The sequence below is a fragment of the Bos mutus genome, chromosome 18 (genome assembly GCF_027580195.1).
Source record: "Bos mutus isolate GX-2022 chromosome 18, NWIPB_WYAK_1.1, whole genome shotgun sequence".
In the NCBI taxonomy this organism is placed as follows: Eukaryota; Metazoa; Chordata; class Mammalia; order Artiodactyla; family Bovidae; genus Bos; species Bos mutus.
Window position 1 is genome coordinate 36,503,523 of NC_091634.1, and position 72,089 is coordinate 36,575,611.

A 72,089-nucleotide genomic window follows, 5' to 3' on the forward strand; every position below is an offset into this window, starting at 1 on the left:
GAAGTTCTGTACATTTTATTAATCACACTAACAATTTCAAGAATAACCATATGATTATCTTGTGTAGTTGTTCAGTCGTGTCCGACTCTTTTTGACCCTATGGACTGTACCCTGCCAGGCTCCTCTGTCCACGGGATTTCCTGGACAAGAATACTGGAGTGGGTTGCCATTTCCTCTTCCAGTGATTATCTTAATTGATACCAAAAAATTATTTGACAAAATTCAATCCTGTCTAATCAAACACCATAAAGAAATCAAAAGTGAAAACATAGGCCACAAATGGTTGAAGATATTCACAATATGTACAGTGGACAATATTCAGAATATATCAAGAATTCTCACATAGCAATAAGAACTCAACAGAAAAAAAAAAAAGTGCAAAAGGCCCAAGCATTAACTCTGGAGGGAATAAACATGTGGGGAAATTACCTTGACCTTATTAATAATTAGAGAAATGAAAACTAGCAATGAGATATCATTTATAACTGTTGGATTGGCCAAAAATTAAGGCTGACAGTAGCAAGAGTTAGAAAGGACATGGATCAGCAGGACCCATATATGCTGCTGGTATGAGTGCAAATAGTTACAACCTCCTTGGAAAACAATATAGCCTTATCTTCTAAAGATAGATATATCCTGACAGATTGGGAAAGGAGTACGTCAAGGCTGTATATTGTCATCCTGCTTATTTAACTTATATGCAGAGTACATCATGTGAAATGCCGGACTGGATGAAGCACAAGCTGAAATCAAGATTGCTGGGAGAAATATCGATAACCTCAGATATGCAGATGACACCACCCTTATGGCAGAAAGTGAAGAGGAACCAAAAGCCTCTTGATGAAAGTGAAAGAGGAGAGTAAAAAAGCTGGCTTAAAACAACATTCAAAAAACTAAGATCATGGCATCTAGTCCTATCACTTCATGGCAAATAGATGGTTCAGAAACAATGGAAATAGTGAGAGACTTTATTTTCTTGGGCTCCAAAATCACTGCACATGGTGACTGCAGCCATGAAATTAAAAGATGATTGCTCCTTGGAAGAAAAGCTATGACCAACCTAGACAGCATATAAAAAGCAGAGATATTACTTTGCCAACAAAGGTCCGTCTAGTCAAAGCTATGGTTTTCCACAGAGTTGGTGATGGACAGGGAAGCCTGGAAGGCTGCAGTCCATGGGGTCACAAAGAGTCGGACATGACTGAGCGACTGAACTGAACTGATGGTTTCTCCAGTAGTCATGTATGGATGTGAGAGCTGGACCATAAAGAAGGCTGAACACTGAAGAACTGATGCTTTTAAATTGTGGTGCTGAAGAAGACTCTTGAGAGTCCCTTAGACTTCCAGGAGATCAAAGCAGTCAATCCTAAAGGAAATCAACCCTGAATATTCAGTAGAAGGACTGATGCTGAAGCTGAAGCACCTATACTTTGGCCACCAGATGGGAAGAGTTGACTCATTGGGGAAGACCCTTATGCTGGGAAAGAATGAGGGAAAAAGGAGAAGGGGACAACAGAGTATGAGATGGTTAGATAGCATCACCGACTCAATGGACAGGAATTTGAGCAAACTCCTGGAAACGGTGGAGGACAGAGGAGCCTGGCTTGCTGTAGTCAATGGGGTCACAAAGAGTCGGACACGACTTAGCAACTAAACAACAACAAAATGAAGTGCTTAATTTTTTAATTCTGTTAATTCCACAAGAGATTTTTGAAGTATAGTAAAGCTCTTATTGGCATGTTTAAAAAACATTTTTTACAAAGCGGCAATGGGACACAAAGAAATATTTTCCAGAGGGAAAAGCAACAAAGTGGACTAGTAATCCAACCATCACTATCTCCCTGGATGAAACTTTCAGTTTCCCAGAAGAAAATTTCAGCCCAGGCTTTGAGCTTGATGGGCTGGCCCCTGAGCATGTGAGAACAGCCATCACTGAAAAACCTCTCTGTAATTTTGGAGTCCATGTTTAATCTGAATACACTGAACTGAATATCTGATGGAAACTCCAGAACACACTGTGATTTCAGATGCCCTTTAGTTGAGAGGTAAGATTTTCTAACTTAATGAAAATAAAGAAAACAAGTAAAAAATAACAGGTTGAAAAATTGAATGTTTCATGCTGTCACTGTCCTGAACATGAAGCCCTTGGTGTAAGACTGCAAATGAATTTCCTCTCAAAGATATAAAATAAAAATTTTATTATTATTAATCTTAAAGAAACAAATAATTATTTTAAATGTTGTGATGAATTTTTAAAAAATTTACCTAAAGTTGACTGTATTAAGTGGCCCACAGAGGACGAAAATTTGAGGCCCACTGTCTATAAGGATGGGCTTCCCTGGTGGCTCAGTGGTAAAGAATCCACCTGCCAATGCAGGAGATGTGGGTTTGATCCCTGAGTCGGGAAGATCCCCTGGAGAAGGAAATGGCAACCTACTCCAGTATTCTTGCCTGAGAAATCCCATGGACAGAGGAGCCTGGCGGGCTGCAGTCCGTGGGGTCACAAAGAGTAGGACATGGCTTAGGGACTGAGCACGCATGTACACATGTCTATAAGGTCTGCTGGACACCTGTAGGTTTCTAAGTCTTTCTTATTGTGGGTTATGCTAGCTCCCTCCTGTCAGGAGACAGAGTGTTTCTGGCAGCTTGCACATGGCTTCTTTTCATGCAGAAAATCAGAAGGAATCTGGAGAGAGTCAACATCTTGGGTACTAATTCAGCATCCCCATTCTTCAAGAGCAGCCCCGATCACTGTTTCCGCTTCCATCCCCTATCAGGCATGTGGTCCAAGCTGAGAAATGCCGACTTGGAGCTGGTTGACCACCCTGGAGTTGGAAGGATCCGGCTGGAATCCTGCCCATGTTTCCCAGGTGTTTGGCTCTAGGGAAGTGACTTTCCCACCTTGAGGCATAGTTGTTTCCATCTGGAGAGCTTGGGTAATTCCTTCATCCTGGCAAGGGTGACTGTGAGTCTGAATGAGAAACTGTGAAAACTCTTTGAGACCTGCAAATGCAGAGCATATTGAAGGATCAGCAATTCCGTTTTCTCCCACTGCCAAAAATCTTTCCCATTCCATTCTCCCTCCTTGGGGTTGGAGGTGATGCAGGCTGGCAAGGCACACAGGATGGATGTTAGGGAAGCCAAGAAGGGAAGGAGGCAGTGGTTTCTCTCTCATCAGGCTTTGCTTTCTATCCAGCCATCCTTTACCTATCAGTCATTCATCTGTCCAGTCAATGCCAGGAGCCCTCTGGGTCTGTGGAATTACATCTGACCACAACGTTGTCAACACTTTTCTGAAGTCCTGGCCCTGTGCTGAAGCCTGGGCTGTTTGGAGCTGCTGGAGTGCAGATCCACTTAGCAATTGTGGTCTGGCAGGGCACTTCTGGTAGCTCCACATGGACCCACAAGCTAGGGGGCTAAAGAAAACTGGGCTGAGCCTCCAGGAAACCACACTAGGAGCGTAAGAATGCTGTCGGGGTTGGAAAAACCAAACCCCCCCAAGTCGTGGGCTTCCTCCCTCCAGTCAGACAGACTCATGTAGACACAGGGCAGATGCCGAGGAAGCAGACAGACCATGGCCATGACTGGACAGGATGCTATGACCTGGCGAAAGGGAAGTTGTCTCAGCCAGACTTGGGGAGAGGCAGGCTTCCAGAATAGCGTTGCCAAGTTTATGAAACAGGCCGGCTTTTCATCCCCGCTCCTCCCGTGTCCCTGTGTCCAGACGTTTGCTTGGTGGCTCCATGGTAACCGTGATGCCACAATGGAATATTCTTCCCAAGGTGCTAGAAGGAATCCCTCGGTTGAGCTCTGCGGTAATAAGGTCAGAGTGAGTTCACTTCTCCTTTTGCGGGAGCAGTTCACAGAAGAACTCTGAGAACCATCCTGACAGCAAGAAACATCTGGCATCATGAGTGGAACATGGTGAGTGAGGACAGCATGCGCGAGTTCCTAGGGCCCTTGTGCATTGTCTGAGGCGAGGGTAGGCCTGGAGGTGCAGGGGATGGAGGAGCACGTCTGGGCTTTGAGCTCCAGCTCCACCACCAGGCAGCCTCGGCTGACCTTGAGTGGGATTCCTATGGTCTCTGAGTATCAGTTTCTGAATCTGTAGAATGGGGATGAGGGCTTCAATCCCTGGGTCTGGAAGATCCCCCGGAGAAGGAAATGGCAACCCACTGAAGTATTCTTGCCTGGAAAAATCCCACAGACAGAGGAACCTGGCGGGCCACAGTCCATGGGATTGCAAAGAGTCAGACACAACTCAGCGACTTTATACACACACACACACACACACACACACACAGTGGGGATGACGACGGTGTCCACTTCACAGGGTTACTGTGTGAATGAACTGAGCGAAATGCTGGGGTGGTTACTATGTAAAAGTCTGAGCTGTCATCAGTGAAAAGAAACCCAGCATTACTTAAGCCAGCAGAGTTTGATGTGCTCAGTTGTGTCTGACTCTTTGAGACCCCATGGTCTGTAGCCCACCAGGCTCCTCTGTCCATGGAATTCTCCAGGCAGGAATACTGGAGTGGGTAGCCTTTCCACTTCTTCAGGGGATCCTCCCAACCCAGGGATCAAACTCAGGTCTCCTGCATTGCAGGTGGATTCTTTACCATCTGAGACACCAGGGAAGCCCATAGGAGGGGCAAAACCAGGGTGGGCTTTTACGTAATCCCCACTTTTTGCTTTTCAGCAGCATCCTATGGCTACAGAGTTAAGGCAAGGGTTGAATTCAACGAGTCAAAAAATAACCTTTTTCTAAGACCTGACGCCATGGGGAAACCCGGGGACCCTGGCTGGGTTGTGCAGAAAACCAACCAGCGTGTCTGCCTCCTCTCCTTGCATCTTACGAGCCACTGGCTGAACATCGGGGCCGGGCAGCTGGTCCTGGCCTCTTTACTGCTCGGAACCAAAGAACAGGGACCTGACAGGTCTGATTCCCGTGTCTTGGAAGTTTTCCGGGTAGAAAGGCAAGGGACAGGGACTCTGCTACGGGGGTCGGGGTTGGGGATGTCACCACCTTGGGGAGGAGAGGAAAGGCCAGGCGCTCAGCACTTCTGTGTTCACAGCTGCCCATGGTGTCTGCTGCGGCTGTCTCTGGGGATGGCAGCGATGAGAAGGGCGCTCCTGCTGCTGCTCTACGTCTCCCACGCATCTGCCAGTGAGTGTGCTTCTCTCTTTTCTCTTCCGTCACGACTTCAGCTGACTGTGTGACGTGGCAGGGGGAGTCATCCCAGAAAAGGAAACTGTCCTTTTAATGTCCAGAGAGGGACTCGGGGACGGGTGAGTTACGCCGCCTTGCTCTGGGCAGCATGAGTTGGTGGAAGGAACCAGGGGAAGAAGTGGAACGTGGTGGGTGGGTGTAGGACACTGGGCTTGAGCAGTCTGGTGTCAGGACTAGTCCTTGGTGAGAGTCTGGTTAGGAAAATAAAGCTTAGGCTACAGAGAGGGCCCCCTGAGGCGGGCAGAGGGGATTGACATGAGCTCCTGGCTCCCCACTCACCACCCCTGCCCCTGCCCTCCCCAGGATATATCCTCCAGGCTCCATCCTTCCTGAGCCGGAGTCGTGGGGGCGAGTAAAGGGAGGGCAAGATATGTCTTATGTACTTGGGAACCAGGCCTTCCAAGTGTTTCTGTTTCAGCTTCGGATGAAGGCCTTTATCCTTAAACTTTTAACATTACCTCTAAACTGATCCCCAGCTGCAGGGCTGGGCTCAGGGGCAGGGAGGTGCCTTAGAGGCTGCCTGGCCTCAGTCGGCAGAAGTGGCAGCTGCAGTCACCTCCCTGATCCCCAGGTTATAGATTCCAGCCTGGAACAGGGTAGATGGTAGGGCACCTGATGAAAGCAGTCTCTGTGCCAGCTCCTGCCACCCCAGCTGGCTCTCTCCTGTCTTCCTGGAGTTAAATAGGAGACATGAAGGAGCTCCCCGCGCACACGTACACACACACCAAGCAGACCAACCTCCTTCCTGGCCTCCCCCAGCTCCTTGCAGGCCAAGGAGGCAAAAGACAGAAAGGGCCTCTCCGCCCCTCTTAAAAAGCCTCAGGCAAGTGACCTGGGGCCAACATTTCATCTCTGGGACAGATTTCCTCATTATATCCTGGCCTTTCAAGGATCGTATAAGGTCATGAATGAATGAATCAGCCAATTAGAACTCTGAAAAGATAAAAGTCATCGCACACGTATAGATTCTTGCTGCATGAGGAAGGGTTGTTTATGCCTTGCTCACCACAGATGGCCAATATTCTGTGGAAAAACAAACAAACCAGAATTCCTTTCTCTGGTGACCCTGAAGCACCTGATGGCCTTGCAGCCATCATCCTGCTGACAACCAGCTCTGTCACTGTTCCAGCAAAGTCTCCAAGTGTCAGCTCACAGAGATGTGAATCTGATCACACGGTGCCCTGGCATGGAGTGGTCCTTTGATGACTGTACTGAATACTGTCAACTCCAGCATCGCGGTTTGGAAATGCTCTGCCATTGGTGGTCACCTCAAAGGTCACCTCCTGGGGGAAGCCCTCCCAGACTTCATGTTCTGGGCAAAATCCATGTCCCCTCTTCTGTGTACTCTGGGGACAGTCTCTTGTGTCACAGGTCTCTCTGTACATCACTCTTCAGCGTGTCTGTCTCCCCCATGCATTGGGACCTCCCCTGGGGTGAGGACAGAACCCTGAAATCTGTCCCGTTAGCCCAGCCCCGAACTCGGCAGGGCTGTGTGTACAGGTAGATGAATGGATGAAAAAGAAGTCACCAATGTCCTGACCTTATCAGCCAGTGCTACCCAGTAGGTGACACGCAGGGCCCAGGACCACCAACTTAGAAACACACGCTGGGTACTCACGTAGAGGCTACCACAGCAGTGGGGGTAGGTAATGCCATCATCCATTGAGCTAGGCATTATCAGTCATGGGGACACACCTCTCCTCTTGTGAGAGGTGTGTTACCTTACCTCTCATAAAAGGAAACTGAAGCCCAGAGAGGTGAGTGGCTCTCCCCAAGTCCCAACGCACAGGGGCAAACTGGACTTGGGACATGGTGTCCAGATAATAGTTTTAACCTGGCAGACCCCAGAAAGGGTCTTGAGGACTCCCAAAGATCCCAGAGGACACTTTAAGAACTGCTGATATATATGAAAGATTTCAGATAAACAGCTTAGGATAAGCTCAGTGGGACTTCCCTGGTGGGAAGGGAAGGGAATTCTTTTTCACTGAGCCACCTGGAAGCCCCCAGTGGTAAAGAATCCACCTGCTAACGCAGGAGATGTGGGTTCAATCCCTGGGTCAGGAAGATTCCTTGGAGAAGGAAATGGCAACCCACTCTAGTATTCTTGCCTGGAAAAATCCTGTGGATAGAGGAGCCTGGCGGGCTACAGTCCATGGGGTCACAAAGAGTTGCCCCAACTTAGCAACTAAACAAACAACAACAAATCTGCCAAGTGCTAAGCTTGTAATAAATGAGGGTGATCATCGCTAGCCTAACATTTTTAGATTCAAAGATGTCACCAAGGGTCTTTGATGGGGAAGAAGACCTCCTACAAAAATAAATGAGGGTGGAATGGTTATGGCGAGCCAGAAAAAGTGGGGGAAACGGCAGGAGAGCGAGTGGGTCCTGAGGTCTGATGTGGCAGTGGTAGTGGTGGCCACAGGCTCTAGCTGCTTGCCCAGCAGTCAGGCCCCTGCACACCCCCTCCAGGTTGCGGCATCCAGAAAAGCAACATTGCGGTCACTTCCGAGGAGGGTTTGGTCGAAGAGCAGGAGTTCCCGTGGGTGGTGTCGCTGCAGGATTCCCAGTACACCCACCTGACTTTCGGCAGCATCCTCAGTGAGTTCTGGATCCTCAGCATCGCGTCCACCTTTCAGAACAGGCCAGTACCCCAGCTTTGGAGCTGACACAGCCCACCGAGGCGGGGTGGGCTCTGGGGGACTCTGCTTCCTGCTCAGCTTGGGGAAGACTGGAAGGTGGGTTCCTGGTGTCAGGGCAACACGGCTTTTTTTTACCAGCTCGGGGCTTGCCGTGAGCTTGGGGGTCCTAAAATCACCAGCTGCCAGGGTCGGCGCAGTCTGTGTCTTCTCTGCGGTAAGGACTAACAGCTGCACCTCTGTGGAGTGAAAGGATGCGCTTGCCATCCTCTGTAGGAAGGATATTGGCTCCCGCTTTCTGTACTACAGTCACAAAGGCGCTGTCTCTTGACACTGGAGGTCCTTACTGCTTATCTTGTTAAGAGAACTGATAAGAGTCCTAACAAGGAGTCTTCTTAAGGGAATTGATAGGATAAGTTTAAAACACTTAAACCTCAGACCTTAACCATGAGACTGCCATGAATATACACGCAGAGAGAAAAGGCTTGAAGGAAATACACAAACACTTGGAGAGTGCCCATCTCTGGATGCTCAGAGCACCCATGATTCCTGTTTTCGTCTTTGAACTTCTCTGTATTCTCCAAATGGTTTACGGTAAATGGACATTCTTTTAAACCAGATTTTTAAAAAAACACTATATGTGCTATATATATTGCCCTCCAGAGAGGTTGTTTTCTATGTAGTGTTTTCATTACTGCTATTTTCTATCTGATCTGCTGGTTTGATTGATCTCCTTTTTGACTCTGTGTTTTATCAAAGACCATTAAAAAATATCCAGGCGCTAGGACACTTTGCTTTGTTTTCCAATACGATTTAATTCTGAGTTAGATGGCAGGTGAGCTATTAAGGAATTCGTTCATGTTGTCTTTGTGGTCTACTACGAGGTCCATGTGACTATTTTCCATAAGTAAATTAAAAAGTTCCCCTCTGTCCTTGGAATATAATTTAATATATAAAATTGGGGCATGGAGTCTACTTGATCTTTCCTGGGCTGACCAAGGCAAATTACAAACTCCTGGCTTTTTCTCCTTCTATTTCTTGGAATTTAATTCATGAACATTGTGTCACTTGTTGCAATACATTCTTCATTGTAGATTGAATTCCTTATCACCACCTTTCTTTATCTTGTTGCATGCTCTTCTGCTTTGATATTCAGAATAAAACTCCTGCTTCTGTTTTTCTTGCTTTCTGTTTTCCTTTTCATTATATGGCTTTGTTTCATAGGTCTCTTCTAACAGATTTGGAAAGCTTGAATTTGTTTTCTTACAAATGTGTTCATCTTAGAGCTCTAATTTCATGGAAAATACCCAAGTCTTCTGTTTCTCTCTGGATCATCCTCTCAAGACTCTCCCATGGCTGATGCCAGAATTCCTATCTTTTCACTCTTTCCTTCTCTCCTCATGACCACTCAGTGTTAATAGGTTATTTATGTACTTTCATGTCTGCACACTTGTTATTTCATATATTAGCTGTAAATAAATAACCATTTAGACTCCCATGAAAGATGAGAAAATTGGTGTATACAACCCACCTCTGCTTTCTTTTCAATTTTTGTTACACCATTTGATTATTGCCAGGGTTTACATTATTACTCCAACCTATGACTTTAAAAGTTTTTCTTTCATTTTAATTTTAGACCCATAAATAAATAAGCATAGAAGAAAGATAATCAGCCATAACATACCAGATTATCTTCAGGTGGTAGGCTATATGCTTGTAAGATAGAAGAATCTTCAAAGAATGATGGCACAAGTGTAGGGATTCAGAAATGATTTCCTGACAAACCACTATAAAATTGATAAATGACAAGGTCTTACTGTATAGCATAGGGAACTATATTCAATATCTTGTGATAAGTCATAATGGAAAAGAATATTAAAAATAAAATATATTATTGTAATATATTGTATATATGGAATACATTTTATATGTATGAAATATATTTCATATATGAGTGCTTCATGTATTTCATATATAGTCTATGAAATATATTTCATGTATATAATATATAAAATATTATATATATATATATAAACTGAATCACTTTTCTGTATACCAGAAACTAAAACAACATTGTAAATCAACTACACGTCAATAAAACGAAAAAAAAATTTCCTGGGGACATGGTTCAAAAAGGTGAGTAAAAAGCAGCCCTAGGAAGATGAGTTGGATGGAGCCAAAAAATCAATAAACATGAAAATAGGGAAGTGTGAAGCTTCCTCGGTGCCTCAGCTTCTCAAGACCTGCTTGTTCTCTCTCTCCAGGAAGGACGCTGTGGCTATAATTGGTATAGCTAAGATGGATGCAAAACTGATTGCTCATGAAGAGTATCCTATCAACACCATCATCATCCATGAGGACTTCGACAATAAGACAATGAGAAATAACATAGCCCTCCTGAAGACAGACACGGCGATGCAGTTCAACAGCCTGGTCCGGCCCATCTGCTTCCTCGGCAGAAAGCTGAACAGGCCGCCAGTCCTGATGAACTGCTGGGTGGCAGGATGGAACCCCACATCTGCAGTTAATGGCTTCCTTCTCCTAGAGGAGGCTGTGTGTGTGCCGGCAGTGGGGGTGACCAGGATGAACCATTCCAGGGCTTAGCTCAGTAATTCAGGTGGCCTGAGGTTCTGGAGTTGGGCTGGAACCCCCACTGAACGGGTCAAGATTCCCAGCGCTTGCCCTCTTTGAGGTCACTTTTACATTGGGTCCTTTTTCTTTTATCCTTACACCCAAATTGGACATACACGGGTAGCGAACGCCTGAAGTGACTGCAGGGTTACTGAGGGGCAAGGGGACATCATTCCCTGAACCAGAGCTTGCAGTCCTCTTCTCTGAGCCATCCTTGTTTTCTCTGACTCTTGGGAAGCAAACAAGGAAAAGCAAAGAAAGGGTGAACGTTCTCTGCCTGCTTCACACTCAGGTTCTTTGCTTTCACAAAGGTAGTCTTCAGTAAAAAGCCAGACACGGGTTGTGATTTATGAGGAAAAGGGGGTTTATTAGGACATTTCTTACTGACTCCCATTTGGATATGTGAGTTGTAGTTGAGTTGACTTGGGGGATGTCTTCCTGTTAATAATTCTTGGGCTCTCTGTTGCATGGTCCAGACAGGAAATCACATGACAATGAGTATCCTGAGGAAAATCTCCGTGAAAGACATTGACTCGTGTCCCTTAAACATAGAGCAGAAAACAGGATGTGGCAACCACCTAGAGATGGAGACTAACGCTGTCTGCTTGGTAAGGACACAGTGGAATAGAAGCTGAAAGTAAGCAGAGGTTACTTCATGGGGGGCTTGGGGACTCCCCCTGGCTGCGTGTGGTCAGGGACTGTCACTTAGGATTCACAGATATCTCTAGGATGAGCAGGACTTGGCAAATAAGCTCAATAACCCAATAATAATAATAAATACATAATAAAAAATAAAATAATAATAAAAGCTCAATAGCCATCTGCTGAATGGACTAACCAGTCACCATTGTCAGTGTGACATAACTAAGCACGGCTAAGTAACATGTTTTTTCATGAGCTAAAAGTTTGAAAGAAGGAGTCCCAACCACACATGGGGATATATGTTGAGTGTGCTCACAGCACAGGCTCACTCTATTTGGTTTCTTTGGAACCTAGACTGATGCTACTGCTCATCAGTCACTGGGTTTCTTTTTTCCGATAAGAAGCCCTGCCCTCTACCTGGATGTGGGCTGTCCTACTGCCCCACGAAAATGCACAGCATTCACAAACACCTGTCCTTGGCCCTCAGATCTGTACCTGGGGAAAGCGTGGCTTACCAGGGCCACACAGTTAATAAACAGGTCTGCCAGACTTCCAAAGTTTCCCTCCTCTACTCCATCAACCACTTTTCTCAAAATAGTCTTCAGGATTTCCCAGTGGGAAAATTTTTTCAGAGGGCTAAGGAAAAGATTTTTTAAGAGAAAGGGAAAAAAATACTTAGATGTGGACAATTCTTTCTCAAAGTCATTTCATTGCAAAAGCACGAAGGACTGCCTTTCATCAGACAGTAAGTTTGCCCTGCCAAAGCTGGTTTAACATTTATCGAGTGTTCTTCATTGTACTGCAGTGTACAATGTGTACAATGTGACTGCGGGGTCACAGAGTCGGACCCGACTGAGCGACTGAACGGACATTGTACTGAACTCTGTCAGATGCGCGATTGTAGCAACTTCTTAGAGAATGTGTTAAAATACAGAAGAAGATGTAGCTACTTAACAAAATCCTGCCATCAGCCACTCCATCAATCTAGAGCCACACTTCATCAGATCCAGATGCTACCAGCTGTAGAGCACACTATTATTTTATGTAATGTTGAGAAGGAAAAAATGCTGGAAGAAGAGTGAATGGAAATTCTGGAATCAACTGATTAAAAGACACATTCCATTTCAAAGATGGAAAGTTTTAAGAGAATCTTAGATGCATAAGAATATGGTAAACTCCTTACAGGCTTCCCCAGTGGTTCAGCGGTAAAGAATCCGCTGTAATGCAGGAAACTCCAGTTTGATCCCTGGGTCAAGAGGATACCCTAGAGGGAGGACATGGCAACCCACTCCAGTATTCTTGCCTGGAGAATCCCCACGGACAGAGAAACCTGGCGGGCTACAGTCCATGGGGTTGCAAAGAGTCAGACACAACTGAAACGACTCAGTACACAGCACACACAAACTGCTTACAGTCTAAATGATCATTTCTTTAAACCACTCACAAAATTTAGATTGCTTTTTAACCGCAGCACACCTGTAGACAGTTCTTTGCTTTTTAGATTATGCTTAAAAACTGTCTCGGACCATTAAAAAAAAAACAGTGCTTTGTCTAGCTAGAGTCCCAGCAATTGTGTTCTACTGTCCAGGGGTCCTCAAAGCCACACTTCTCACATGTAGAATAATTCACCCAGGTTCAGTGTCTGCTCTGGGCTTCCCAGATAGCTCTGTTGGTAAAGAATCCACCTGCAATGCAGGAGACCCCGCTTCAATTCCTGGGTTGGGAAGATCTGCTGGAGAAGGGAAAGGCTACCCACTCCAGTATTCCCGCCTGGAGAACTCCACAGACTGTACAGTCCATGGAGTACAAAGAGTCGGACACGATTGAGCGACTTTCACTTTCACTTTTCAGTGTCTGCTTTAATGAGTCCCCAGAGATCCAACAAAAGCAGAATCACTCTGAATCCACCCCTCCTTCTTCCCAAACTGTTAGGGCTTTTGCTGAATGTTGAGGTTGAGGGTCGCCCAATGAAAGTGTCGCTCCCCCAGGAGATGAGGTGAGACTGCTCCAGAGGAGCAGCTGGTACTTTTTGTGTCCATTGCTTGAGCTGCAGAGGTCTCAGCCTTAGAGGTTATGGAGAAGAGAAAAAGCAGCGTACTCTGCATCTGAGTGGAACAGCAGCTTGCAAAACCACCCGAGAGCCAGGGATGGCAACCACACAATCGTTTGTCAAACTATTTGTCCTGAATTGCACTCCTTTTCTTCCTCAAGCTGTAAAAGCACAGTTAAAACAAACTGGAAGTGGGTCTGGTGAACACAGTGGAGATTACTCCATGCTTGGCCAGAAACCCTCTGTGCCCCAGGCAGACACAACAGGGCGCAGACGAAAAAGCCTGTTCACCAGTCCCAGGAGGACTGGCCAGAGCTCTGGGATGAAGTTTCTACCTTCTGCTGTTTGGCAGCAAGGGATGAAAACAGTAGAGTGTGAAACGCTGAAAAATTAAGAGTTCCACACTCAAGCACCCCCTTCCATCTGATGAGAGGCACAGAACGAAATCCAGAATGTTATCCTCACATGTGTGTGGCCGTGAGACAACCAGGGAATTACGGCAGCCTTGCCGAGCGCGCCTCCCTGGCCCTGCTTGCGAAGTGGCTCTTGTCTTCTGTTCATTTCTGTTCTGGCATGGCTTCCTCAGAAAAAGGAGGGTTCAGTGATAGAGGCTACAAGTGTATAGACACCCGACCAGCAGGGACTGACGTGACCACTTTTGCACATCTCTGATTCTCATGGTTGAATCTGTTCAGACTGTTTGCCATTGTCAACTGTAAGCCCCCTCCCCCATGCCTCAGTCCAAATAGTGAGAGTGAAGTGTAATCGCCTAGCCTTCAATGATAAACCCACCCCTGCCTGGACCAAGATGGACCACGGGCCAGGGCTGGGGAGCAGGTATTCCTTTAAGAGGAGGCCTGGAGGACAGTTAAGATAAATTATTCCTAGTTGCTGCCTTGTTTCTTTTTCCACATTTCTCAGTTTTTCTTGTAAAAACGAGGGCCTTTTCTCGACACCAGGGTAATAGCAGCTAATTGTTTATTGAGTGCATTCTGTAGGTCAGGCACTGTGCTAGGACCTCTGCTGGTGTTACAGAGGTGAACTGAGTCCCCAGTTTAGCTCAGAGAATTAGGTAACCTGCCAGGGCTACATCTCCAGCCAGGTGTGTCAGGCTCCTGCCCACTCACCTGAAGAGAGATCAGGTCTGTATGGCAGAGCTCCCGAGGCCAGGAGGACAGCTCTCTAGAGTCTTGGATGGGGATGGCGGGGGCAGGGTGCCTCATTGACAGCTGCCAGGCTGATAAATCTGTGAGTCCAGCCTGGTGGCATATGCTCCCCCACTAGTCTGACTCTGACCCTAGCTGGGCTGTGGGTGGGTGTGAGCAGCTTAAATCGAAACAAAACAGAGAAGAGAAGGGGGAAAATGGGCCCATTCCAGGCCAGAAAGAAACAAAATAACATTTGAGGAGTGAGAAACCAGAAGAGAGGGAGGGTTTATTCAAAGTCCTAGAAAGGGGCAAGAAAATGAAGTGGGAACTAGGAATCTACAAAATAATTTGTATGATAAAAGGAAAAGTCATCTTGTTGGAATTTGTGGGGACAGTGGCCTAGATTAGAAACAGTATCTTATAATTTACCTCATTTCTAGTGAGAACCAGCAAGAACAGGCCAGAATAGTGCAAAACTTTTCTAGAAGAGAGAGTAAATAGCACTAGGACATACTTTTTAAAAAGAGAGAGAGAACGAGTTTTTTTCCTAAGACCTGAAGCCTTCTGTCCTTTATCACAGGGGGACCCAGGAAACCCAATGATGTGCCAGCTGAAGGAAATGAGTCTGTGGGTGCTGAGAGGAATCCTGTCCCAAGGAGGGGAGAAATGCCCTGGCCTGTTCCTGTACATCAGGGTGGAAGACTACAGCGACTGGATCACGTCTAAAACCAGGAAGACCAGCTCTCCCCTGTCTTCCTTCCATCACTGGGAGAACCCCAGTCCTTTACCCAGCTACTCATCACGTGATCTCGTGACACAGAGAAAACAGGCTGGGCTGAGCCAGCTTGTGTGGCCCCGACTATCCTTCCAAGGACAAGAAAGGTCCACCGTGCATTCCACGCGTTCACTGCCAGACAATGGCACTCAAATGAGTCTAGACTTCCGGGAAAAGGGGCGGAGGGAGCCAGGCAGGTCTGAGATGGCCATCCAGCCCACGTACTATGACTACTACGGTGGGGAGATCATGGCGTCTGCGCCCTCTTCAGGCCAGAACAGGTTACATCAGCCCCAAGAAATTACCTTATTTTTTCTTTGCGCTCGTTTTCTTTGGTAATGGGATCTTCGTCTAGGAGCTAGCCCTCCAAACCGAAGAGGAAGCTCAGAACGCTGAGTGCCAGGCATTCACCATGCTGTTTCGATGTCTCTTTTTGAGAGTCGCGCAGCTAGACTGCCGTGGACAGGGCCGCGCTCAGACTTGGGCCGGCTCCCTCTCCTCTAGCCCCACTCCCGCGAGCGGGAAGGTCGCTTTCGTGTGTGCTTGTGAACTAAACGTAGGCTAACAAGTGTCAAACCATTAGAGTGCCCTGTGGTTCTTTCAGTGTTCACGGGTTCCCGGGGCCAGGCTGTGAAAACACTTCCCCAGGGGGCTGAGGTGGCCTGAGAGGTGACCAGCAGCCTGGCTGGAGAGTTGGGGACCCCAGCCAGCACAGGGAATAGTGAGCGGACCCCATGACTTAGACAGGAGCTAATGACTTTAATGGATCACTTTTGGTCGGCAGCCGTAGCTTCCTTCTGGCTATTTCCCAGGGCCGGAAATCGCCTGCAACTGCTCGTTGGTGGTTTTCATCTTACTCCAAGCTTTGCGGTAGCCTTTCAAGGACATCTACAAAAGAAGAAAAGGGGAGGGGGGGAGAAGGTCATTTGAGACAAACGGATGTGCCAATCGTACCCGCATCCAGCCCTGTGATGGCGCGGATGACCTTGTGTTGGGCGCGGTGTCTGCATGCAGGTGGTGGCCCCGGCCACCTTGGGGCATCCGAAGATTCATTGTTTCTGTTCAGTAAAGTGAGAAGTTGCAGGCTCCTCCTGTGATTCTCTGCTACTTCTTGGCCCCAGATATGATGGGCCTATGTTTGGACCCTAGTTTATTATCCTGCTGCCAAGTGACCACGGGAAAGGGAGAAAGAAGCACCCTGGAAAATGTACCTGGTGTTTACATGCCAGGACGCTAAGCTTCCCAAGTGACCTGACTGGGTTTTTGCGCTGCTCTTAGGATGTCTCTAGTGTCCTGTGTGTGCAACCTGGCCTGTGGCAGTCTCAGTGCTTCCCTTTTATCTTTTTTTTAGACGGCAGCGTTTCATTTGCACTTTTCCTTTTTCTTCTCCACAGCTCACAATGGGCAAGGGGGCTTCCGGGCACACTGTACCGTATGAAAAGGCTGCGGATTTAGTCAACGGAAAGACCCATGTCAACTGTGTAAATGCATGGAATCAGGTTCTGAGTGATATTAAAATCCATTATTATCTCATTTTTTAAAAACCTGGCTTATCCATGTATTAAATAGCAATCACTTAATTATCCATGGTGGGGAGAGGGACTCAAAAGCTTCCAGAATTCAATAAGAAAATAAGCAACTAAAAACACACTATTGCTACAGTGTCTTCCTGATAACCTGAAAAGGCCCTGTCTCTAACAAGAAAAAGGAGCTTTAAGGAAAAAAATTTTTCAAAAAGCCATCTTTTATTTGGTGTAAGCGTTGAAGCAATGACTGAGATTTCTCACAGACTACACTTCCAAACACCTGCATTCTTAGCTCAGAATACAATATCCTAAACAAAAGATGGGGGGTGGGGGCAGTGCATAAGACATTGAGGGGTCTTGGGACTCACCTCTGCGATCTCCACTTTCCTCTCCCACATCCTGATGGTCTTCTCCAGGTCCCCGTTGCGGATCTTCTCCCGGATGTATATCATCACCTGTGGAGCTCGGAACTCAGACAGCTGCTTCCGGAGCTGCTTGTTCAGAGCCAGGGCCTTGGCCCGGTCCTGGGTGGGGGAAGGGACCAATTAGACTGTGGGGCTCCCTTGGCAGTTCCAGCCTCCTGGGACTTACTGGCCCTGGCAACTCCCCCTACTTTCAATGTCCTTCTAAAAATGTTTACATTTTCAAAGGAGTGGGTGAAATCACAAGATTCTGACTCTTTACAGACCCTGACATGTTTGTCCAGTTCAGAAACACTAAGTGCAGTCTACACAGTCTTTCTTCCTCCCTTCCTTTTTTCCTTCTTCCTTTCCTTCTTTTATTAAGGAATGTGCTTTACTTTTGATTGCTTAGGGGCTTTTTTTTTTTTTTGCAAAATATACATAACATACTATTGCCCGTTTTAACCATTTTTAAATGTACAGCTCTGTGGCATTCAGTATATTCGAATTGTTTTGCAGCCTTCATCACAATCTGTCTGCAGAAGGTTTTCATTTTCCCCAACGAATCTCGGTATCTATTAAACACTTAACTTCCCATACCCTTCCCCAACAGGCCCTGACAACTACCATTCTATTTTATGTCTCTATGAATGAAAAAAAAATTTTTTTTGGTCTCACTGTGTGGCTTAAGTGAGCTTAGTTCCTTCGACTGCTAGGGGATTCCTTCCCCCATTCTCTATGAATCTGACTACTCTAGATATAAGTGGAATCATACAATAGTTGCTCCTGCATGACTGTCTAATTTCACTTAGCGTAAATGTCTTCAGAGTTCATCCATTTTGTAGTGTGTCAAAATTTTTTCCTTTCTAAGGATGAGTAAAATTCTGTTACATGTATGTACAGCTCATTTTGGTTATTTATCCATCTGTCAATGAACACTTGAATTGCTTCTATGTTTCGGCTATTGTAAATAATGCTACTACAAACCTGGGTGAACAAATACCTGTTGTTCAAGTTCCTGCTTCCAAATTATTTGGGGTATATACCTCGAAGACAACTTGCTGGATCATATGGTCATTCAGTTTTTTTGAGGAATCTGTCTTTTTAAATTTTATTTTTTTAAATTATTATATAGTAAAATTAACTAGTCCTTTTCTTGAGTGGATTTTGAATTAGCATTGTCCTTTTAACAATTGTTTTGAATAGGCAACACATTCAATCCAAATGGTATAAAAATACAATATTGTGAAGTTAAAAATAAAATAAAATAAAAATAATTGCTGCTACACAGTGGAATTTTACCTAATAGATTCTGTATTCCTGGGGTCATTCACCAGCATATAAAATATATTCAGAAAATATGATTTGAAAAGAAAAATGAACTGATCACTAAAAAAAAAAAATGTACACAATGACAAGCTCCCATCCTACCCCTTGTCCCCAGCCACACAGGTCCCCTTCCAAGAAGCATATACTGCTTTTAGGTTTCCTGTATCCTTCAAGAAATCTCTCAGTTCAGTTCAGTCGCTCAGTCGTGTCCGAATCTTTGCAACCCCATGGACTGCAGTACACCAGGCTTCCCCGTCCATCATCAACTCCCAGAGCTTCCTCAAACTCATGTCCATTGAGTCAGTGATGCCATCCAACCATCTCATCCTCTGTCATCCCCTTCTCCCGCCTTCAATCTTTCCCAGCATCAGGGTCTTTTCAAATGAGTCAGTTCTTCACATCAGGTGGCCAAAGTATTGGAGTTTCAGCTTCAACATCAGTCCTTCCATTGAACACTCAGGACTGATATCCTTTAGGATGGACTGGTTGGATCTCCTTGCAGTTCAAAGGACCCTTAAGAGCCTTCTCCAACACCACAGTTCAAAAGCATCAATTCTTCTGTGCTCAGCTTTCTTTACAGGCCAACTCTCACATTCATACATGACCACTGGAAAAACCATACCCTTGACTAAATGGACCTTTATCGGCAAAGTAATGTCTCTGCTTTTTAATATGCTGTCTATGTTGGTCATAGCTTTTCTTCCAAGGAGCAAGCATCTTTTAATTTCATGGCTGCAGTCACCATCTGCAGTGATTTTTAAGTGCCCCAACCCTCAAAAAAAGTCTGTCACCGTTTCCATTGTTTCCCTGTCTATTTGCCATGAAGTGATGGGACCAGATGCCATGATTTTAGTTTTCTGAATATTGAGTTTTAAGCCAACTTTTTCACTCTCCTCTTTCACTTTCATCAAGAGGCTCTTTAGTTTTTCTTCGCTTTCTGCCATAAGGGTGGTTTCATCTGCATATCTGAGGTTGTTGATATTTCTCCTGGCAATCTTGATATGTTTGCATGGATAGAAATCTCTATATTTTACCTTTTTTGACCCAAAGAGTAGCCAATTCTATTCACTTTTTAAAAATATAATAACAGGAAGATTATTAATGAAGGGGTATAAATCATTGTTTAGAAGTATAATAAAGCCTGCAGTTTATCAAGCACCTTCACATACACAACTCCTTTCAGTTCTCAGTGATCCCAGGAGGTAGGAAGGAATCACTAACTGAGACTCAGAAACATTAAGTGATTTGCACAGAAATCTCACAAATTTTATCACTCTCAAACACCTGCTACCAAATTCCAGATTTTCTCAATGTTAAAGTAGATGGTTGTGAATATCTGCTTTGAGCCTCAGTTTCCTCATCTAGAAAACAAGACTAGTCAGATAACCTACATAATGGTTATGAGAATCCAATGAAACTCTTAAGTGGCTGTCAGCTCTTAGCATAGGGTATGGTACACAGTCAGTTCAGTTCAGTTCAGTCGCTCAGTCGTGTCAGACTCTTTGTGACCCCATGAATTGCAGCACGCCAGGCCTCCCTGTCCATCACCAACTCCCGGAGTTAATTCAAACTCAGATCCATCGAGTCGGTGATGCCATCCAGCCATCTCATCCTCTGTCCTCCCCTTCTTCTCCTGCCCCCAATCCCTCCCAGCACCAGTCTTTTCCAATGAATCAACTCTTCGCATGAGGTAGCCAAAGTACTGGAGTTTCAGCTTTAGCATCATTCCTTCCAAAGAACACCCAGGACTGATCTCCTTTAGAATGTTCTGGTTGGATCTCCTTGCAGTCCAAGGGACTCTCAAGAGTCTTCTCCAACACTATCGAGTTCAAAAGCATCAATTCTTTGGTGCTCAGCCTTCTCCACAGTCCAACTCTCACATCCATACATGACTACTGGAAAAACCATAGCCTTGACTAGATGGACCTTTGTTGGCAAAGTAATGTCTCTGCTTTTGAATATGCTATCTAGGTTGGTCATAACTTTCCTTCCAAGGAGTAAGTGTCTTTTAATTTCATGGCTGCAATCACCATCTGCAGTGATTTTGGAGCCCCCAAAAATAAAGTCTGACACTGTTTCCACTGTTTCCCCATCTATTTGCCATGAAGTGATGGGATCAGATGCCATGATCTTCGTTTTCTGAATGTTGAGCTTTAAGCCAACTTTTTCAACTCTGCTCTTTTCACTTTCACTTTCTGCCCTCAGTAAATTTTAAGAATAATGATCATACAAAGTTGTATCAATTCAATACACCTTCAGCAATATAAACATGTCTGCACACCGATGAGGACCAGAAAGAGGAAGGAATAACGAAAATGTATGCTGCATGAGTAAGGCAAGAGCCAAAGGACCCCTTCCCTTTTTGGAATTAATTTGGTTTTAGTACAATAAGTAGAAATCTGGGGGGAAACAAAATTAGAACATACAAAATTCTCCTAAAAGGAATTGGCATCTCTTGGGGAGCCTCATACTAAATCTGGGATCACTGGGATACTTTGAAATAATAAACTCAGCAAATGCACCCCCTGGAGACATTTTGCGGTGTGGGGAACCGGCCAGTGGATGGTATTGTTTCACCTGCCCTAGGGACCAAGCAGGTCTTTATTGGCCTCAATAATATACTGGGCTTCCCCAGTAGCTCAACTGGTAAAAGAACCCACCTGCAATGCAGAAGATCCTGGTTCGATTCTTGTGTCGGGAAGTTCTCCAGGAGAAGGGATAGGCTACCCACTCCAGTATCCTTAGGCTTGCCTGATGGCTCAGACGGTAAAGAATCTGCCTGCAATGGGGGAGACCTGGGTTCGACCCCTGGGATGGAAAAATCCCCTGGAGGAGGGCATGGCAACCCACTCTAGAATTCTTGCCTGGAGAATCACATGGACAGAGGAGCCTGGCGGGCTACAGTCCATGGCATTGCAAAGAGTCAGACACAACTGAATGACTAAGCACAGACCAGCAATAATATACTAGTGCTTGTTGATCAGTCTTTCTTAAAGATTACTCCTTTTCTTTTCTCCTCCATCTTAAAACTGAGACTCAGAAGCTTCTCAAGCAAATCTCCAGGTAGTTGGTAAATAGATTCAAATCTGCTCCCCATGAACAGCAACATTCCAGGGGAGACACTCTGAGGTGAAGAAGTTGATCTAGCATGAAGCTGGTCTCCAGCAGGGTATATAGTCTCAACTCTGCCGGCTTTTATCTCTAAGAGATTTCTTCAAAGCATCAGCTTAGATCTCTCCTAGATCATAGGAGAGGCAATTCTGCTGCTCATTTCCACACTTGTTTCTCTCCCAGTAGGGAAGCTGGGAGGTACAATCTCTGTACAAGATAATCTCTGGCACCGTCACATTTGAGAAGCTGAAGAAGCCATGAAGTCACCATCACCCATTCCAAAATCCCAAACCTTAGTGGTGGTTTTGTAGGACAGGAAGAAAGAGGACTGGATCTTCCAGTTCTGAGAGTTCCTTATCCTAGACACCTTTGCTGAGCTTTTCGAGTGGGGCCCCAACAAGGGTCCTCCTGCCTGGGGTTGTTGGAGCCAAGAGAATGAGAATGCATTCACTTCAAAAGCAAAGGAAGGTTTTCTTCTTTGATTAAACAAGTGAGATTTAGGAGCACCCACTCCAGAGTGTACCGCTCCCAACAGGCTGCTTTATGGGGATCTCTATTCACTTTTATTTATCCAACTTTTTTCTCCCCCTCAACAAATCTTGAAGAATCTTCTGTATCAGCACATAAAGAATTTACTCTTTTTAAACAGCTGCATAATTTTCCATTGTATGGATGCACCATAATTTAACAAGTCCCCACCCACAGTCACTTAGCTTCTCCATCTCTTGTTACAACAAACAGTGCTGTTTTTACAAATCTTCGGGGTATACGTCATTTTGTAAAAATGCAAATATATCAGTAGGATAAGCTACTGAAAGTGAAATTGCTTATTCTACGGCAGTGGTTCTCAACCAGAAGCTATCTGCCCACAGGAGACATTTGGCGATGCCTGGAGACACTTTTGCTTGTCATAGTTAGGGGAGTGCTACTGGCATCTAGTAGGCTGAGGTCAGGGATGCTACTGAATACCTTACCATGCCCAGGACAGACCCCACAACAAAGAAGTATCTGACCCAAAATGTCGGTAGTGTCTAGGTTGAGAAACTCTGTCCTAAGCATGTGAGTGTACACAATTTATGGTGCTAACTTGCCTTCTGTTATAATGATCAAGCCAATATAATTCTGCAGCAGTGTTTGAGACTGCCTGTTTTCCCTGTTGTCTCAACACAATCTTACTATTTCATCTTTGTTAGTTTAATAGAGGAAAAATGGTACCTCATTATAGTTTTACTTTTTCTGACCTTTATGGATGAAGAGGAACATTTTTAATATGTTTGAGATTTTTTAGCTTTTTGTAAACTGTTTAAATCTTTGGCCTATTTTTCCTACTTTTTGTGAGATTTTTCCTATTAATTTCTGAAATGCATTTATGTTTTAAGAAAATTTGCTCCTTGTGATCTTAGATACAACATTTTCCCAGTTACTTATCTTTTGGCCTTACTTATGATGGTTTTTATCATGCAGAAAAATTTTTATTTTTATATAGTTGACTTTATTGATTTCATGGTTTATGGGCTTTACATTTTAAATGTCTTCCCCATTCCATGATCATAATAAAAATGTTCCCACTATATAAATTTAGGACTTTAATGGCTTTATTATTTACATTTAAATTAATGATATGACTGGATTAATTTCACCATTACATATAAGTTCCAAGTTAATTGTTACTAACTGAATAATCTGTTGTCTTTTATTACAATGTCACTTTTATCATAAACTAAATGCATCAATATTAATGCATACTTGGATCAATTGGCTTATATTTTTTCTTTGATCTTCTAGTCAATTCATGGTCTTTTTTCTTTATGGTCCTGTTTTAAATACTGTAACCTCATGACATGTCTCAGTATCTGGTAGGGCTAGTGTCCTCCTTATTAAGAATTTTAATTTTCTTATTTTTCCAAAAGAATTTTTGAGTCAGTTTATTTAAATCTTTCAAAAACTTTTGTTATTTTAATTGGAATACTGTTATTTCACAGATCAACTTAAATAGAACTAATGTTCTTATGATGCTGACTCTTCCTAACCAAGTATGTTATTTTGATTCCTTGCTTCACAAAACAATCACCATCTTCCGACACTGGCATCACCTGGGAACTGGGTGAAAATGCAGAGTCTCAGGCCATCTATCCAATTGGAATCTGCTTGTAACAAGATCCCCAGTTATTGATTGTCTTCTTCTGGTTTGAGAAGTGCTATTTTAATTCAGTTTAAGGCAACCTAATAAAATTAATTTTTTATTAACTTGTTTTCAGAATGCAGTAAAAATTTGTCGGGAAGTGTACAGTGCATACCTACTATCTGTTTAGCATGACACATGACTGTGTGGGGAGACCTAAAAGTATATTCAGAACCATCAGTGGACACTCTTGTGAGGATGATGATTAGAGAATACCAGAGATGAATATAATGAAGTAAGAACTAAAGCATTAAGTACTAGCTATGAGGGGTATGTTCAGAAAAGCAGGAACTGCAATCTCACCCAGCACCCCGCTTGAAGAGCAGGGTGAAACTACAGGAAAGGCAGGCCACTGTTCCCATGCCCAGCTCCAGGGCAGTGGTGCAGGGGAGAGGCTGTAAAACAAAGAGCTCCGGAATGTGGCCTAAGAAATGAACTTTACTTGGAACAGTGTGGGGAGATCATGCCTAAGGACTTTGTGGGAAACAGTGGAGGTCTTTGGGGCGAGTGGTTAAGATCAATCTGATAGTTCCATAGAAGTAGCAACAAGCAAAAAGTAGATCAGTTAGATCTTTAACTTAACCAGAGAAAGAGACAATTAAGAAGAGCCTTCCTGAGAGCCTCTTGGACTCAAGGAGATCAAGTCTGTTATTCCTAGAGGAATCCAACCATGAATATTCATTGGAAGGACTGATGCTGAAGCTCCAATAATTTGGCCACCTGATACGAAGAGCTGATTTATTGGAAAAGACCCTGATGCTGAGAAAGATTGAGAGCAGGAGGAGAAGGGGGTGACAGAGGATGAGATGGTTGGATGGCATCACTGACTCAATGAACATGAGTTTGAGCAAACTCCAGGAGATAGTAAAGGACAGGGAAGCTTGGCATGCTGCAGCGCATGGGGTTGCAAAGAGTTGAAACAACAAATATGGGGTTAGAGCAAGCCTCAATGACTGGCAATGCTTTACCCCTGTGATCGAGCCTGATGTTAATTAGATCAAGAATGTGGAGCAATTAACGTCTCAGGGTGTTAAGGCAGTAGAGCCATCAGCTAGTAATGAATGGAGGCTAACAGCTACGTGTGGTACCAATAGAGGCAGACCAGCGAGAGGTTTAGCTGGAAGATGGAAGAGTCAAAGAGAACTCAGCTGAAATCACCCTGGTTGTCAGGGAGATAGAATCCATGAGCTGTACCCTCTGAGGAGCCACATCAGAGGCTACTAACAGCAGGAGAGGGAGACTTTACCCAATAGTGCAGCCAAATCACTAAACAACAAGCAAAAATAATAACAAGACCAAGATATTGTTGCTAAAATATATTATCTAAAATGTCCAGTTTGCAAGAAAAAGTATGAGATAGGAAAGAAACAAGGACATGTGATCCACACAGGGATAAAAAGAGGCAACATAAACTGCTTTTCAGAGAATCCAGAAGAAGGGCTTGGCAAAGTCTTCAAAGCAGCTATCATGAAGATGATAAAGAAACTCAAGGAGGGAACTTCCCTGGTGGTACAGAGGATAAGATTCCTCCTGCCAATGCAGGGGACAGGGGGTTGATCCCTGGTCTGGGAAGATTCCATATGCTAAGTGGCAACTAAGCTCATGTACCACAACTACTGAGCCTGTGCTCTAGAGTCCATAAGCAGCAACTACTGAGCCCACATTCTCAAGCTACTGAAGCCCATGGACCTAGAGCCTATGCTCTGTAACAAGAGAAGCCATTGCAATTAGAAATCCTTGAAGAGTAACCCATGCTCGCCACAACCAGAGAAAGCCCATGCAGCAACAAAGATCCAGTGCAGCCAAAAATAAATTAAATAAATAAATCTAAAAAAAAAAAAAAACTGGGCAAAGGTCTTGAATAGACATTTTTCCAAGAAAGACAGACCTGTAGCCAAAAAGCATATGAAAAGATGCTCAATGTCGTTAGTCATAAAGAAATTCAAATCAATACCACTTCCCACCTATTGCAAAGCATTGAAGAAAACACCTGAAAACAACAAGTGTTGGTGAAGATGTACAGAAATTGGAACCCTCACACATACATTTTTGATGGGAATGTAAAATGGAGCAGCCGGTTTGCAAAACAGCTTGGCAGTTTCTGTAAATGTTAAACATAGAGGTACTATATATATAGGGCTTCCCTGGTGGCTCAGTGGTAAAGAATATGTCTGCAAAGCAGCATGTGGGCATGCTAAGTCTCTCCAATTGTGTCCGACTCTTTGTGACCCAATGGACTCACCAGGTTCCTCTGTCCATGGGATTCTCCAAGCAAGAATACTGGAGTGGGTTGTCATGCCCTCCACCAGGGGATCTTCCCAACCCAAGGACCAAACCCACGCCTCTTACATCTCCTGCATTGGCAAGCAGGTTGTTTACCACTAGAGCCACCTGGGAAGACCCTATGCTGCTGCTGCTGCTAAGTTGCTTCAGTCGTGTCTGACTTGTAGAGACCCCATGGACTGCAGCCTACCAGGCTCCTCCATCCATAGGATTTTCTAGGCAAGAGTACTGGAGTGGCTTGCCATTGCCTTCTCCGGAAGACCCTATGAGAAAAGGCCAATTCACAGAGACACGAAGCTGATTAGTAGTCACCTGTGGCTACCTAACAGAAGCAGAAGATATTAAGAAGAGATGGCAAGAATACACAGAACTGTACAAAAAAGATCTTCATGACCCAGATAATCACGATGGTGTGATCACTCACCTAGAGCCATACATCCTGGAATGTGAAGTCAAGTGGACCTTAGGAAGCATCACTACAAACAAAGCTAGTGGCGGTGATGGAATTCCAGTTGAGCTATTTCAAATCCTAAAAGGTGATGCTGTGAAAGTGCTGCACTCAATATGCCAGCAAATTTGGAAAACTCAGCAGTGGCCATGGCACTGGAAAAGGTCAGTTTTCATTCCAATCCCAAAGAAAAGCAATGCCAAAGAATGCTCAAACTACCGCACAGTTGCACTCATCTCACACACTAGCTGGAGAAGGAAATGGCAACACACTCCAGTATTCTTGCCTGGAGAATCCCAGAGATGGAGGAGCCTGGTGCGCTTCCATCTAAGGGGTCACACAGATTCGCACACTACTGAAGTGACTTAGCAGCAGCAGCAGCACACGCTAGCAAAGTAATGCTCAAAATTCTCCAAGCCAGGCTTCAGCAATACATGAACTGTGAACTTCCAGATTTCAAGCTAGTTTTTAAAAACGGGAGAGGAACCAGAGATCAAATTGCCAACATCCATTGGATCATCGAAAAAGTAAGAGAATTCCAGAAAAACATCTATTTCTGCTTTATAGATTATGCCAAAGCCTTTGACTGTGTGGATCACAATAAACTGTGGAAAATTCTGAAAGAGATGGGAATACCAGACCACCTGACCTGCCTCCTGAGAAATCTATATGCAGGCCAGGAAGCAACAGTTAGAACTGGACATGGAACAACGGACTGGTTCCAAATCAGGAAAGGAGTATGTCAAGGCTGTATATTGTCACCCTGCTTATTTAACTTATATGCAGAGTACATCATGAGAAATGCTGGGCTGGATGAAGTACAAGCTGGAATCAAGATTGCCGGGAGAAATATCAATAACCTCAGATATGCAGATGACACCACCCTTATGGCAGAAAGTGAAGAACTAAAGAGCCTCTTGATGAAAGTGAAAGTGGAGAGTGAAAAAGCTGGCTTAAAGCTCAACATTCAGAAAACTAAGATCATGGCATCTGGTCCCATCACTTCATGGCAAATAGATGAGGAAACAGTGGCTGACTTTATTTTGGGGGGCTCCAAAATCATTGCAGGTAGTGACTGCAGTCACAAAATTAAAAGACACTTACTCCTTGGAAGGAAAGTTATGACCAACCTAGATAGCATATTCAAAAGCAGAGACAGTACTTTGCCAACAAAGGTCCGTCTAGTCAAGGCTATGGTTTTTCCAGTAGTCATGTATAGATGTGAGAGTTGGACTATAAAGAAAGCTGAGCACTGAAGAATTGATGCTTTTGAACTGTGGTGTTAGAGAAGACTCTTGAGAGTCCCTTGGACTGCAAGGAGATCCAACCATTCCATCCTAAAGGAGATCAGTCCTGGGTGTTCATTGGAAGGACTGATGTTGAAGCTGAAACTCCAATACTTTGGCCACCTGATGCAAAAAGCTGACTCATTTGAAAAGACCCTGATGCTGGGAAAGATTGAGGGCAGGCGGAGAAGGGGATGACAGAGGATGAGATGGTTAGATGGCATCACTGACTCAATGGACATGAGTTTGGGTAGACTCCGGGATTTGGTGATAGACGGGGAGCCCTGGCGTGCTGCAGTCCATAGAGTCACAAAGAGTCAGACACGACTGAGCAACTAAAGTGAGTGAGTGAGTGGTTGGCGGGTGGGAATGAGGTGAGGTAAAATGAAGGACATCTAGTGGATCCGGGGTTTCTTTCTGAGGTGATGAAAATGTTCTAAAATATTCAAGCTGATGGTTATGCAAGTCTGGGAATATACTATAAGCCACTCGAATCTACACTTTAAATTGATACATTATTTGATACATGAATTAAATCCCAATTAAGCTGTTTTTTTAAAAGTTAAGAAAATGAAAATATACTAAGTAGTTAATGCCAGGCTTTTAAAGATTGATCTCACATATTACTTGTCATCTAAGAAGTATCAACCCAAACAAAGAAGGACCACAGGAATTCCACATAGAGAGAACACCCAGATCTTTGCTTTGACTTTGTTACAGGCCACTCTGTACTGAGACCAGCTTTTTTTTTTTTTTGCAAAGGTTTTGGACTCTCCACCAAGAATACGATGCGGATGCCATGGCAAAACTGAGTCAGATACAGTAATCCTGTGGCTTCAGGACTGTTGTAGGCAGTGTCAGGGACACTTCAGACTCATTTGAGACAATGATAGTAATAACTGAACAGGTGGATGGTTGTAAGAGGTTCACAAAGCACCCTGTCTGATCATCGCAACAAAGGCTGTGACATCTTTTGCCTGGATGCGGAAACTGAGTTCTGTCTACTTCAAAGGCTTATTCAAGGCTAAAGACTGGCAACACCAAACTTGATGCCAGGCTTTCAGAATACAAGTCCAGGGCTCATTGTCCCCCATCTTCACCCCCAAAGTCCCTTTTGAGAATCCCAGGTGCATTTAGGTTGTGGGAATTCACCTCTATGTGCTCAGCAAAATACTGAGAGCACTCAACCCCCATGCAGATGGAGGGAGCTCAGATGTTCGCATGGTGACCACAGGCCCTAGAGTGCACTGGGACAGAGGTCACAAGTCTACCATCTGAGCAGCCATCGTACCAAGTGAGAGTTCCACGTCTAAAAAGCTTTCTCTCCTTTGCATAGAACGTTATCATTTGCTGTGTGTTCTTTTTCTTATATTGGTTACATTATTACTTGCATTGTACATTTTTTTGCCAGATTGAATACACTATACTTTGAATTTGGTACCTTATGAATCACTTAAGGAAGGAATTCTCAAGGGTGATTTGGACTCTGTGGTTTCTAGATGATTTCTGACTCTAGATTCTAACCCAGCAGTAATTAAAATGCCAACACCATGGACTGGGAACTTTCTCCTCTGATGGCCCAGAACTATTTTGATTTTTCTGATCTAGGCTTTTCTAGACAAAAACCAAGGTGGCTGACTCAAAGTCCTTGTTGACAGAAGGAGAAAAACACCAGAAAGAGTTTTACCCTCGCCTACCTCCTCTGCTTGTAGGGTTTCTTTTTCAATTTTTTCAAGTAACTCTTTTCTCAGCAAGAACTCCTTGGTCAGATTGAGGGACATTTGCATGGCGTGGTGTAGCTTGCTCTGCAATATAACAACACGGGAAGTCTTGAGCAAAGATGATCACTATAGGAAAAAGAGACAGACAACTCTTTATTCAGCAGAATATCAGGACCGTCCAGGAACTTGCGTCTGTCCTTCTTATGACTCCAGATTTTCAGAATCCTGGTGCCTAAGAGGCAGGGGAGGAGAGGACCTCGGGAGGCTTCCCACCTGCAAAGCACCCAGACACACCTGGACCCAAATCCCACCCCTCCGTTTACTAAGAGAACCTCTCTAGACTTGGGCTGACTGCTTTGTAGGGTTGTGGTGCTTAGTCACTCAGTCGTATCTGACTCTGTGACCCTATGGACTGTAGCCCTCCAGGCTCTTCTGTCCATGGAATTCTCCAGGCAAGAATGCTCGAGTGGGTTCCCATTTCCTTCTCTAGGGGATCTTCTCAACCCAGGGATCAAACCTGGGTCTCCTGCATTGCAGGCGGATCCTTTACTGTCTGAGCCACCAGGAAAGGCTTAACAGAGACAAATCCTGGTAAAGTGTTGAGCGCAGAGCCTGACACACGGAGAGCACATGGCATATTACCACCACCATTTGGACAAAGAGGTGGATGCTACTGTGAGCATGTGAGATCTCACATGTGAGGTCTTCCCAGACCAGGAATCAAGCCCATGTCTCCTGCAACGGCAGGCAGACTCGCTACCATGGATCCACTAGGGATGCCCCAAGGGGCTCCCTTGACTGAGACTCAATCATAAAACTCACAGAAGACAAGACACTGTGTCTGTCTCCTTCATGGCCAAACCCTCAGCACTTAGCCCTGGGCCTAGTGTGCCCAGGTTCTCATATATTTAGTAATAGAGGCAAATTATTCTACATATTTTTTTATTATTTTAGAAATATGTGTTTATTTGGTTGTGCTGAGTCTTAGATGTGGCATGCAGGATCTTTCCTCTATAGCTGCCGAGGCATGTGGGATCTAGTTCTCTGACCAGGGATCGATCCCAGGTCCCTGTATTGGGAGCAAGGAATCTTAGCTATTAGACAACCAGGGAAGTCCCATTCTACATATTTTTAATGACGTCTCACACTTGGGTGTTTGACCTTAAAATGAAAATGATCCAACCTGTTGCCCATCCATCCATAAACATACACCTGGATTTTTAGCAGTTTTTTGACAATTCTGACTGAGCACCTGCTTTGCCATTGTCCTCAGTGCTAGGGACACATCACTGACCAGTCAAGCTCTGTCCTGGTGGGCAGTCACAAAAACCTGCTTCTGAGAGGGGAAGCATCGGCCCACAGTTCCCAGTGGAGTCCCCATTCAAACCCAGGTGAGGCGTGACTCTACAACTCACCAGTGCTGGGCCCTGCTTTCCCCAGGAGACCAGAGAACTGAGATACAGAAAAGTCAAACTGTGTCTCTCTCAGCTTCAGGCTGTGTCACCATAGGTCTCCTGTAGGCGTCTCCTCCCAGCTTCACCATCTGCTTGCTGTTATTCTCAACAGGCTGACAGGCACCCTAGCCCCTGGGATTCTGACCAGAATGGCTCCCATCCTGCCCACCATTGCCTGTGTTCCAGCTGCTTGGGTATCACCATCAATCTGCACTACGTGTTCTGGAGCTCAAGACCTGGGCCTGGCTGTCATATTAGTATTTTATAGCCAGTAGCTCCACTCCAAAGCCCTGACTTTTCCCCACAAGACCTGACTGGCCCTGGGCCACTTAGTTGATTCCTCAGGATCAGATCAAGGTCCAGTGTGGTGTAACCACATACCTCGCAGCTCTCCAGCTGGACACAAGAATTTCAGAATGTAAGCGTGACCTTGTCTACACACACTTTGCCAGCGGAAGGCAGTGGGTAAGGCGGGACACGCACTGGACTAGGAGCCCCAGCTCCGTCACAGCATGTGGCTTGAATCCAGCAATTATTCTCTCTCTTTCAGCCTCAGGTTTTTCATTTGTAAAAGGAAAACATTGAACAAACATAAGCCTAATATAAACACATTCGAATTCACATTTTTAAATGACACCGTGTGGACCAAATGAAGTTTGCTTGTGAGCTACCTAGGTCCATGGCCGCTGTTGCCACCAAGGCACTAGGCCAAGGGTCAGCAACCTTGTTCTGTCAAAGGTTAGATGGGAAATATTTCAGGCTTTGCAGGCCAAGAGGCAAAATTGAGGACACTGTATAATTATATTAACAAGAGAAGAAAACAAACTGCCACAATTGTTTTATTGATAAAATTCAAAATGAAATAATTAAGTATAATATTTTGGGATACCGGTCTACAAATGAGAAGAATGAAATTTCTAGGGGAGAAATCAATTTTACTTAACTGGGTGTCAAAGGGAGTGTTCTCTATCAAAATCAGTTGCAAATGTTCTTCTGTAAAAACCACCCTTGTCTCCCAGGCCAGTGGGCAGGATAGATGGGCCACTGCATCAGACAGTTGCCAGCAGAGTGACCAGGCCGCCTGGTCTGCCAGGGACAGGCCATGCTCATGCCCACAGTCCCTGCTTAATTGTCAATATTGCCTCTTTCTCGCCAAAAACAGTTCTGTGTAGATAAGGAATTATTTAGTAGGTGTTTTTTTTTTTAATTTATAGCTAAGATGGTTTCCTTTGCAGAGTTTTAAGCAGGGAAGTACTTATCATTGTTCATTTGCTCAGTTGTGTCTGACTCTCTTACAATTCCATGGATTGTAGCCCACCAGGTTCCTCTGTCCATGGGATTTCCCAGGCTAGAATACTGGAGTGGTTTGCCATTTCCTTCTCCAGGGCATCTTCCCTGTTAAGACAGGGATCGAGCCCAAGTCTCCTGCATTGGCAGGCGAGTTCTTTACCACTGAGCCACCAGGGAAGCCCCAGGGAAGTGCTTATTACAGACTAAAATAAATACAGCCCTAATTGTGGCTGGTTCTTAAAACTCACAGTGCATAAAAATCATCTGGGGAGTTAAAAAAAATGTATGGCTCTCACCTCTTAATTCAATTGGTCGGGGTTGAATTAGTGTGTCTATCTTTTTTTTAAAAAAAAAAAAAAAGGCTCCTCAACTGGTTTTAACACATAGTCAGGGTTATAGAGACATTTGGGGGATTTTAGGAGATATGGCCGGAGAAGGCAATGGCAACCCACTCCAGTACTCTTGCCTGGAAAATCCCGTGGACAGAGGAACCTGGTAGGCTGCAGTCCCTGGGGTCACAAAGAGTTGGACACAACAGAAGTGACGCAGCAGCAGCAACAGCAGGAGATATGGCTTTATCGGGAGAAATCAGAGAGCAACGGGGGAGTGTAGGATGCCTAGGTTCTCGGGGGAGCGTAGGATGCCCAGGCTCTCAGTGAAGCCACAGTGATGTCCCAGAACCTCGCTGTGGCACAGGAAACCCCAGGCATGGGGGCAGGAGCTTGGACCTTACTTTGTACGCGTTAAGGATCTGCAGGGTGTTTCCAGATGCCAGCTTCATCTGGATCAGCTCTTGATTCCTTGCTTCAATCGTCTCTAAAAACTGAGCATTCTCGATCTTCAGCTGCTGGAAGTCAACGTCGTGGAGGGCCTCGCCTACCTCCTCCTTCTACAGCTCAGGAAGAAGAGTGTCACAAGTCAGAAAGACAAAAACAAACATATATTAATGCGTAAGTGTGAAATCTGAAAGGAATGATACAGAGGAGCCTATTTGCAGGGCAGGAATAGAGATGCAGATGCAGAGAAAGGACTTGTGGACACAGTGGGGGAAGGGCTAGGCGGGATGAACTGGGAGACTGGGAGCGACATGTGCTACCGTGTGTAAAACAGATAGCTAGTGGGAACCTGCAGTATAGCAAGGCAGCTCAGCTCAGTGCTCCGTGATGACCCAGAGGGGTGGGATGGGGTGAGGGGGCCCGGAGGGGTGTATGCATACGTATAGCTGATTCACTTCATTGTATAGCAGAAACGAGCTCAACTTTGTAAAGCAATTATATGCCAGTAAAAAAAACAATAATAATAAAGAATAGAACATGGCCAAAAAAGAAAAAGAAATGATGTGAGGTTGTGACTTCTGTATAGCCATACATTCAATTTCAGGTGAGCTTTTGGAAGTCAGTCATCATTCAGTCATTCTACAAACTTGGATTGGGGATCTGCTTGGTGCCAGGCATGGTGTTAGGCCCTAGGGATAGAGATCTGAGTAAATACAGTACTCCCATACTCAATGACAGTTCACAGGCAGATCACAGCATGGTGTTGTGGGACACACAGGGGCAGCACGCAAACAGAAGCCCCTCAGGCAGGCCAGGAGAGTATGCAAGGCCGGGTCAGGGAGGCTTCCCCGAGGAGGTGGTGCCTCAACAGGGCTGTGAAGGAAGAGGCCATTAAAAGTTGTTTTTAACCTGGAAAACTCAGAATAAGCAGCACATAAATGCCTTTCCTTTGGTCGCATGACATTTCTGCACTGGGGGTGTATCAGTGCATTGGGTGGCCTCCCTAGCCCTCACCCCACTTACCTGTCCCATCAGCTCTACGGCATCTCACGTCTGTGGTCACAAAAGCCAACCTCAGGACTGCTCCCCTCACCCACTTGCTATTCAAGCTGTATACCTCCTAAAAGACATCTTCTTCCCTTCCTCCCGAATAACACAACAATTTCCTTAAGCCCTAACTTGACCCATCCTCCAGCTCAAACTGTTCCCATCTTCCACACCAGAAGGCAACCCCTCCCTCCACTCAGTCTCTGGATTCTGTGGCTCCTGGTCGTGGCTTCTGTGATCTCCGTCTAGCAGTTACACATCTACGCCTTTTCTCACCATCACCTCTCCCTGTGAGCCTGTGAGGACAGGACCCTGTCAGTGTCATCTCTGGGTAGCAATGGCTTTTAGGTTCAAGGTCAGCTATCTGCTTCCTCTCTCATGCTTCTGGATGCCTGAGCTTGCATGAAGCCCAGAGAACCAGGAACTCGGTATCAGGAGGCACATTCTTGAAAACGTGGTGGGGCCATGTTCTTTCTTCCACTGAACTCAACTCTCCTTCGCTGACATCTCCACCCTGGCTCCACCCTGGGGACCCTCCCAAGTGGTGTGGTCCCTTCCCACAGCAGCCAGAGAGAGCACTTGGAGGCAGCATGGACCCCTGCTCCTTGGCCCCACGAGTCCCAGGTCCCCTGATGTGCTCTCGGTTCCCTCTCCTATGTGGATGCTAGTTTGCAGATTCCTTCAAGCGTGGAGCTCTCCGTGAGACACGGTGCTCCAGGTGGGGTTACTCAGAACGTCAGAACAGAGGGCAGAGAGACCACCCCTTTGCGAGGGGAGGGAGGTGGCATTGTGGAGTGCAGCCTAGGCCACAGCATGGCCCCCAACTGAACTGACTGTATCAGCTGCTCCACGACTAAGCCACCCAGGACCTGTGTAGGTATTTGGGGGGAATCAAAGTGAAGGAGCTCACATTTGGCCTTAGTTACCTCATGTGTTAAAGTTGCCCCCAACCTGTTGAGCCTTTGGGACCCCAAGTCAATCAACCCACAGGCCCCAGACATTAACTCTCCTGCCTGACTCTGTGTCACTGTCAGCGGCCACCTCTGATGCTATGCCATCAGTGCCTGCATTTGAGTTAATGACAGAAATACTGAGCTCAGAGAGGAGGGAACCATGTAACCACATTCCAGAGGCCTTGTGCCATGTCTGCCTTTAATCAGGAGCCTTTTGGATCAGCTGCTCAAAGACTCAGCAAAGCATACTCCGAACTGTGCCACCCAGGCCACACTCCCCAAAAGGGTCAACAAGTATGTCATGAGGGTTTTTACATATAGTTTTCTTCCTGTATTTTTGGCTGTGCTGGGTCTTTGCTGTTGTGGGGGCTTTTCTCTAGTTGAGGTGAGCAGGGGCTACTCTCTAGTTGCAGTTTGCGGGCTTCTCATTGCAGTAGCTTCTCTTATCGTGGAGCAAGGGCTCACACACGGGCTTCAGTCGTTGTGGCACCTGGGCTCAGCAGTTGCGGTTCCCGGTCTCTAGAGCACAGGCTCTGTAGTTGTGAGTTAGTTGTTCTGCGGCATATGGAATCTTAGTTACTGGACCAGGGATCAAACCTGTGTCTCTTGCTATGGCAGGTGGATTCTTTACCACTGAGCCACCAGGGAAGCCCCATGAAGGTCTTTTAAATTCAAGCCAGCTCCATTACAGATTTATCAGCATAGAAACTGTGTTAGTTTCCTGTTGCTACCGTAAAAGATGACCACAAATGCAGAGGTTTAAAACAATAGAAGTGTATTCTCTTACAGCTCATGAGGTCAGAAGTCCAAAACAGTTCTTTAAAACCAAGGAGTTGGCAGGGTGGCATTCATTCTGGAGGCTCTAGAGGTGAATCTGTTTCCTTGCCATTACCAGCTGCTATAGGCAGTCTGCATCCTTCATTCATGATCCCTTCCTTCGCTTTGATCTCTGCTTCCATTTCCACATCTTCTCTGTCTCTCACTCTCCTGCCTCCCTCTCCTAAGGACTCTTGTGATTACATTGGACCCACTCAGATACTCCAAGATATTCTCCCCATCTCAACATTCTTGATTTCATCACACCTGCAAAATCCTTATGCCACGTAAAGTAACATAGTCACAGACTCCAGGAATTAGGACATGGACATCTTTGGAATTCGGAGACATGGACATTTTTGGGAGGATGTTGTTCTACCCACTACAGTAACCTTAAAAAAAAAAAAGAAAGAAAGAAAGACAAATCCACATACCTGCCTCAATTGTAAAAGCAACTTTTTCCTCTGGACTTTGAGCGAAACATTTTTCAAACGTAATTTATCCTTCATATTATCCTTAAAAATAAAAGCAAACTTTAATCAATTGTCCTCCTTCTTCCCTATCGGCAGGTCTGCCACTGCAAAACTAAACTTTGAGCCCTAACATGCAGTCACTTATTTTTAACTCTTTGATGTCTACTCAAGCTGGTGTTGCTATGATATCCTTGCTCGAGAGCAAGAAGCAGAGGAAACTGGGTCTGCACTACACAAATTTTCTATTACTTTTAAATTCAAGATAACTTGAGTATATTGTTGGATATAGGGACCTTTCCTGACAAAATGATCTTATGATTCCTTGATCTATTACCCTCTTGGTAATTTACATAATTTTTTATTACATATAACATGTTGGGGTTAGTACCACTACCTATCTGCAGGATCCAAAGCTTGATAGGCTACAAAATCTTTGAAAGTAAAGGAACATTAGTCTCATTCTCACACTAATGGAACTCAAAGAAATTAAGGTTTATTTGTCCTACACTATGTAATCACCTGACTAAACAGGCTCACACTTTTCTCAAGAAGACAGCAGGTCTTGAAACAAACAAGAAAATTAAAAGGAAGAAGCTGATCTGAGATAACTATGAATATCCATTCTGCCTGTTTGATTTTGGCTTTGATAAACTTGCATTTTAAGACACACACGCTTTGAGGGACACAAAAAATGTTCATATGTGGGCAACTGTTATGGTGGACCAAACGGAGTGGGGCAGCCTCACGTGGACCACTTCTGTGTCATCGTTCCATGAAAGTATTCCCCTCTCTAAGCTCTAACCACCTGCCAACTCACTCGCCGACGATTCATGTCCTCAATGTACTTCATCACTTTCTGAGTGGCCAAAATACTCCCTTTCTTCTTGGATATGGTCTTTAGAATATCTTTTTCAAACTCATGCACTTCTTTCTGGACTTCGGTCCATCGAATTTCAGCTTCCTCGATGATAGCCTGGGGGAGTCAGTGCAAAGAGAGGACAGTTTGCAAAACTTCTCAAGGAGATATCCATCTAAGGAAACCTAAGGTCTCAGGCCTATTTGGGTCCCAATGCCTAACGTTTCTTCTTAGTCTTAGAAAGATACCCTGAAGATACAAATGGGACCATATGAACCTTGTTATTAAAAAGCATGCCTCAAAAAAGTTACAGTATCTATATATATAAAGGGGAAGAACAAACAAAAAAGGGCCTCGAGTATCTCCAGAAATATGTATTTCCTTATCTGAAATGTTATTTATCATTAAAATTATAACACTAATATCTATCATATATCACCATATCATATATATATGTATATCATATATCATATATATACCATATCACATATATATATACACACATATAATATCTGGAAGGTTATATGCCAAAACAATAACCACAGCTGTATCTGGAAAGATGGACTAGGAGGGAGGCAGAGAAGTACTCTTACTATGTACTTTTATAATTTGAAAAAAAAAAAAGTAATAACAAATCTATGTATTGATACAGAAAGACACTGTAAGTGAAATACAATACACTGTAAGTGAAAAACACAGTTCACAAAATAATATGATACCTTTTTATAAAGACATTCACATATACATAGGAAACCTAAACTCTAGGAGACAAATACAGGAACCAACAGTAATTATCTCTTGGTGGATGTTTTCAAATGTTTCTCTTTTAGCTTACCTGCATGTTTAAATTTTGCTACAACAGAGATTATCTTTAAATTTAAAAATGCAAACATGAAGATATTATTTTAAAGAATAAAATGAGTAGCCACAGAGCAAATCATCTTTGATCAGGCTCTTTCACTGGGCACCAAGGTCCAAAAGCATCTTCCTTTGCTGGCCAGCATCTGGCCATAGCCTCCTCCTTCCCCATAAATCTCACAGGCCAGAACATCTATCCACCTTAAATGCTACTTTCTATACATTACTGGAATGCAAAAGTAGGAAGTCAAGAGATATCTGGAGTAACAGGCAAATTTGGCCTTGGAGTACAGAATGAAGCAGGGCAAAGGCTAATAGAGTTTTGCCAAGAGAACACACTGGTCATAGCAAACACCCACTTCCAACAACACAAGAGAAGACTCTACACTTGGACGTCACCAGATGGTCAATACTGAAATCAGATTGATTATATTCTTTGCAGCCAAAGATAGAGAAGCTCTATACAGTCAGCAAAAACAAGACAGGGAGCTGACTGTGGCTCAGATCAGGAACTCCTTATTGCCAAATTCAGACTGAAATTGAAGAAAGTAGGGAAAACCACTAAACCATTCAGGTATGACCTAAATCAAATCTCTTACGACTATACAGTAGAAGTGACTAGATTCAAGGGATTAGATATGATAGACGGTGCCTGAAGAACTATGGATGAGGTTTGTGACATTGTACAGGAGACAGGGAGCAAGACCATCCCTAAGAAAAAGAAACGTAAAAAGGCAAAATGGTTGTCTGAAGAGGCCTCACAAATAGCTGAGAAAAGAACAGAAGCAAAAGGCAAAGGAGAAAAGGAAAGATATACCCATTTGAATGCAGAGTTCCAAAGAATAGCAAGGAGAGATAAGAAAGTAGTCTCCCTCAGTGATCAATGCAAAGAATAGAGTAAAACAATAGAATGGGAAAAACTAGAGATCTCTTCAAAAGAATTAGAGATACCAAAGGAATATTTCATGCAAAGATGGGCACAATCTTTAGATTGTGTTAGGTATACCATACCAGAAATGGTATGGACCTAACAGAAGCAGAAGATATTAAGAAGAGGTGGCAAGAATCCACAGAAGAACTGTACGAAAAAGATCTTCATGACCCAGATAATCACGATGGTGTGATCACTCACCTAGATCCAGACATCCTGGAATGCAAAGTCAAGTGGGCCTCAGGAAGCATCACTACAAACAAAGCTAGTGGAGGTGATGGAATTCCAGTTGAACTATTTCAAATCCTGAAAGATGATGCTGTTAAAGTGCTGCACCCAATATGCCAGAAAATTTGGAAAACTCAGCAGTGGTCACAAGACTGGAAAAGGTCAGTTTTCATTCCAATCCCAAAGAAAGGCAATGCCAAAGAATGCTCAAACTACTGAATAATTGTACTCATCTTACACACTAGCAAAGTAATGCTCAAAATTCTCCAAGCCAGGCTTCAACAGGACATGAACCATGAACTTGCAGATGTTCAAGCTGGATCTAGAAAAGGCAGAGCAACAGAGAAGGTGATGGCACCCCACTCCAGTATTCTTGCCTGGAAAATCCCATGGACAGAGAAGCCTGGTAGGCTGCAGTCCATGGGATCACTAAGAGTTGGATACAACTGAGTGACTTTATTTCACTTTTCACTTTCATGCATTGAGAAGGAAATGGCAACCCACTCCAGTGTTCTTGCCTGGAGAATCCCAGGGACGGGGGAGCCTGGTGGGCTTCCGTCTATGGGGTCACACAGAGTTGGACACAACTGAAGTGACTTAGCAGCAGCAGAGCAACCAGAGATCAAATCGCCAACATCCTCTGGATCATTGAAAAAGCAAGAGAGTTCCAGAAAAACATCTACTTCTGCTTTATTGACTATGCCAAAGCCTTTGACTGTGTGGATCACAATAAACTGTGGAAAATTCTGAAAGACATGGGAATACCAGACCACCTGACCTGCCTCCTGAGAAATCTATATACAGGCCAGGAAGCAACAGTTAGAACTGGACATGGAACAACAGTCTGATTCCAAATCGGGAAAGGAGTATGTCAAGGCTGTACATTGTCACCCTGCTTATTTAACTTATATGCAAAATACATCATGAGAAACGCTGGGCTGGAAGAAGCACAAGCTGGAATCAAGATTGCCGGGAGAAATATCAATAACCTCAGATATGCAGATGACACCACCCTTATGGCAGAAAGTGAAGAGGAACTAAAAAGCTTCTTGATGAAAGTGAAAGTGGAGAGTGAAAAAGCTGGCTTAAAACTCAACACTCAGGAAACTAAGATCATGGCATCTGGTCCCATCACTTCATGGCAAACAGATGGGTAAACAGTGAGAGACTTTATTTTGGGGGGCTCCAAAATCACTGCACATGGTGACTGCAGCCATGAAATTAAAAGATGCTTACTCCTTGGAAGAAAAGTTATGACCAACCTAGACAGCATATAAAAAGCAGAGATATTACTTTGCCCACAAAGGTCCATCTAGTCAAGGCTATGGTTTTTCAAGTGGTCATGAGAGTTGGACTATAAAGAAAGCTGAGCACCGAAGAATTGATGCTTTTGAACTGTGGTGTTGAAGAAGAGTCTTGAGAGTTCCTTGGACTGCAAGGAGATCCAACCTGTCAATCCTAAAGGAAATAAGTCCTGAATACTGATTGGAAGGACTGATGTTGAAGCTGAAACTCCAATACTTTGGCCACCTGATCTGAAGAACTGACTCATTGGAAAAGACCCTGATGCTGGGAAAGATTGAAGGTGAGAGGAGAAGGGGACGACAGAGGATGAGATAGTTGGATGGCATCACTGACGCGATGGACGTGAGTTTGGGTAAGCTCCAGGAGTTGGTGATGGACAGGGAAACCTGCCATGCTGCAGTCTATGGGGTTGCAAAGAGTCAGACACAACTGAGCAACTGAAATGAACTGATACATAACTCTCCTGCTCAATTATCCTCACTGCGGTCCTGCTTTCTAAGACATCAGAGAGAAACCCCTCTGCCTACTCAACCTGATTTCCTAATACATCCCCCAAAGCACGTTCTTCTCTAACCACACCAACCTCCTCAGGGTTATGAACTTGCTGTGAACATTCCCACCTCCACTTCCTTGTTCATGTCATTCACCTTACTTAGGGTGCCCTTGTTTTCCTATTCCTTAAACAATTGCCGTCATTCTTCACGTGTCAAGTCCTATGTCCAGCCCTACCTCCCCAACATGTCTTCTCTGACCACTCTAACCCACACCGTTATGTTTAATCACATAGTTCAGCATGTGAGGACAATGCTACCACATCCTGAGCTCCTTTAACATGTTGGAATTCAATGCAGCATGTTGGGAAAGAGAAAGGAGGAGAGAGGGGGAAGGGCAGGAGAGGTTTATGCCATAGAGATGGTTCTATTAATGGAGACATGAGTTCACTATCTGTCCCTTTCAAGGAAATGAATATGATGCCTTCATTAGAAATGGAAAAAAATTAGAAATAGAACAGAAACATCTATTTTTTTCATACAAGATGGCTATCAAATGCAAGCCAGCAACTTCATCCTATTGGCAACCAAATGAAAGTGATGTTTCTTCCCTGTTGGAAAACTGACCACCTTGGTCTCCCATATGACGTGAACCATGGTCATGGATGCAACCCATGGAAGGTGACAAGGGATTTTTCACTCGACTCACTGACTTAAACCTCAAGCCCTGTATATCATTAAGGAATTATTCTGAATTTTTAAGAGCATTTATGGTTGGATGGCATCACTGACTCAATGGACATGAGTTTGGGTAAACTCCGGGAGTTGGTGATGGACAGGGAGGCCTGGCATGCTGCAGTTCATGGGGTCTCAGAGAGTCGGACATGACTGAGCAACTGAACTGAACTGATGGTTATTGATAACGGGTTTTTTTTAAAGAATCCATATCTTAGAAACATATATTGAAATATTTACAGATAAACAGTATCTGTAAGATCCCCTTCATAATACCCAGTGGCCAGTTACAAGTGGGAAGTTGGTAGGGTTATGGAGGGAACAAGAGCAGCCACATGTTGATGACTGCTATGTGCGGGTGTTGAATGCATAAGGGTTCACTGTGCTAGCTTCTCTACATTTGTGTATTTTGAAATTTTTCACTTAAAGAGTTAAAAAAATTTTTTTAATTTTATTTATTTATTTATTTTTAGTTGTGCTGGGTCTTTGTTACTACATGAGGGCTCTCCCTAGTTGCAGCAAGCAGAGGTTTCTCTCTAGTTGCAGTGCAATGGGCTTCTCAATGGAGCACAGGCTCTGGAGCCCTAAGGCTTCAGTAGTTGTGGCGCAGGGCCTTAGCTGCCCTGTGGCCCATGGAATCTTCCCAGACTAGGGATCGAACCTGTGTCCCCTGCATTGGAACGCAGATTCTTAACACTGGAATACCAGGAAAGACCAAAAGTTTAAAATTTGATATCCCCTCAGGCAAGTGGTAAGTTCCTTAAAGGTAGGTCCTCAGTTTATTTTATCCGAGTGTGTTTCTCTCAAAGCACCAACAATCATATGAACATACTAAAGATACTTCTTGCCGAGGCAGAAGCGGGGAGCCCAGGGAGGACGGCCCACTGGAAGGTCTACCTCGTGATGCTGTAGGTCCCGCTCAGCGTTCGCTCTCATGTGCCTGATCTCATCCTTTGTGTCTTCCAGCTCCTTTTGCACAAGTTCCAATTTTTGGTCCACACTAAGGCCCATCACACGTTCCATGCCCATGCGGGACTTGGATTTACGCCTGCTTCGTAACTGTAACACAAGCAGTACAAAGCCATTGTCAAGTAGGAACTGGTAAGAAAGCAACCCAAGGTGGGTATCAAAACAACCACTCGAACATGCTAGAAATAATGCTGAATGATGGCCAGAGCAAACCAACTCCATGATAAATGGTGCTGGACACTGGGCCTGAGGAGATGTTCATTTCACAAGTCAACCTAAGGTACTGCACAAAATACTTCAAAGGTCTATGCTTGACAATGAACTGAAAATAAGGGGAAGTGTCTTGAGTGTGGGGAAACCCTGAACTAAAGCAAATTGCTATAGACTAGCAATCAAATCAGTGTCAGGGTAAGAGCTCAGTGCTTCCTGAGCTGGATATAAAAGAGAAAATGCACTGGGGGGCATGGTTTTCAGCAAAAACCAGACAAAAATGTTGGATTTCCTAAGCATTGACATGGTTGGATGACATCATCAACTCAACAGACATGAGTTTGAGCAAACTCTGGGAGATAGTGAAGGACAGGGAAGCCTGGCATGCTGCAGTCCGTGGGGTCGCAAAGAGTAGAACTCGACTAATCGACTGAACAGCAACACCAGGGCAATGAAGCCTAAGGTCAAAAGCAGGTGACCCAGAAAATGTGTGGACCTGAAGATGGCATTGTTTGATCCTCAAAAGATAGACCCCTACCCTGTACTATTTTTTTTGAGTCAGCTTCCTTTTTTTTTCAATGGAGTATAATTGCTTTATAATATTGTGTTAGTTTCTGCTGTACAATGAAGTGAATCAGTTATGTGTATACATGTATCCCCTCCCTCTTGGGCTTCTCTCTCACCCTTTCCACCCCACCCCTCTAGTTCATCACAGAGCACTGAGCTGAGCTCCCTGTGCTATACAGCAGATTCCTGCTAGCAATCTATTTTACACATGGTAGTATATATATGTCAATCCTAATCTAAAGAGAAACCTTGGAGGGAAAAGAACCAAAATTAGAACAGGGAGAAAGTCATATGCCACTTGGCCAAGAAGGGCACAGCAAAGGCAGATAACAAATGCTACTTGCATCTAAAGGTGCAAAGAGCTTTAAAGAATTCTTAGATCTCCCTTGCATACCTGTGCAATTTCTGCTCCTGTTATTTTGATTTCTGATAATCGTGGAGGTCGCTGATCCTTGAGCTCCAGTTTATTATAATATTTTTCAAACATCTCCGTCTCAGTTTTGAGAGCAGAGTTTCCATAGCTGCAAAACAGAGGGTGCCCTTGAGAAAGTTCCACCAACTGGAGTTTAAATCCCAAGTACCTAGTATTTAACACTTGCTAGCAGTGTTCTTGCCTGGAGAATCCCAGGGATGGGGGAGCCTGGTGGGCTGCCGTCTATGGGGTCGCACAGGGTCAGACACGACTGAAGCGACTTAGCAGCAAAGCAGCAGCTTTGTATGACCTTGTAAGATACTTAACTTCTGGTGCCTCGCTTTCCTCATCTGTAAAATGGGAATAATAATAGCACCTATCTTTGAGGGTTGTGATAAGGAAAGCAAAGACTCTGGGACAGTGCCTGGCTCACAGTAAATGCTATTTACATATTCTATATATTTTTTTAATATACATCTAATGAGCCATAAGGAGAAGGCAATGGCACCCCACTCCAGTACTCTTGCCTGGAAAATCCCATGGACGGAGGAGCCTGGTGGGCTGCAGTCCATGGGGTTTCGAAGAGTCGGACACGACTGAGCAACTTCACTTTCACTTTTCACTTTCATGCACTGGAGAAGGAAATGGCAACTCACTCCAGTGTTCTTGCCTAGAGAATCCCAGGGACGGGGGAGCCTGGTGGGCTGCCGTCTATGGGGTCGCACAGAGTCGGACACGACTGAAGCGACTTAGCAGCAGCAGCAATGAGCCATAAAGTTCAGAGCACTAGGATTACAGGCATACATTGGGGATATAATGGATTCAGTTTCGAACAACTGCAATCAAGTAAATAGTGCAATAAAGTGAGTCAAATGAATTTTTTGGTTTTTTGGTGCATTAAAATTATGTTTACATTATACTGTAGTCTACTAAGTGTGCATGCCATTATGTCTAAAAAAAGTACATACTTTAATTAACAATGCTTTATTGCTAAAAAACACTAACCATCATCTGAGCTTTCAGCAGGTCATAATCTTTGCAATAGTAGCATCAAAAATCAGTGACCACAAATCACCATAACAAATATAATAATATAAAGAAAAAGCTTGAAATATTTCAAAAAATCATGGAAATGTGACAGAGACACAAAATGAGCAAATGATGTTGGAAAAAATAGCATCAATATGCTTGCTCAATGCAGAGTTGCCACAAACCTTTGTTTTGTAAAAAACACAATGTCTGTAAGGTACAATAAAGCAAAATGCAATAAAATGAGATATGCCTATATACTGAAAATTGGTACAAGTTTCATCTTCAAGTATCTTCTAACCAATTTGTGAAATTCCTTCTGAATTAATACTTAATATTTTATTTTTAAATTTTACTTTTGGCCGCACTGGGTCTTTGTTGCTGCAAACAGGCTTTCTCTAGTTGCAGCAAGGGGCTTCTCTCCAGTTGTGGTACATAGGCTTCTGACTGCCTTGGCTTCTCTTGTTGCAAAGCACAGGCTCTAGGTGCACAGCAGTAATTGTGGCTTTCGGGCTCCTGAGCACAGGCTCCGTAGTTGTGGCGCACAGGTTTAACTGCTCCGTGGCATGCAGAATCTTCCCAGCTGCTGCTGCTGCTGCTAAGTCGCTTAAGTCGTGTCCGACTCTGTGCGACCCCATAGACGGAAGCCCACCAGGCTCCCCCATCCCTGGGATTCTCCAGGCAAGAACACTGAAGTGGGTTGCCATTTCCTGCTCCAATGCATGAAAGTGAAAAGTGAAAGGGAAGCCGCTCAGTCATGTCCGACTCTTCGAAACCCCATGGACTGCAGCCTACCAGGCTCCTCGGTCCATGGGATTTTCCAGGCAAGAGTACTGGAGTGGGGTGCCATTGCCTTCCCCGGAATCTTCCCAGACCAGGGATCAAAACTGTGTCCCCTGCATTGGCAGGGATATTCTTAACCACTGGACCACCAGGGAAGTCCACTACAGAATTCTTGAAGTTACACACATCCACAATCTTCAGAGGTTTACTTTGGTTTATATTTCTCAGTTCTTTTATTTCCAGCCACCCAGTGGATGAAGTATTATTCTCTAGAAGTCTAGTCTAGGGTGGGGGGTGGGGGTGGGGGTGGGGGGTGGGGGTGGGGGGGGGGGGGGGGTGGAGAGGCGGGGCGGGTCTCAGTTTCCTCAGTGTTCAGCGTGGACTTGGGAGTATCTCCATGCTGGACCAACCTCGGAGCCCACACGCTGAGTAGGGACCACCCTCAGAATCCGGCTGGCGGGTACCTGAGCTCTTCCACCAGCCCACACAACTGGAAAACAGGCAGATCGCTCTCTTCCTGGGCCTGTGTTTCCGAGGCAGAAGTCTCAGAGTCGTCGTCCGTCATCACTGCCGAAGCTACTCTGGTCAATACCGAGTTGTGGCCAAGAGCGCCTGGGACCAGCGACCGCGTCTCTCGGGCTGCGACCAAGCAGTGCGTTGCCAGGGCGACCCGACGCGGTAGTGGAGGGGCGGGGCTTTCCGAGGCCCAGTCCAGCGCTTCGGCCAGCCCAGAGCAGACCAAAGCGAAATCGCTGGCCTTGGACTAGATACCTAGGCTCATTCGTGTTTACTTTTTCAACAGTATTCTTAAAACGATGATAATAACAGCTGTTTGCTCAGCAGTTACTAATACCCTCGGCACCACGTTGAGCATAGTTTATAAAAATCCTTTCAACAACCTTGTAATAGTATCTATTCTCGATTTCCAAATGGAGAAATTGAGACCCCTAAAGTTCATTGAATTGGCAGGAGTGCCTTCCTTCTTCCACCTCACTGTGAGGCCTCTACTCTGTTCACCATCTGGACCTTCATACACACTCACTGCAGCTTCTCTCGGATACCAATAATCTGCATTCCTGGAAGGGAAAAACTTGGCTGATTATTAAATGGGTATAAACTCAAGACATTTCTAAATAGGCATTGATCATATTAGTATATGATCCTGAGTATCATGGGGGGAATGTATGGAGCAGACCGTTCAGTACGTCAAGGAGCTCCTGGTTAAATGAGGAGATAGCCCCTAAACTAACTGCTGCAACCTGAAGTAATGGTGGTGACAGTGTTGTGGTTCACACCACTTTATAGTCATCAACTCATTTCACCTTCAAAACAGTCTTATGAAGTTGGTGTTGTTATCTTCCTCTTACAGATCCGGAAACTGAGGAATGTAGTAGCTTAGATGAGTTGCCTGGGCTTTCCTGATAGCTCAGTTGGTAAAGAATCATCCCGCAATGTGGGAGACCCAGGTTCAATTCCAGGGTGGGGAAGATCCCCTGGAGAAGGGATAGGCTTACCCACTGCAGTATTCTTGGGCTTCCCCGTGGCTCAGCTGGTAAAGAATCCTCCTGCAATGTGGGAGACCTGGGTTCCATCCCTGGGTTGAGAAGATCCCCTAGAGAAGGGAAAGGCTACCCACTCCAGTATTCTGGCTTGGAGAATTCCATGGACTGTATAGTCCATGGGGTCACAAAGACGCGGACGTGACTGAGTGACTTTCACCATTCACCATTAGACTTTCACCAAGACCACTCTGCTTGGTCCTCTCACCATTTTTGCCCCATCAGCTTAGCAGATCTTAACGAGAGCTGAGGGGCAACTATTTTGCATCCCCTGCTCCCACTAGGAGACATTCTGCAGTATCTGGAGAAATTTTTGTTTGTTATAACTGAAAGGGGTACCTTTGACTTCCTAAGTTTAGAAGTCAGAGATAGTGCTTGCAATTAGTTTCCCAAGGCTGCCATAACAAACTGCCACAAACAGAAATTTGTTGTCTCACAATATTGGAGGCTAGGAGTCCAAAATCAAGGGGTTGTCAAGGCCAGGCTCCCTTGGAAGGCTCTAGGGAAGAATCCTATCTAGCTTTTGATGTTTCCCAGCAATCCCTGGCATTCCTTGCCCTGTAACTCTGTCGCTGCAATCTCTTCCTACCTCTTCACATGGCTTTCTTCCTTGTGTCTTGTGTGGCCTCTCCTCTTTGTATAAGGACATGCAAGGATCATTACTTCAAGCAAGGTCACATTCTGAGATTCCAGATGGACATAAATTTTTAGGGATGCTTTTCCACCCACTACAGTAATTCCCCTACATATGAATGAGTTCCATTCCAAGAGGGCGTTCATAAGTCCAACAAAGTTAGCCTAGTACCCAACTAACACAATCGGCTATACAGTACTGTAATGGATTTATAATATTAATACTTTATACACAAGTAATACATAAAAAGGGGCTTCCCAGGTAGTGCTAGTGATGAAGAACCTACCTGTTAATGCAAGAGATGAGAGTTTGATTCCTGGGTTGGGAAGATCCCCTGGAGGAGGAAATAACACCCCACTCCAGGATTCTTGCCGGGAGAATCTCAGGGATAAAGTGGAGGGCTACAGTCCATGGGGACGCCAAAGAGTCGGACATGACTGAGCGTCTGAGCAATGCGTAAAAAACAGACAAACACAGGACAGTCAAGTATGCCACAGCACAACCACACTTGTAGAGGACGCGTGTACATGACAATGTATGGCAGACATATGAACTAACTTACATGATTGGACATGAAAATTCACAACTTGAAGGTTTGTATGTGGGGGACTTGCTGAACTCTGTTAAACACTCTTCAAGGCACAGGACAAGCTCCCCTAACAAATATTTATATCAAAATATCAATAGTGTTGAGGTGGGAAACCTGATTCAGAGAGAGGCATTTCTTCTTGGGGAAGAAAGGAGAATGTGTGTGCTAATCTAGGTAGCTACAAACAGAAAAGGTCTCGGAGAGGCTCAAAGTCCAGAGGTCACACTCACCCATCGTTTTCCGGGACCACTTCTTCCTACAGACTTCAGCATCTCCATGTGAATGCTGCCCTCTGCCTGGCATTTTTGTAGCCTCTGCATTTTGACTTCAGAATCATAGGATCAGATCCATCCAAAGGATTAAGCTTCAACCAGGACTCTGACTTCAGAAGCAGACATTAGTGTTGCCTGTTTTTCTATTTATACAAATAGAATTGTGCAGCACATACGCCTCTGTGTCTGGCTCCTTTCCCTCGCCGTCCTGTTGATGAGAGCCAACTGCATTGATGTGGGTAGTTATAGATCACTCATTACCGCGGCTGCACGATATTCCATTGTGTTTATCCATACCACTGTCCATGAGCTTTGGAGGGGTTTCCAGTACAAGGCTATTGTCATAAACACCACTAGGAACATTTACCACTGGTAAATGCCTTCTGGGAACGTGTGTACACATTTAGTTAAGTACACACTTAGGAGTGCAATTGCTGGGTCATAGTCGGTTCAGCGTTAGTCGATATTAGTTGATACTACCAGTTTTCCGAGTGATTATACCAGGTGTTCTGGGCTTCCCTTGTGGCTCAGCTGGTAAAGAATCCGCCCGCAATGCGGGAGACCTGGGTTCAGTCCCTGGGTTGGGAAGATCCCCTGGAGAAGGGAACGGCTACCCACTCCAGTATTCTGGCCTGGAGAATTCCATGGACTATACAGTCCATGGAGTTGCAAAGAGTCAGACATGACTGAGTGACTTTCACTTTCACTCACTTTTTAAAACATTCAGTGACATAGGGCACTGTGCCTTCCTGCCCCAATGGTCAGTCATTTGTTCACATGTTTATGAAGCCTGGGTGTGTGCCAGGCCCTGGATGAGCTGTTGGAATGCCAACGTGGAAAAGCCATGGGCTAGCCTTGGCCCTTGTGCCCTGAGATCTATTCCTTCCCCTTCATCTTCCATGTGGGGAGTGGGTTGGGGCAGGGGATGACAATGAGCCATTCAGTCTGCATTTCCTAGGCTCCCAGGGCAGCTGGTGGACCCTGTCTGGAGCCCAGTGGACAGGTGAAAGGAAGAAGCTTGGGGCACAGGGGTGGGAGGTGGAGGTTGGAGGATGGAGTTCTCCTCTCTCTCTGCCTTTGTTGTTCAGTTACTAAGTTGTGTCTGACTCTGCGACCCCGTGGACTGCAGCACGCCAGGCTTCCCTGCCCTTCACTATCTCCTGGAGCTTGCTCAAACTTGTCTCCATTGAGTCAGGGATGGCATCCAAACACCTCATCCTCTGTTGTCCCCTTCTCCTCCTGCCCTCAATCTTCCCCAGCACCAGGGTTTTTTCCAAGTTTTGGCCACATCTCTTCTGCAGCCCCCAGGGGACAGGCCAGTTGTGGTTGCAGCTTCTGCAGGTGACCATGGCCCTGGTCTCCAGTGACATCACCTGCCCCCTTGCCCCTCCAGCTGCGAGGAGGCCATAACTTCCTACTCTCAGCGGCTCTTTGGCTCCCCTCCGCTCTGTCACCGTGTGTGTATCTAAGTCCCTGCAGTCGTGTGCTTTTCAGATGCTAGAAGTGGTTTCTCTTCTGGTTGGATCCTGACTGATCCTGGCAGGGGCCTGCAAGGCCAGTGGGGAGATCTCCAGGCAGAAGGACAAGTCTCATTCACCCAGACCATGGCACTGATGGTGACAGATGAGACCTGTTGTGGGTTGGGGCAGGGGTTCTGTTAGACACATGCTAAGTTGCCTGGGGAGTCAGTCACCATGAGGACTGCTGCCAAACAAAGGCAGTTGCTTCTTCCAGACTGAGGAGTGATGTCAGCAGGCCTATCTCAGTGTCCTGCTGGCTGAGGCCACTCCCTCCAAGGTGTCCCTCTACCTGGTTCCCTGGACCAGATATCCACAGGCTGGTCCTCAATGTGAGATGCTTCTGGTGGCTGTTTACTTTTGTGGGGAGTAGCCTGGGAGTGGAGAATAGAATCTTAGATCTCATGGTGATCCCAGTGCCCTAGGCATAGTAGGTACTAATAATTATTCACACATGAGTGTACAGGAACTGTTCTGAGCATTTGAAGTGTCTTAATAAAAGTGTTACTGTGATTCCATTTTATGATGAGGAAACTGAGGCATGAGGAGCTAAAGTAGCTGGTACTCAATTGATGTCTGTTGATGACAATAGCCTCAATAATTTGCATGAAAGTGAAAGTGAAGTGGCTCAGTCATGTCTGACTCTTTGTGACCCTGTGGACTGTAGTCTACCAGGCTCCTCCATCCGTGGGATTCTCCAGGCAAGAATACTGGAGTGGGTTGCCATTTTCTTCTCCAGGAGATCTTCCCGACCCAGGGATCGAACCCGGGTCTCCCACATTGCAGGTAGATACTTTAACCTCTGAGCCACTAGGGAAGTCCAATAATTTGCATAACAAAGTGTTTAAAAACACTGGCTTTGGAATTCAAAAGACAGTGCTTTGAATCTGGATCCTACCCCTTGCTAGAGTGTGACCTTCCTCAGATTCCTTCTCTGTAAAATGAAGATAATCATACCCACCTGGTCAGGGTCCTGAGACGATTCAATAATGGGTGAGTATCAGTGGTAGTCGAGCTTGCAAAATTTACATATGTATAATATAAAATTGTGGGATTCCCAGGTGGCACCAGTGGCAGAGAACCTGCCTGCTTAAGCAAGAGACAAGAGATGTGAGTTCAATCCCTGGGTCAGGAAGATCCCCTGGAGGAGGGCATGGCAACCCATTCCAGTATTCTTTACTTGGAGAATCCTGTAGACAGAGGGGCCTCATGGGCTATGGGTCCACAGGGTCACAAAGAGTCAGACACGACTGAAGCAACTTAGCACACACACAGCACAATATAAAATTGTACTTTATTGCATGTACACTACCTTCAAGTTTTTTCAATTATGTACTTTTTAATTGGCCTAACAGAAGCAGAAGATATTAAGAAGAGATGGCAAGAATACACAGAACAACTGTACAGAAAAGATCTTCACGACCCAGATAATCACGATAGTGTGATCACTGACCTAAAGCCAAACATCCTGGAATGTGAAGTCAAGTGGGCCTTAGAAAGCATCACTACGAACAAAGCTAGTGGAGGTGATGGAATTCCAGTTGAGCTCTTTCAAATCCTGAAAGATGATGCTGTGAAAACGCTGCACTCAATATACCTGCAAATTTGGAAAACTCAGCAGTGGCCACAGGACTGGAAAAGGTCAGTTTTCATTCCAATCCCAAAGAAAGGCAATGCCAAAGAAGGCTCAAACTGCACTCATCTCACACGCTAGTAAAGTAATGCTCAAAATTCTCCAAGCCAGGCTTCAGCAATATGTGAACCGTGAACTTCCTGATGTTCAAGCTGGTTTTAGAAAAGGCAGAGGAACAAGAGATCAAATTGCCAACATCCTCTGGATCATGGAAAAAGCAAGAGAGTTCCAGAAAAACATCTATTTCTGCTTTATTGACTATGCCAAAGCTTTTGACTGTGTGGATCACAATAAACTGTGGAAAATTCTGAAAGAGATGGGACTACCAGACCACCTGACCGGCCTCTTGAGAAATTTGTATGCAGGTCAGGAAGCAACAGTTAGAACTGGACATGGAACAACAGACTGGTTCCAAATAGGAAAAGGAGTATGTCAAGGCTGTATATTGTCACCCTGCTTATTTAACTTATATGCAGAGTACATCATGAGAAACGCTGGACTGGAAGAAACACAAGCTGGAATCAAGATTGCTGGGAGAATATCAGTAACCTCAGATATGCAGATGACACCACCCTTATGGCAGAAAGTGAAGAGGAACTAAAAAGCTTCTTGATGAAAGTGAAAGAGGAGAGTGAAAAAGTTGGCTTAAAGCTCAACATTCAGAAGACTAAGATCATGGCATTCGGTCCCATCACTTCATGGGAAATAGATAGGGAAACAGTGGAAACAGTGTCAGACTTTATTTTTTTGGGCTCCAAAATCACTGCAGATGATGACTGCAGCCATGAAATTAAAAGATGCTTACTCCTTGGAAGGAAAGTTATGACCAATCTAGATAGCATATTCAAAAGCAGAGACAATACTTTGCCAACAAAGGTTCGTCCAGTCAAGGCTATGGTTTTTCCTGTGGTCATGTATGGATGTGAGAGTTGGACTGTGAAGAAGGCTGAGCGCAGAAGAATTGGTGCTTTTGAACTGTGGTGTTGGAGAAGACTCTTGAGAGTCCCTTGGACTGCAAGGAGATCCAACCAATCCATTCTGAAGGAGATCAGCCCTGGGATTTCTTTGGAAGGAATGATGCTAATGCTGAAACTCCAGTACTTTGGCCACCTCATGCGAAGGGTTGACTCATTGGAAAAGACTCTGATGCTGGGAGGGTTTGGGGGCAGGAGGAGAAGGGGAGGACAGAGGATGAGATGGCTGGATGGCATCACTGACTCGATGGACATGAGTCTGGGGTGAACTCCGGGAGTTGGTGATGGACAGGGAGGCCTGGTGTGCTGCAATTCATGGGGTCACAAAGAGTCTGACATGACTGAGCGACTGAACTGAACTGAACTGAAAACAAATTAGAACCTTCAGATTTAACAAACCAACAATGAACTTATTTTATGTAATAAAATAGTATTTTTGATGAATTTGCCAATGTTATCCCAGACACTAGCCTCGGATCATAAGTTACCCATTTGGGGATCACAATAATAGTCCCACTCTATGAGGTATATTTTTAATACAGCATTATTATTATTATTATTATTATTATTTTGGTCGCATTTCAAGGCATTTGGGACCTTAGTTCCCCCACCAAGGTTCGAACTTGTGCCCCCTGCAGTGGAACCACAGAGTTTTAACCATTGGATTACCAGGGAAACCCCAATATTGCGTTATTTTTAAATTTTGATTTTGAAATAAATTCAGCTGCAAAATATAGTAAAAAATTACCATACACCTTTTGCCCAGATTTTCTACCTTCTCCAAATATTATCATTTCACTACATTTTCTTCATCATTCACCTCTCTCTCCATGTGAAAGTGAAAGTCGCTCAGTTGTGTCCAACTCTTTGCGACCCCATAGACTATACAGTCCATGGAATTCTCCAGGCCAGAATACTGGAGTGAGTAACCTTTCCCTTTTCCAGGGGATCTTCCCATCCCAGAGATCGAACCCAGGTGACCTGTATTGCAGGTGGATTCTTTACCATCCGAGCCACAAGGGAAACCCAAGAATACTGGGGTGGGTAGCCTATCCCTTCTCCAGGGAAATCTTCCTGACCCAGGAATTGAACTGGGTTCTCCTGCATTGCAGGAGGATTCTTTACCAACTGAGCTATCAGGGAAGCCCCTCTCTCCTTATAAATATATATATATATATAACAAAGTAGACATTCATCTATATTTTCCTTACCCAAACATTTTTCTTGAAATGTTTGAGAGTAGTTACAGACCCCATATACTTGTTTATCCCTAAATATTTCAGGATGTGTTTCCTAATAGCAAGGATATTATCTTAAAAGATAATGTTAATCAAAACATTAACATTGATTTCATACTGTTATCTAATACAGAGATCTTATTTAAATTTTTGTCAATTGCCTCACTAATGTCTTTTTATTAAAACAGACACGTGAATTCTTCTGGTCCAGAACTGCATTTAGTGGTCATGTGTCTTCAGTTTCCTCTGTACGGGAACAGTTCCTTGGTCTTTGTCTTTTGTGACCTTGATATTTATAAAGAGTCGAGGCCAATTATTTTGATCTGTGCTCCTCAGTTTGGGCTTGTCTGGTGTTTCGCCATAATTAGATTCAGGTTCTGTATCTTGGGCAGGAAAACCACAGAAATGATACGCCATTCTCGGTACAATGTGTCAGGAGGCATTTGATAGCGTGTGATTTCAACTTTGGTCACTTGACTAGAGTGGTGCCTGCCAGGTTTCTCTGCTTTAAGGTTACTGAATTTCTCTGTCCTTTATAAGCATTTTGTGGAGAGATAATTTATGTCTGTAAATACTCTGTTTCTCATCGTACTCTCACCCACCATCACTGGTAATTCTTGCCTGAACAAATTGTTACAGAGACAGCTGCCAAATGGTGATTTTTCTAATCTTAGGAATCTTACATTTATTAGTCAAGATTGTACTTTATTTATTTATATCTGTATGGACGTATGAATTCTTTTATTCTATGATTTGTAATCCCTTCAGTTCAGTTCACTTCAGTCGCTCAGTCGTGTCAGACTCTTTGCGACCCCATGAATCGCAGCACCCCAGGCCTCCCTGTCCAACACCAACTCCCGGAGTTCACTCACACTCATGTCCATCGAGTCGGTGATGCCATCTAGCCATCTCATCCTCTGTGGTTCCCTCTTCCTCCTGCCCCCAATCCCTCCCAGCATCAGAGTCTTTTCCAATGAGTCAACCCTTCGCATGAGGTGGCCAAAGTACTGGAGTTTCAGCTTTAGCATCAGTCCTTCCAATGAACACCCAGGACTGATCTCCTTCAGAATGGACTGGTTGGATCTCCTTGCAGTCCAAGGGACTCTCAAGAGTCTTCTCCAACACCACAGCTCAAAAGCACCAATTCTTCTGCGCTCAGCTTTCTTCACAGTCCAACTCTCACATCCATACATGACCACAGGAAAAACCATAGCCTTGACTAGACGAACCTTTGTTGGCAAAGTATTGTCTCTGCTTTTGAATATGCTATCTAGATTGGTCATAACTTTCCTTCCAAGGAGTAAGCATCTTTTAATTTCATGGCTGCAGTCATCATCTGCAGTGATTTTGGAGCCCCAAAAAATAAAGTCTGACACTGTTTCCACTGTTTCCCCATCTATTTCCCATGAAGTGATGGGACCGAATGCCATGATCTTCATTTTCTGAATGTTGAGCTTTAAGCCAACTTTTTCACTCTCCACTTTCACTTTCATCAAGAGGCTCTTTAGTTCCTCTTCACTTTCTGCCATAAGGGTGGTGTCATCTGCATATCTGAGGTTATTGATATTTCTCCCAGCAATCTTGATTCCAGCTTGTGCTTCTTCCAGCCCAGCGTTTCTCATGATGTATTCTGCATATAAGTTAAATAAGCAGGGTGACAATATACAGCCTTGACGTACTCCTTTTCCTATTTGGAACCAGTCTGTTGTTCCATGTCCAGTTCTAATTGTTGCTTCCTGACCTGCATACAGGTTTCTCAAGGGGCAGGTCAGGTGGTCTGGTACTCCCATCTCTTTCAGAATTTTCCACAGTTTATTGTGATCCACACAGTCAAAGGCTTTGACATAGTCAATAAAGCAGAAGTAGATGTTTTTCTGGAACTCTCTTGCTTTTTCGATGATCCAGCGGATGTTGGCAATTTGATCTCTTGTTCCTCCGCCTTTTCTAAAACCAGCTTGAACATCTGGAAGTTCACAGCTTTATTTAATGCTCAAATTATCCCAAATTTGGCCAGTGGGAGCCCCTTCAAACTGATTCCTTCATCCTTTTGACATATCTGCACCATTTTCTGTGTGGTTGCTTAGTTTCTGGCAAACTACATGTTCATCTACATTTCCCTTACCCGAATCTAGAAACAGCCATTTCTCCAAATAGTCCTAGTTTCTTTTAGAAGACAATTCATCCTTCAATCTTTAAAGGGAAGAAGAAGAACAAGGAAAAGGAGGAGGAGAAAATATGTCCAGAAAGAGGGAGGGTGTTGTACATATTGCAGTGGGTGTTTAATTGTTTACATTTAACAAATCAAGTTTTTTAAAAAAGAATATGATGCAAATATAATTGTATCCACATCAGACCGTTACACCAGAAGTCTACATTTGAGGTTTTTCCTGAATATGGGTCTAAATTACTTCTCTACCTCCCCAGCGTACTCCCTAACAGCCCTCTACTATGGTGCTTAAATGAAGAGGAAAAGAGAATTCCACAGTGATGGTGAGTCTCAGCGCAGCTCTGTCTTCTCTGAACCCCGATCTTGACCCCCACCCTCAAAACAACTTTGCTAATATCTGTCTTACATCTTGATACATTGGGGTTTTACTCTGTTTCATTTGGGGAAGTTTTAGGACAGTGAGGTGGGGAAGGTGGTTAAGTAGAGCCAGGCCGGTCCAGTGGTTAGGACTGCACTCTTCCACTGCCGTTGGCATGGGTTCCATCCCTGGTCAGGAAACTAAAATCCCACAAGCCACACGGTGTGGCTAAAAAAAAGGAAAAGTCAGATATCCTGGTTTCAAATCCTGTCTCTGCAAGTGACTTAATATCTTTATGCCTCAGTTTTCTCATCTGTAAAATGGGCATGTACCACCCCCAGAGGATTTGGGAGAGGGTGGACCATTTGATGTATGTCAAGCACAGAGAACTGCAGCTGGCAAGTGAGAGTATGATTACACAAGATGTTGGTGGTTGTCATGACTTCACACAGAGGCTGCTGCCCTTAGAGACAACTTCTCAATCTTTTATTCCCTGCCCCCAAGGAGTGGTGCTCACAAACTATCCCTCATGGCCCAGGAAGATCTCCACTCTGAGCTGCCTTCATCCCTGAGTGCCTGCAGGCAGCTGTGTATCAGTCAGAACCCTTTCTGGTACAAATGAAAGAATCCCAACTCCAACCTGCTTACACAAAACAAAATCCATTGGCCCTAAGGGTGCTTCCCACCTTCAGGCATGGCTGGATCCAGGGACACAATTATGCCATCAAGATTCCAATCTCTTCTGGCCTTACTTTTCCTTTATGTTGGCTTTGTTCTGAATCTTCACTCTTCTTATGTGGCAGCAAGATCATCAGTAGCACCAGGTTTAAATCCTACAAGCTGAGCAACTCCAGCAAACAGAGAGAGTGAACTTTTACCCAGTAACTCCAGCAAAGGCCCTGGGGCTGATGACTATTGATCTGCTTGCATCACATGTTGTGCTGCTGCTGCTAAGTCACTTCAGTCGTGTCCGACTCTGTGTGACCCAGTGAACGGCAGCCCACCAGGCTGCCCCGTCGCTGGGATTCTCCAGGCAAGAACACTGGAGTGGGTTGCCATTTCCTTCTCCATTTTCTTCTCCACGTGCTGTGCTAGATCTCTTCTATTTGCTCCCCACCCTGCTCCCCCCTCCCCCCACCCCCACCATAGCCACTCCCCACCGTTTCCATCCCCCTCTGTGCCCTGGGGGACTGACCCATGTAGCCTATAGAATCAGGCTCTCCTGCCTTCTGGGTTGGGGTTGGGCTCAGCAAATCGAAGGCACAAGCAGGAGACTGGAGGGTGCAGAGTGGGTAGAGTTGGGATGTGTATTTTCCAGCTCCTTGTCTTCCAGGTCAGTGTGGGCTGTCTGTGTGTCTCCACTGAAGGTTCCCTGTCCCTTCTTCATATAGCACTGTTCCTCCTGGGTCTAGTCATCACTCCCCCTCCTCGCCCCTCAGACTACAGGAGATGACAGCTCCCTGCCTCTTCAGGTCCAGCAGCAGTTCTTGCTGGTTTCCCTACATCCTGGCTTCACCTTAATAAAGAGGACTTTGATTACACTGTCCTCAGTGACCCAGTTGAATGTGTCACCTCTGTCCTGCTGATGCACACGTGAAGTCTGTCCTAATCAACCACAAAAGAAGGGACAGATAGTGTGATAAAGATGTGAGTGTCATAATGCTTCATAAACCTCAAAGCCTCAGAGTAACTTGGGGGTGTCTGTCTGTAAGTCAGGATTTCTCTCAGTCTTGGTTTCAGCCTCTATCCTCTGAGTTCCACTGAATGACGGGATGAGGAGGGGGGACTGGATCTGGAGTCCAAAGCCAACCACCCAGCTCCCTCTTCTATCTTCCACTAGCCGTGTGACCTGAACAAGTTACTCAGTCTCGCTGAGCCTCCCTTGAAGTGAAGAGACATTGCCCGCTTCCCCCAAAGGTTGCTGGCAGAACTGATGGCTGCAGGGAGGGACTGCTGATGTCGGGAGTCCTCTACTCTGTGTGTTGGGAACATCTAGGGCACCCACAGGCGCCTTCTTCTTCTTCCATGTGGCTCTGTTTGTTTCCCTTTTGCCCACAAATGATCTCAGTCCTCTGCCAGCCACTCTGCATGACCTCAGAGGTAACATCCTGTACCAGGAGGCAAGGAGAGGTGATACACCAGGCTGAGAGGACACTGCCCTCAGCTACTAACCTGCATCTCAGATAAATGGTCTGATCTCGCCAGGCCTTGGTTTCCTCATCTAAGAAATGGACATATTTATACCAGTTCCTTCTACCTCACAGGTGGCCCTGAAGCCAAATAAGAAAATAACTATACTTACAAGATCTTTTAAATAAAAGGTCACTAGGGATCTCCCTGGTGGTCCGGTAATTAAGACTCTGTGCTTTCAATGCAGGGGACATGGGTTCAATCCCTGGTCAGGGAACTAAGATTCCACATGTCACATGGTCAAAAAAAATTTTTTTAAGTCACTAATGAAGCTCAATGGATGACAAAATCCTTTTATTAGCCCAAACTCGCCCCCTCCAGAGGCCCAAGGGGTCCCCAGATCCCTATTTTAAGGCTCTTTCCCAGCACCTCCTCTTCAGCCTTTGCTTTAATCAATGAACCTTGCACAACCCCCACCCCCGAACCCATCCCGGGCTGACTCAAGAGAGCTTTGTGCAAAGGCCCAGATTGAAATGGTCCCTTGTTTCTATTGATTTGTAAAGGACTCCTCCTTTAGGATGGCTGAAACAGGGCACTCTGTAGGCTGCAGCCCCAGGGGCGGCTTGCAGGCCAGGAGAGGAGGGAGTCACCTCTACCCGTCCTGAACAGTGAGTCACTCTGTCAACATGCCCATCTGACATCACAGCTGGTTCTACCAGATCCCCCTGGAGCCCGCCCCACCCTGGCCAAGCTGGAACCCTCAACGCCCTTCAGTGTCAAAAGCCAGAGACACAGGCCAGCCAGGACTACCAGGACCCCAGAACCCCATTCTACTCAGAAGCCATTCAGATGATCACAGTCAAACTATTATTATTGAATGACAAAGAGGAAAAAGAGGAAGTTTTCTCTCCCTCCCTGCCCTCCTTCTCAAGCAAGGCTCCAAAGGAAACCACTAGTAACAGCTTGGTGTGGGACATTCCAGATGCTATATATAATACAAATGCAATTTTATTCATTACAACATTTAAAAAATTTACAATGTTGGGGACTTCCTTGCTGGTCTAGTGGCTAAGACTCTGCACTCCCAATGCAGGAGGCTGGAGTAGGATCCCTGGTCAGAGAACTAGATTCCACAGGGCACAAGTAAAGATCCCACAGGCTGCAATGAAGATCAAAGATACCTGCCTGCCTTGACTGGGAACCGGCCCAGTCAAATGGATAAATAAATATTTAAAAATAAACAAATAAAAATTTTAAAGTCCTCTGTACTCTGCCTATTCACCCTTCTTTCCAATCCCTGGTAACCACTCTCTTTACCATCTGCATGGTTTTGCCTCTTCCAGAACGTCTTACAGGTAGAATCCTATAGTATGTAGCCCTTTCAGATGGGTTTCTTTCACTTAGTAATATTCATCGAAAGTTCTTTCATATAGTTTCATGCCTAGATTGCTCAAGGTTTTTAACACCGAATAACATTCCATCTTGATGAAGGTGAGAGAGGAGAGTGAAAAAGTTGGCTTAAAACTCAACATTCAGAAAACGAAGATCATGGCATCAGGTCCCATCACTTCGTGGGAAATAGATGGGGAAACAGTGGAAACAGTGTCAGACTTTATTTTTGGGGGCTCCAAAATCACTGCAGATGGTGACTGCAGCCATGAAATTAAAAGACGCTTACTCCTTGGAAGAAAAGTTATGACCAACCTAGATAACATATTGAAAAGCAGAGACATTACTTTGCCAACAAAGGTCCATCTAGTCAAGGCTATGGTTTTTCCAGTGGTCATGTATGGATGTGAGAGTTGGACTGTGAAGAAAGCTGAGTGCCGAAGAATTGATGCTTTTGAACTGTGGTGTTGGAGAAGACTCTTGAGAGTCCCTTGGACTGCAAGGAGATCCAACCAGTCCATCCTGAAGATCAGCCCTGGGATTTCCTTGGAAGGAATGATGCTAACGCTGAAACTCCAGTACTTTGGCTACCTCATGCAATGAGTTGACTCATTGGAAAAGACTCTGATGCTGGGAGGGATTGGGAGCAGGAGGAGAAGGGGACGCCAGAGGATGAGGTGGCTGGATGGCATCACTGACTCGATGGACGTGAGTTTGAGTGAACTTGGGGAGTTGGTGATGGACAGGGAGGCCTGGTGTGCTTCGATTCATGGGGTCTTGGAGAGTCAGACACGACTGAGCGACTGAACTGAACGGAACATTCCATTGTTTGGATGTACCACAGTTTATTTCACCATTCACCCACTGAAGGACAGCTGGGTTGCGTCTATGTTTTGGCAGTAATGAATAAGGCTGCTATAAACATCTGTGTGCAGGTTTTGGAGTGTGCTTGCTGAATCATATGTAAGAGAATGTTTTGTTTTGTAAGAGACCGCTCAATTGTATTCCAAAGTAGCTGTACCGTTTTGCAATCCCATCAGCAGTGAATGAGAGGTTCCTGTTACCCCACATTGTCTCCAACACTTGATGTTGTCAGTGTTCCAGATGTGGGCCATTCCAACAGGTGTGGAATGATAGCTCAGGGTTTTAATTTGCATTTCTCTGATGACATACTGTGTAGAGTATCTTTTCATAAGTTTGTTTGTCATCTGTATGTCTTCTCTGGTGAGATGCCTGTTAAGGTCTTTGGCCCATTTTTCTTTTTATAGTTTTATCTACTTACTTATTTTTGGCTCTGCTGGGTTTTTGTTGCCGTACAGGCTTTTCTCCAGTTGTGACAAGCGGGGGCTACTCTCTAGTTGCAGTTCGCATGCTTTTCATTAGGGTGGCTTCTCTCGTTGGAGAGCACAGGTTCTAGGGCACATGGGCTTCAGTAGTTTCAACTCCCAGGCTCTAGAACATAGGCTCAATAATTGTGGCGAATGGCCTTAGTTGCCCCACAGCATGTGGGATCTTCTCGGAGCAGAAGTGGAACCCTGCATTGGAAGGTGGATTCTTTACCACTGAGCCACCTGCATTGGCAGGTGGATTCTTTACCACTGAGCCACCAGGGAAGCCCTGGCCCATTTTTTCAATTACATTGTTTGATTTCTTATTGAGAGTGTTAAGAGTTCTTTGTATATTTTGTGGGGTTTTTTGAACAAGAATAAAATAGTATTCATATGTATATATAAACATACATGTGGAGAAGGCAATGGCAACCCACTGCAGTATTCTTGCCTGGAGAATCCCATGGACAGAGGAGCCTGGTGGGCTACAGTCCAAGGGGTCACAAAGAGTTGGACACACTCTATATACGTATATACACACATATACATATATGTATCACATTTTCTTTATCCATTAGTCTGTTGATGGATACTTAGATTGTTTCCATGTCTTGGCTATTGTAAATAATGCTGCAGTAGATATGAATCTCTATAAATTTTGGATAACATTGCTTTATCAGATGTGTCTTTTGTAAATATTTTCTCCCAACCTATGGCTTATTTTCTTATTCTCTTAATGTCTATTCAACTTTTAAAATTTAATTTTACAAGTAACACAAAATTTTACCTTCTTTGAGAAAAAAAGAAGAAACAGAACAAAATCTGCCTTGAATTGTATCCCCCGTCTGAGTCCACTCTGCATGGCCCAGGTGTTATGCCTGTGACCTCTTCCAAGTGTATTCTTCCCTACTTTTCTCTTTGTGCTTTTATTTGTACGTATTTCTATTCTCATGGGAAATACATAGCTCTATTTTGTGTGCGTGTGTTTTACGTAAATGCTGGCATATCATACTTAGTCTTTGCTAGTCACAGTCATGCTGAGTCTTAAAGATCCAGCCGTGTCAGGACCTACCCAGCTATCTCGTTCTTGTAGTCCATTCAATGCTATATCACAATTCATTCAGCCTCTTCTTGTACATGGATACTTGGGTGGCTCCCAATTTTTTCTTCTGTCCCTTTATAAAAGTTATTTTTAAAAATTTTGATCAGATTCATGCATGTTAATGATATTAAAAATTAAATAACAAAGGATGAGAGGATTGGATGGCATTACCAACTCAATGCACGTGAGTGAGCAAACTCCGGGAGATAGTGAAGGACAGGGAAGCCTGGGATTTCCAGGCCATGGGATTGCAGAGTCAGTCACGACTTAGCGGCTGAACCACGAAACAATGTTTATCTGCACTATGCTCAGTCATGTCCGACTCTTTGTGACTCCAGGGACTGTAGCCCACCAGGCTCCTCTGTCCACGGAATTTTTCAGGCAAGAATACTGGAGCGGGCAACAGTTTCCGCCTCCAGAGGATCTTCCCAACCTGAGGATCAAACCCATGTCTCTTGTGTCTCCCCCTGCATTGGCAGGCGGACTCTTTACCACTAGTGCCACCGTATAGCAAAAGTCAGTAAGCATTCCTTACCCCACTGCCCTCACACCTCCACAAACCCACTGTTCCGGAGTCCTGCGCTTCTGAGAAAATGACTTACTCCTCTTCCAGCTGTTTTTCTGGTGTTTAACTGCATATTTATAAACAAGATGCTTATGTTCTATTTCCTGATTTACCAATATGACCTGCTGCCTTCCTATGGTAGTAGATGCAGATTTCTTGCTTTATATGCACCCTACCTACCTACTTGCCTCCCCTCTCCTTGTCCTTCCCATATAGTTACATGACAATTTTCTGGTTAAGTCAGTACTCTGTTTACTCTGACTGTGGAAGTATTTTTTCTTGCCAAGCAATGGTTCTCAACTCTAACTGCACCCGGGGAGCTTTTTTTGGCGGGGGGGAGCTGTGCTGGGTCTTTGTTGCTGAATGTGGGTTTTCTCTAGTTGCGCAGAGCAGGGACTACTCTCCAGTTTCGGTATGAGGGCTTCTCATTGCAGTGGCTTCTCTTGCTGCGGAGCGTGGACTCTAGAGTGGGTGGGCTCAGTAGTTGCGGTGCACAGGCTTAGTTGATCCGTGGCATGTGGGATCCTCCTGGACCAGGGATTAAACCTGCATCCCCTGAATTGGCAGGCAGATTCTTAACCACTCGACCACCAGAGAAGTCCCCAGATCCTGTTTGTTTGTTTTTTTCTCCCCCGGGTTTTTTATTAAAAACCAGGATTTCTCAGCTTGGGCACAATTCCAGTTGTAATCAGAGAATTCTTAGTTGTGGGCAGGTCTGTGAGTTGGAGGATATGTCACAGCATCCTTGGCCCCTGCCCACTGGGTGCCAGTAGCATTTCTCCACACACACACACCACCCTCCCCCCACCACCCCCAGTTATGACAAGCAGAAATGTCTCCACACTTTGCCTAATGTTCCCTGGGGCAAAATCACCCTCAGCTCAAAACCGACCTGAAGTTCTCTTAGCAACGAGTGACCCACTTAGCTGTTTCTGCTTCCTTTGTTTCTGGTAAAACCAATTATTTATGATTTTTGAGGTGGTTGTTCAGTCGCTCAGTCCTGTCCAACTGTTTGCAACCCCATGGACTGCAGCAGGCCAGGCTTCCTTGTCCTTCACCGTCTGCCGGAGTTTGCTTAAACTCATGACCACTGAGTCGGCGATGCCATCCAACCATCTTGCCCACTGTTGCCCCCTTCTCCTCCTGCCTTCAATCTTTCCCAGCATCAGGCTCTTCACATCAGGTGCCCAAAGTATTGGAGTTTTTTCAAGGAGAAAGTCTGTATATTCTCAGCCTGCCATTCTCCTGGGTGCCCAGATAAAGGGTGAATTTCTCTTCATTTATTCCCAGATTTTTTTCTATTAAGTTTATGTGCGGGTTTTCTTTTAAATAACTTTGAGAAACTTTCAAATGTAATACATATTTATGACTGGAAGTGGAAAGATACTGAAAAGCCCAGAAAAGAAAATTAAAATTTTCCTTTCAGGCTCCCTCAGATACACTGATAACATAATTTTGGTGGTTTTCCTTGCGCCCTTCTCCTGGTCAGGGAATTAGATCTCATGTGCTGCAATTAAGACCAGCACAGCCAAATATTAATAAATAATTTTTTAAAAGTGCTTTGCCATCACTCTCTGCTCCTACATCCAGAGAGCTACTCCTTACTATTCAAGTTCTGATGGGTTTATACTGATTAAGGTGACCACATGTCCATATCATTTTTTTAAATACAGAAAATGACCTCTGTTCCCTGTTAAAGTATAACTTTAAGAACATTCAAAACACGACTCATACAAATGAGCTGCACGCAAGATATGTTGAATTTGTTAGTGAGGGAAACAGCAGCATGGGGAAAGATGGTTCAAAGAGGAATCAGACTAAAAGGGGTTATCTAGTCCATCAGAAAAGACATGCTAAAATCAGTTTACTGCTTAGAGACAACATTAATCACTATTCTACAGGGCAATAAAACTGTGACCTTTGGGGTTATCTTTTCTACCAGGCAAAAATTATTTGCATTTCTACCGAATTCTTCAAGTTAACAAACAACTTTATAGAACGTGGGATCCAAGCAACAGGAAAGTTTAAGTTGAACAAACTTACATCTTCCAGATAGTGAAATAGTTCAGAGGTGGTTGGTTAGATAATGCTCCCGCATGAGCTGAAAGGAGATGCAGTCCTCCTTTTGCTCGATTTCCGAGTTTGGGGTAATTTTTCTTAATATCCCTATTCGTTACCCTGGTTCCCCAAGCAAACCCTGCACAGTATTTCCCTAAGGGAAAGTGGCCATGGATTCTTTGGTCCCCTTGGAATCTCTCATCTTCCTCCTATTCATCCACATTCTAGAGAGGTAAGACCAGTCCCCAGGGACCTGGGTATTTCCAATGAACTGCTGTATATGGCAAGATTTCCTAGTCAATATGGCTCACTCCTTCCTTTCTTTCCCTCTCTCTCTCTTTCTTCTTCCTTCTTTTTCTTTAACATGTCATCCTATACTTTGATTTAATATGCTCATTTTTTTTGTTTTTTAGGCTATCCTGTGGGACTTGTGGGATCTTAGTTTTCTCTGATCAAGGATGGAAGCTGGACCCTGCTAGCGAAAAGCGCAGAGTCCTAACCACTGAACTGCCAGGGAATTCCTTCTTCCTTTCTTACTTGCATTAAAAATATATAGAGATGCTATTTTCAAATATCTTTGGACATTGATTTCTAACATAATTCCACAGTTATACAAGAAGAGACTCTGTATGATTCCAATGCCTTTAGACCATGAAATTGTTGTCCCTTGTTTTATGTCCCTGGATATGTTTCAGTGTCTCCTAGTCTATGATCTATAGGAGCTTGAATAGAATTTGTAGCCTATTGTGTGAAAATTGTATAGATCTTAATTATGTTGACTTGGTTCATGATGCTTTTAAGGTCTACTATAACCCTAACCCACTCCAGTACTCTTGCCTGGCAAATCCCATGGACAGAGGAGCCTGGTGGGCTGCAGTCCATGGGGTCGCTAAGAGTCAGACACGACTGAGCAACTTCACTTTCACTTTTCACTTTCATGCATTGGAGAAGGAAATGGCAGCCCTCTCCAGTGTTCCTGCATGGAGAATCCCAGGGACGGTGGGCTGCCGTCTATGAGGTCACACAGAGTCGGACACGACTGGAGCAACTTCGCAGTAGCAGCATATCCTTCTACGATTCTGTATATTCATTCCATTACTTGTTGAGAGTTCGATATTGAAACTCCAACTAAAACTCTTAATTTATCTACTTTAAAAAATAATTGTAATGTATAGTGGAACTAAACTTTGTTCTGTATTTTCCAAGTCTTCTGTAAATGTGCACTTTCATAATATAAAAAATAAAAAAGGAAGAGATAAATATACATATATAAAACTGCTTTACTGAGATATAGCTTACTTATTTAAAGTGTACAATTCCAGGGACTTCCCTCCTGGTCCAGTGGTTAAGACTCCATGTTTCCACTGCAGAGGGCACAGTTTTAATCTCCAGTCAGGGAACTAAGATTCTACAACCCCAAAAAATGGTATGGCCATAAAAATTTAAAAAGTGCACGATTCTATGTTTTTTGGTTTATTCACAGAATTGTGCATTGTTTTAAAACATTTTTATCACCCCACAAAGAAACCCTATACTATTAGCAATCACTCCCCATGCCTCCCAGCTCCTGGCACACAGTCGTCTACATTCTATCTCTATGTAGTTGCCTATTCTGGACATTTTCTGTAAATGGAATCATACAACCTGTGAGTTTTTTTGTATCTGGTTTCTTTAATTTGGCATTGTATTTCCAAGGTCTATCAATGTCACACCCTGTGTCAGAGCTTCATTCCTTTTCATTGCCAAATTGTATTCCATTGGAGAGATAGATCACATTTTAATCTGTTGATGAACATGAATTGTTTCCATTTTTTGGATTTTATGAAAAATGCTGCCATAAAATTTAATTACAAGTTTTTTTGTGAACACATGTTTCCTAATCTCTTGGGCATATGCCTGGAGGTATGATTTCTGGAACATATGGTAACTTTATACCTGACATTTTTAGGAGCTTCCAAGCTGTTTTCCCAAGCGGCTACACCACTTTACATTCCCACCAGCAGTGTAGGAGAGTTCTAATTTCTCCACATCCTTGTCAACACTTGTTATTACCAGTCTTTTTGATTAAAGCCATCCTAGTATTACCTAGCTGGGAGAAGGCAATGGCACCCCACTCCAGTACTCTTGCCTGGAAAATCCCATGGATGGCGGAGCCTGGTAGGCTGCAGTCCATGGGATCGCTAAGAGTAGGACACGATTAAGTGACTTGCCTTTCACTTTTCACTTTGACGCATTGGAGAAGGAAATGGTAACCCACTCCAGTGTTCTTGCCTGGAGAATCCCAGGGACTGGGGAGCCTGGTGGGCTTCTGTCTATGGGGTCGCGCAGAGTCGGACACGACTGAAGCGACTTAGCAGCAGTAGCAGCAGCGGTATTACCTAGGCAGGTTCATCTGCCCAGCATGCAATAAGCCAAACACTGAGATACCGAGTTTTACCACAAAGAAAGGGTTTATTTATGAGGTAGCCAAGCAAGAAGATGGGAGAACGAGTGTCAAATCTGCCTCCTCACCAGAGACGGGCTTGGGATATTTATGGGATAAAGAAGCAGGTCGGTCTTAGGAACAGGGAAAAGAGGAAGGGAAAAGGTGAGGTAATTGGTGTTCCATGCAGATCTATCTGAGCTACATGCTTCTTCGTGGGATGCATGTTCAAAGATAGAGGTGTTTAGAGGGTACGAGGAGGATTGGATTGGGAGTTTGGGAGGAGGATTGGATTGGGAGTTTGGAATGAGCAGATGCAAACAATTATATTTAGAATGCATAAACAACAAGATCCTACTGTATACCCCAGGAAACTATATTCAATATTCTGTAATAAACCATAATGGAAAAGAAAAAACTAAATAAAAAGGAAAAAAATGGAGGCACTTAACATGATCTAAGGGTGGAGTTTTTGGCCATCTGACATCAAAAGGTCACTGAGCAGAAACTCGCGCACACTCAGTTGGAGGATCAGCGGTCCTGTTGCAGGAAGGGGAACCCCTTCCAGGGCCCAAAACTGGGCTCTTGTCTAACAGTCAGAAATGACTTGTCTGAGGAGACACATGTGCTGACAAAGCAAGAGATTTTATTGGGAAAGGGCATCCCAGTGGAGAGCAGTAGGGTAAGGGAACCCAGGAGAACAGCTCTGTCACATGGCTTGCAGTCCTGGGTTTTACGGTGATGGGATTAGTTTCTGGGTTGTCTTTAGCCAGTCATTCTGACTCAGAGTCCTTCCTGGTGGTGCACTCCTTGTTCAGCCAAGATGGATGCCAGAGAGAAGGATTCTGGGAGGTGGTCAGACACGTGGTGTCTCCTTTTGATCTTTCCCAAACTTTTCTGGTTGGTGGAGGCTTATCAGTTCCATGTTCCTTACCAGGACCTCCTGTCGTAAAACAAGTCATGCAAATGGTTACTATGGTGCCTGGCCAGGGTGGGTGGTTTCAATCAGTGTGCTTCCCCTAACAGTCCCATCCAGTCTTAACCTGCTCAGCTCTAACTAAACACAGCTGACTCCAAGTTCCTGGGAAACAACTCCAGCAAAAATCTTATTGTCTGGGCCTGGGCTACGTGCAACTTGAATGACATGCAAGGGATTTTGTAGCAACAAATTACCTTGATTGGTGAAGGCAAGTTACAGGTGTAATGGATTGAACTCTGATTATTCAGTTTCACCAATGGGTCTGAAATGGTACCTCATTGTGCTTTTGTGGTCTGGCCTCTTAAACCAGCCTTGCTCAGAAACCAATTTTGCAAACAATCAGGACTTCAGCCCAGTGACCTCAAGGTTTAAGTCTCTCTTGGAGAGAGGAGCCTGATGAGTGAAGACCACCCTGCTGAGCCATCCCACAGATGGGGGCTCCCGAAGGGCCAGGGCAGCTAAACCAAGCCCTGACCATCTTGGGGAAAGCACTTAGAACTTGTGGTCTTCTAGCCAAGTGGTTCTTGTGGTAAATGGAGGCGGGAAATACCCAGGTTGTTGTGGGAGGCAAAAGAGGGGAGGAATGCAGGCTGGCCCTGGGCTGGACCCCTTCAAGGAAACCCCAGACCTCTATAAGCTGTCCTTTGAGTACTGGCCAGAACAAAATGACCTCCTTCAACACCCTGCTATGCTGTCAGAGACTCCACCCTTACCCAGTGCTTAGTAAATAAATTGCCACCTTTTAGAAAATGTGAATGCTTCTGGGAGGAGTAGGCATCTCGCTAGATATCAATACCTTATTGTGAATTATTAGTTTATCAGATGCTCACCCACATCCTGCAGAGACATGGCTCAGAGGAAGTGGGAGTTTTGACTCACTGGGAAGGGTGGGGAGGGACAGGTTGAAAGGGGTAGCTGTGTTCCAGGGGTAAGGTTGCTGGAGGCTAGGATGGGGCCAGAGTTGGAATAAGAAGCCTCCTGGGTAAGTTTGCACCTCCATTCATCAACTGATTAAAACATGTGATCACGATTAGTTTATTATATGTTCCACGTTGTGCTAAGCGCTTTGCACACAAATGTTCTACTTTATTCTTTTTTTTGTTTGTTTTATGCTTTCGGGATCTCAGGAATCCCGAAATGACCAGGAATCCAACCCATGCCCCCTGCAGTAGAGGCAGGGAGTCCTAACCACTGGACCACCAAGAGAGGTTCCTACTGATTCATTTCCTAACAAGCACTTATGGAGCACCATATGCCACCACCGATCTCTCACACCCCACATGCTACATCTAATTTATTACAGATTCCGTTGGCTCCCCCTGAAAAATGATTCTGGAATCTGACCTTTCCTCACCACCTTCCTAGCCCCGTAGCTCACCCATTGGTTTATTGCAGGAGTCTCCCACTGGGCTCCCGGCTTCCATATTTTCAGTCACAGCAACCCTTTTAAAAAGATTCCTCTCCTGCATGCAGAATGCTCCAGTGGCTTCCTATCTCAGTTACTATAAAAATCGAAGTCTTCACCACACAGGGTGCTGCTACCTGAACTAGGCCCTCTTACCTGGCGGATGTCATCTGCTTACTGACTCACCTACAGGACTCCAGCTGCTCCTCAGACACACCCGTGGGCTTCTGCTCACAACAAGGACTGCAGCGTTCTGCCTACAACACTCCCAGCATCTTCGTGTCTCAGCGTAAATGTTGCCTCCTCAGAGAGACCTTTCTTACCACTCCCTCCTCCATCTAAAATGGCCTGCATATACCAAGTTGCCCGCTGTCAGAAAAAGAGGGTTACGAATGGAGAAGGGGGAAAACTAGGATGAATTCTATGGTGTTAGACTGGAATTGGAGATATGGAGAAATCCACATTGTGCTAAGCGCTTTGCATACAAATGTTCTACTTTATTCTTTTTGTTTGTTTGTTTTATGCTTTCTGGATCTCAGTTTCCCTGACCAGGAATCCAACCCATGCCCCCTGCAATGGAGGCAGGGAGTCCTAACTCATGGTTTCCAATATACACAGATATAGAGAGAAATAAATATAGAAGGTGTGTGGATGTGAGTGCACTCATGTACGTACTCTCACACACACACACATTTTACATATATATAGAATATATATATTATATAGTTCAGTCCACCCGAGAAGGCTCATTCCAAAAAGAATGAGCATACATTGCACCCAGATCTTGGTTTCTAAATACTCTTCTCCACTAAAAGGAATCAGGACACCTTGGAGAAATTCCAGGTGTCCTGGCCTGGGACGGGGAAAGTATAAGATGCACTTGGAACATTTTTTTTTTTTTTTTGGTGCCAAAAAATAAGAAAGTGCTCAAAGGATGATGGAACTCCAAAAGGATACAGGCACCAGCTTGAAGGAACTCCTACTAGCCAAATAAGGGACAGTCTTAACACCAAAATAACTAATGACAAGAATTGATTATAACTCATAAATAAAACAGAAATCTATGGATTATGAATTCATACCAATGGTGGTGGTTTAGAAACTAAGTCGTGTCCAACTCTTGTGACCCCATGGACAGAGGAGCCTGAGAGTCTACAGTCCATGGGATTCTCCAGGTAAGAATACTGGTGTGGGTTGCCATTTCCTTCATATCAATATAAAGAAACAAATGGGAAGTCTGATGAGGACCAGGATAATTACAGTTTTCAAAACACTTCCCTATAGAATATGTATCCCTTAAAAAGGTAAAAAGAGTGACTTTATAGTGGAGAAATTTGGCAGACACTACCATGATAATCGCTTCCCAGTTGGCTCAGTGGTAAAGAATCCGCTTTCCAATTCAGAAGACTCAGAAGACTCTGTTTTGATCTCTGGGTTGGGAAGATCTTCTGGAGAAGGAAATGACAACTCACTCTAGTATTCCTGCCTGAAAAATTCCATGGACAGAGGAGTCTGGCAGGCTATAGTCCATGGGATTGCAAAGAGTTGGACACAACTTAGCAACTGAGCACACACACCATGATAAGCAAGGGACTGAAGTTAGTACCTCAGGTTAAGGGGACGATAGGCTTCTCTGGTGGCTCAGTGGTAAAGAACCGCCTCACAATGCAGAGATTCAGGTTCAATCCCGGATCAGGAATATCCCCTGGAGAAGGAAATGGCAACCCACTCCAGCATTCTTGCTTGGGAAATCCCATGGACAGAGGAGCCTGATGGGCTATAGTTCATGGGGTAGCATAAGAATTGGACATGATTTAACGACTAAACAGCAACAGCAAACAGGACAATAGAAATGATACGTCACCCGAATGGGTGCTATAAGAACGTGGCATTATTTCTGCAATATTTCTGTCAAGCCTACACTATCTGAATCAAATCATGAATAAATATCAAATAACCCCCAAGTGAGGATCAAGCTACAAAAGTACTGGCCTATAATTTTCTAGAAGAAATTGAGGAACTGTCCTCAACTGAGAGAGATTAAAGAACCATGACAATAGTTACTGTATGGCAATGGATGTTATCAAGACTCAGTATATGTCCTTTATGTCTCAACTTGAAAAAATGAGCTGACTCATTTGAAAAGACCCTGATGCTGGGAAATATTGAAGGCGAGAGAAGGGGACGA

General features: G+C 44.6%; 2 protein-coding genes across 4 annotated transcripts; one reads left to right on the forward strand and one right to left on the reverse strand.

Annotated features, from left to right (window-relative positions):
- Window positions 1-5,081: 5,081 nt before the first annotated feature.
- Window positions 5,082-15,453, forward strand: PRSS54 (serine protease 54). Its single transcript, XM_005899901.2, is given in 6 exon segments — window positions 5,082-5,117; window positions 5,119-5,167; window positions 7,700-7,871; window positions 10,131-10,389; window positions 10,974-11,105; window positions 14,918-15,453. Coding segments are annotated over 6 exon segments (1,182 nt in total). The 3' UTR covers window positions 15,452-15,453.
- Window positions 15,454-15,568: 115 nt separating this feature from the next.
- CFAP263 (cilia and flagella associated protein 263) lies at window positions 15,569-46,220 on the reverse strand. 3 transcript variants are annotated; one of them, XM_070388340.1, is made up of 9 exons: window positions 46,047-46,220; window positions 43,753-43,879; window positions 42,510-42,671; window positions 37,014-37,181; window positions 36,170-36,250; window positions 32,877-33,032; window positions 29,376-29,483; window positions 17,007-17,162; window positions 15,569-16,000 (listed from the first exon to the last, which is right to left on the reverse strand). In XM_070388340.1, the coding sequence occupies exons 1-9, from the start codon at window positions 46,145-46,147 to the stop codon at window positions 15,914-15,916; spliced, it is 1,146 nt and encodes a 381-aa protein (XP_070244441.1). In that variant the 5' UTR covers window positions 46,148-46,220; the 3' UTR covers window positions 15,569-15,913. The 3 variants fall into 3 exon arrangements, with proteins under 3 accessions (XP_070244441.1, XP_070244442.1, XP_014334951.2); XM_070388341.1 differs by having other exon boundaries at window positions 45,993-46,131; XM_014479465.2 differs by having other exon boundaries at window positions 15,636-16,000; window positions 37,026-37,181.
- Between the last annotated feature and the right edge of the window lie 25,869 nt (window positions 46,221-72,089).

Bases quoted from the DNA above. Each gene is read 5' to 3' on its own strand.
- CFAP263 (XM_070388340.1), bottom strand. From the start codon at position 46,147: ATGACGGACGACGACTCTGAGACTTCTGCCTCGGAAACACAGGCCCAG. The intron at 43,880-46,046 runs GTACCCGCCAGC...TCTGTTTTGCAG, and splicing joins GGGCTGGTGGAAGAGCTCAG to CTATGGAAACTCTGCTCTCA. The intron at 17,163-29,375 runs GTAGGCGAGGGT...TCCCCCACCCAG, and splicing joins AAACCCTACAAGCAGAGGAG to GACCGGGCCAAGGCCCTGGC.